Below are 70,056 nucleotides of genomic sequence, written 5' to 3' on the forward strand. Positions count from 1 at the left end.
TCTATCTCCATCAGAGATAGTGAAGACAAAGGCAGAACTTTGCTTTCTGAATCCTCTCACAGCCTAGTTATTGATATTTTTTGAGGCGAGGTTGAGGTCTCACTGGGACTTGAGTGTAGGGTCTTGCTTGAACTTGCTTACTCAGTTGGCCTTCTATCACTTGAGCCCATTCATCACTTCAGGCTGGCTTTTTTGTAGTTATTTTGAGATGAAATATTTTGGACTTTTCTGCCTAGGTTGGTTCTGAACTGTGCTCAGGATTTCAGCCTCTTGAGTAGCGCCAGTATTGCAAGCATGAGCCAGCAATACCTGGCTAATGGCTGATTCTTCTAGTCTCTTATTCTCCTTTTCTAATTGCTCTTTGAAGCTTGACTGTGGTATGGAAACTACTTTGCTTCAAATTGCTTACCAGACTTCATTAATGAGGTTAAGAGACCTCATTAATGAGGTCTGCCTCTTAAGAGACCTGTTATTTATTCTACTCCAAACATTTTAAATCACATGTGAGTGGAATGGTGAAGAGATGTGATCATTATTTTGCTTATGTATACCTGCCACTGGAAAACATATTCTCAAGGTAAAACATCTTTGTAATATGTGATGTCTCCTGTTCTCAGGTCCCTGCTTGCTCTCCGCTCTTCACATCTGTGTCCATTCAGCAACGACCAAATGACGAGCGACCACTGAACCTAGTCTTGCAATTTATCAATTCAGAAATACTTGTAAATTCTTAACTCTGTGCTTGTACTGTGCTACATGCTCAGCTGAGTCTCTCTAAAATCCACACCCTGAGATCCTAATCCTTGAGGGTATGGTACAGGGGGAGGATTCATGGAAGGACAGACCTTTGTGAGGGCCAAGATAAGAGAGAGAAGATGGCCCTCTGGCAAGCCTTCAACACACAGTAGCTAGAGTTTAGAGAAATACATGTCTGCTCTTTATAAGCCCCTCAGTTTGTGGAATGTCGTTATAGATGCCCATAATAGACTACAGCACTTAGGGGTCGAACCCGGATCCTCATGCATGGAAGGCAAGCACTCTACCTCTACGCCAAACTCCCAGCCCACTTGAAGCCCTTTCTGTACCTCTAACCCCATCCCAGACAGCGCGGCGGGCGGGGCTAACTCCACCAACGCTTTCCAGCCCCACTTCCCAAGTCCAGCGAGAAGCGCTGAGGGCACCACGCATGCTCAAAAGTTCCGAGCCTCTTTTTCCGGAGGGGGCGTGGTCAGTGGTTTGCGCATGTGCAGCAGAGGAAAACCGCGAGTGTTTACGTTTTTGGCCCTCAGGCCCTGCCTTACCATCTGGACGGCAAGTTGCGTTCTGCTTCCGCCGCCTGTCCCGTGTGAAGAGAGCAGCTCAGGTCCTCCCCGCCGGGGACGCCGAGCGCGCCGCGGGCCGTCATGAACCCGGACAGTTTCGCGGTGGGCGAGCGGCTGGTGTCGCCCGCTTACGTGCGGCAGGGCTGTGAGGCCCGCCGCTCGCACGAGCACCTGGTGCGGCTGCTTCTGGAGAAGGTGCGGAGGGGGCGGGGTCGGAGGCGGAGGTCCGCGGGTCGGGCTCCTGGGGTCAGGGGGCGCAGGGCCAGGGGGCATGCGCGGCCCTCACCCCCCAGGTCCGGGGGGGGGGCATTCCCCTGCGCCTTCCTGGCTGGGGCGTTCGGCAGCCCCTGGATCGGACACCCCGGGCCGAGGCCTCGGTGGAGGGGACGGGGCGGGGGGTGTGTGTGTGTGTGCGGGAATCCCAGCCCACCCGGCCCTCTCCACCTGTCAGAGCCGTGCCCTGACGCGTGGAGCGCCTCCCCGAGTGCAGCAGTCAGGTCTGGTTGTAGGAAGCCGCCAGCACGCACGCTGAGAAAAGTCGTAAAGTGACATTCGTGCAACTTGAGGAGTCCTTCCCTCCGGCCCTCCCTCCCCCTCCCCCTCCCCACTCTTCCCGTTTGTTTGTTTGTTTGTTTACAGGGCAAGTGTCCAGAGGATGGTTGGGATGAAAGTACACTTGAACTCTTTTTACATGAACTGGCCATCATGGACAGCAACAATTTCTTGGGCAATTGCGGTGTGGGAGAAAGAGAAGGGAGAGTGGCATCTGGCTTAGTTGCTCGTCGTCATTACAGGTGTGCTATGTTTTTTGTTTTTTTTTTAAGAAGTAGTTGTGAAAGCTTTTTTTTTTTTTTTTTTTGCCAGTCCCGGGGCTTGAACTCAGGGCCTGAGCACTGTCCTTGGGCTTTCTCAAGGCTAGAACTCTACCAAACTTCTCCCAAGCTCTAGGCCAAACTTCTGGCTCCAACCTTTATTTGAGATGCGTGGATACTCAGAAATTCCTGTCTTCCATGTTTTTAAATCCTGGTGAAATTTTCTAAACATAATAGGATTTTGTTTTAATCAAAACTGTTAAACTGAAACCTAAGGGAATAAGGCTGTTTATAACAATGGGCTTTATTGTCATGGGTTTTGGTGGTAATGAAGTACATCAGTAGTCTGTGATAATATACATTTTCTGATCTGTTTGACTAAATTATTTCATATAGCAATGAATTTTTTATGTTAAGTGTTTGAAAATACCTTTTTTCCCCCTCTTGCAGTACTGCAGTTTGAACTCAGGACCTCACACTTGTTTGCTTGCATGGCTGGTACTCTACTACTTGAGACATACCTCCAAGCCGGTTATTTCTTTTTTTTTTTCCAATTTTTTTATTGTAATTAATAAAAGGGTTACATGATATTTTCCAGATAGAAGGTGCATTAATTCACATACATTGATACCCTTTCACATGTCTTGATACCCATTACCCTCCCCCCTAAGCCGGTTATTTCTGATTGCCTTGGAGATGGAGTCTCATGAACTTTTCTGCCTGGTCTGGCCCCTTGAACTGTGATCCTGTAGATCTCATCCTCCTGAGCAGCTAGGATTATAGGTGTGAGCTATTGGTGCCCATGTTTAAAGTATCTTTAGATAGTGTATAATACCACCTAATTTAGAGTGCATGTATTTGGATGGTATTCTTCAAGAAGCATGTATTCTTTAAGATGAGGATAGGTTTGTTTGTTTGTTTTGTCAGTCGTGGGGCTTGAACTCTGGGCCTATGTGTTGTCCCTGAGCTCTTAAGTTCAAGGATACTATCCTACCCCTTGAGCCACAGTGCCACTTCCAGTCTTCTAGTGGTTAATTGGAGATAAGAGTCTCATGAACTTTTTAGTGCCCAGGCTAGCTTTGAATTGTGACCCTCAGATCTCAGCCTCCTGAGTAGCTAAGATTATAGTCATGAGCCACCTAGAACAGGTTTTGAAACATCGGTTTATATCATTGAAGCTGAATCTACTAATATGGTTAGGGGCAAAGGAAAGAAAGAGAATCTAATGTTGCCTATATTCTAGTTTTCTCCTCTTGCATAACAGACTATTCTATTATTATTTTTATTTTATTTTTTTTTGCCAGTCCTGTGCTTGGGCTCAGGGTCTGAGCACTGGCCCTTGGACTTTCTCAAGGCTAGAGCTCTACCACTTGAGCCTCAGCACCACTTCCAGCTTTTTTCTATGTATGTGGTACCGAGGATTTGAACCCGGGTATTCGTGCATGCTAGGCAAGCACTCTAACACTAGGCCAAACTCCCGGCCCACTATTCTAAAATTCAGTGGCTTAAAAGTTTAGTATTTCTGGGGCCAGGAGTTTGACATAGTGGTACATTGCTTGCCTGGCATGCACAAAGACCCAGATTTGATTCCTCGGTACCACATACACAGGAAAAGCTGGAAGTGGTGCTGTGGCTCAAGTGATAGATGGCTAGCCTTGGGTGGGGGGGTGGGTGGGGGAAAGCCCAAGGACAGTTCTTAGGCCCCGAGTTCATGCCCCAGGACTGGCCAACAAAAAAAAAAAAAGTTTAGTATTTCTTACTTTTCTCTGCGCTAACTGGGCTTATAGGAGTGAGTGCTGTTTTGGGTCTCTGTTGCAAGTTGTCAGCTGTTGGCTGAGAGTTTAGTTGTGTTAAGGTTCAAGGTAATCCCTTCATATGGCTAGGTGCTTAGGTGCCTTTTTTGTGAGTTAGGCTTCTTCTGACATGGCATATAGTGAAACAGTTCCCAAGAACAAATGCATGAAGCCTGAAGCTCTAGGGGCTTCCTACTTAGTCTAGTAGTTCCAGATTCACTCCTGCGAGTTCTTCCCAGTCGCAGGGATAAATAACTAAGGCCATCCCAGACTAGGTGTACAGGATTTAGACCATATCTTTTGGTGTGGGTCCAGGGAGAAAAGGAATTAATGTTGGCCACCTTTAGAGACTAGGTCCTGTAACACATTTGATAAAGTTGTTTTAATTTAAATAAATTTTTCTACATCTTAGTTTATGAAATACAACCAAATATTGGCTCTGGTGTTTGCTTTGGCAGTAGTGAGTTTTTGAACTCAGGGCCTTGTGAGTTGGGTAATTAGCATTCTTCCACTCAGGTCATGCATCCAGCCCTTTTCTGTTTCAAGTTCTTTTTCAGATAGGGTCTCACACTTTTTGCTTGGTCTGATCTTGGTCCATGGTCTCCTGAATTACTGGCATGAACCACCTTGCCTGGCTAATTTGTTGAGATAGGGTTTTGTAAACTTTCTTACCCAAATTTGCCCCAAACTGTGATCCTTATCACTCTGCATCTTAGGTAACTGGGATTTCAGGCATGAGTCACCATGCCTGCCTTATTTTATTGCTTATTGTGCTTATATATTTATATATTGGATTACTTAGAACGCTGAATGTATTTGCCCAATGTTTGGCCCATGTTTTGTTTAGGTTCATTCATGGAATTGGACGATCCGGTGATATTTCTGCTGTGCAACCAAAAGCTGCAGGTTCTAGTCTTTTGAACAAAATTACTAATTCTTTGGTCTTGGACATCATAAAGTTGGCTGGTATGTTCCATCTTAATCATATTACATTGGTAGCCAGATTTACCTAATTTTCTTAATGTCTTTCTCAAGAAGAATGTGATCTTTGAAAGGACACACATATAGAAATTATTTGAGAGTAAGAAATTGTTGAGAGTCAGAGCCATAATCCCAAAGGATGAATTTAGCAGTAGACTTTCAGAGAGTAAATACAAAATAAAACACCAGAGGCTGGGAATTTGGCCTAGTAGTTGAGTGCTTGCCTAGCATGCATGAAGACCCAGGTACCACATACATAGAAAAGCTGGAAGTGATGCTGTGGTAGAGTGCTAGTCTTGAGAAAGCCCAAGGACAGTGCTCAAGCCCTGAGTTCAAATCCCAGGACTGGAAAAACAAAAACAAAAAAACAGCAGAGGTACAACTGTTTCTATTTGACAAAAAAGATCTATCATTTCTTCAAAAAGTTAGTCTAAAGCCTGTGGCAGGGGCTCATACCTGTAATCCTAGCTACTCAGAAGGCTGAGGGATCTGAGGATTAGTTTTTAAGCCAACCTGGACAGGAAAGTCTGTGAGACTTCTTTATTTTCATTTAACCACCAGAAAAGCTGGAATTGGTAGTTTGGCTCAAGTGGTAGGTAGAGAATCATTCTTGAACAATAAAAAATCAGGGAAAGCACCCAGGTACTAGGTTCAAACCTAAGGACCAGCACAAAAAACCGGGGCTGGGCATTTGGCCTAGTGGTAGAATGCTTGCCTAGAATACACGGAGACCTGGGTTTGATTCCTTGGTACCACATACATAGACTGGCAAACAAAACCAAAATAAAACAAAACACAAAACTGATATATACTGTATTTTTTGGTGGGATACCTAATTCTGTTCTATTTCTTCTATTTATAGGTGTTCATACAGTGGCCAATTGCTTTGTAGTTCCTATGGCAACTGGTATGAGTCTAACACTGTGCTTCTTAACATTGCGACACAAAAGACCAAAGGCAAAGTACATCATATGGCCACGGATAGACCAGAAATCTTGTTTTAAATCCATGATCACTGCAGGTAAAAGAAAAGAACTGGCACACGCAATATTTGAAATGCCTCTGTGAAAAAGTTCACATTCTTTATGGAGAGATGAGTGAATAAGGAAGCAAGTACAAGAGTGAGTGAATAGACAAACTAGATCTCTTCCATATGCCTTTTCATAAAAGTCATGCTAAAATATACATGACAAAACTTAGTGTATGTTTTGCCTTCTATAACTTTTAAATATATGGATATCTGGACAATTTGCCATTAAAAGTTTACATAATTACTATTTACGGGGGACTTATGTGGTAGTTAAAGTGCTACTGCAACTGATAGTTGAAGAAACTTTATATGTATTTAAACTATAGAAGGCTTTTGCGAGCCTCCTCCTCTGGCAACTGAAATTACAGTTTTTATTAGAGATAAAATATTTGTACTTGAATTATATTATTTTTATGTTCACCTTTGAAATAAAGTGAGCTCTAAAGTAAAGGTGAAATATTGCCAGAGAATGAACAGATTTATTTTTCTGTGGACTGAAAATGAACTGAACTACTAATCTATTTTACTGATATTGATGTCTATGCTATTATGTCTGTAGACATCCATTTAACATTTATTTTTCTTACTCTTTAGAACTTTTGTTTTTTGTCATGTAGTGTTAGAAAAGATTTATGGTCTTAATTATCTAGTGGTCTTTCACGTATTTTGACTGGCCATTGACTAATGTTGATATGAAGCCAGGTCTTTATTATTATGAGGTCAGAATAAATAGGTAGAGTTCTGTGTGGCCTGATACTGTTGGCCAGAGCTCTAGGAACTCTACTTTCCATACTAATGTGTAGATTTCTGGTTGGCTTGCTTAGGTTTTGAGCCTGTGGTGATCGAAAATCTTTTGGAAGGTGATGAACTACGCACAGACCTGAAAGCAGTGGAGGCTAAAGTCCAGGAACTGGGGCCTGATTACATTTTGTGTATTCATTCTACTACATCCTGTTTTGCTCCTAGGGTGCCTGATAGGTAAATGATTTGTGAATATTGACCTTTAGATCTTCTTTAGTTTTTTAAATAAAATGCTGCATGGTGATTTTCAAATTTGCTTAACTAGCCTCAATGGTAAATAGTGAACTAACTCTCCCTAAGAGAATATGTTAGCCTTGGCAAGAAATCTCCAATATAGAAGAAGGAAAAACTAGTATGCGAGATGGAGAACCTTCTCCAGTAGATGCAGACTGTTTGCTTAGTCTCTTAGCAGCTCTTGTTGTTTAATAGAAATTTCTTTTCAAGGATATCCTGAATTTTGTGGGGTTTTTTAATTGCTATTTTTCTTTGACCTTACAATCTTCATATTTAGAAATTATCAGAACTAAGAAATTCTAAATGTAAAACTTAAGGATGGCATATTTTCCTTTGACTTTTTTTTTTAACTTGGAGGATTAACTCATGTGTAGTATGTATATACAGTGGTTTGTCTGCATTTTGTGAATCACATAAATATTTAAGAAAATAAAAGCAGGGAAAAAAGGAAACATTTACTTTTTTAAAGTGTAGCCACATATTTTTCTTCCTAAAAGACAATAGGTTTGTGCGTGTGTGTGTGTGTGATGGAGCTTGAACTTGGTCTGAGTGCTATCCCTGAGTCAGCTTAAGGACTACTGCCCTACCCTTGAGCCAAGCCCCGCTTCCCATTTTCTAGAGGTTAATTGGAGATAAGAGTCTCAGGTTCTTTTATGCCCAGGCTAGCTTTGAACCTTGATCTTCAGATCTCAGCCTACTGAGTAGGTAGGATGACAGGCGTGAGCCACAGTGCCCAGTGACATTATCATCTTGAGCAAAAGTGTAAGTAATTGCAAGACATTGATTTTGGGGCTTTTCTCTTTTTTTTTAACTTTTATTAAAGAATTTATTAACATTGATTTTTACATCATATTTCAAATGACATGTTTAACAAACGAGTGTTCAAGGAGGGAATCTCTATATACAATTGCTGGGGCTTTTCTTATTTCATCAAAGTGTGCTTTGGTTCTCATAGGATTATATATTTGGTAGAAATTAATGCATGTTAGCTTTTATTATCTGAAAAGCAGATTTTAAGAGAGAAATTAAAAACCATGCTCTTAAAAAGTAACCTTCCTATATTCATGAACCTGTGAACTCTGTTTTAAAACGATGTTGCATATGCCTAAGTGATTTATTCATTACTTACCAGTCTTTTTAAAATCCCATTGAAATATTAAATAAACATCTTTTGTCTTTGGAGATTTAATGTGATAGAAATAAGTCACATTGCCAAAAATGTTAATGCACAGTTAGTAGAATGTTCTGATTTTATTAAATTTTAAAACTATGATTTTATTTCTTTTTAAAATTTTATTTCTTTACATTAAGTGAAACTCCTTTGTTGTCTTAATTTTAATGGGTATAGCATATATTTTGTCTTATTTATTATTTGAACAGGGAGTAAGGGAAATCTACTTGAATGAAATGCTCAATGTAGGGTAGCATTTCTTCTCAGTGATAAATATCTAAAATTAGCTTCTAATGAGGTGTGTGATTTTCTTGAAATCCCTTCCATTTAATGCCTTTTACACCTTCTAACAATTAGCACTTCAGATCATTATAGATGATTTTAATAAATGATTTTTTTTAAAAAACAGAAGCTTCATATTATGATGGTGCCTTATTTCAAGGAAGTTCTTTACTAAGGAATGCTTTTACTAGATTATACATATGGAAGAAGTCTTTTATCCTATGGCAAAAGTATATGTATATACTTTTTCCAGGTCTCTTGTTAAAAGCATTATTCGATTAAATAGCAAAAGGAATTCTGTATTGATTTGTAAGGTTTGCGAAAATAAAATGAGTTTTTTTTTTTTTCCCCCCCCTGTCCTGGGGCTTGAACTCAGGGTTTGGGTACTGTCCTTCGACACTTTTTACTCAAGGCTAACACCCTGCCACTTGAGCCATACCACCACTTCTGGCTTTTTCTGGGTACCCAAGGCTTCGTGCATGCTAGGCCAGCATTCTTCCACTAGGCTATGTTCCTGGCCCTCCTTTTTTTTTTTTTTTTTTTTTTTAATGGTAAAAAGTCTGAAGTTTATTGCACTGACTGGCCAGGGCTAACTCAGCTCGGGAGTCAGCAGTGAAAAATGAGTTTTTAATTCATACGCTTTCATCAGAAGCAAATTGAAAACTTACAGATGAATACAATAATCCTTTTTATAGTTTGAAAACATTAATTTATGTTTGCTAAGTAATGTATCATGACTTGGTAATAAGGCCATCACGTATGTATAACATAAAAAGAAATTACATTAAAATTCTGTACTTTCAATTTCATTTTGTGAAAGAAAACATTTTTTGGTACTGTGGTGAGGTGTGAACTCAGGACCTTGCACTTGCTTAGTTGATGTCTTATCACTTGAGCCACTCCTCTAGCCCTGACTTTTACTAGTTAATTTGAGATCAGGGTTTTTTTGTTGTTGTTAGTTACGGGGCTTGAACTCTGGACCTGGCCATTGTCCCTGAGCTCTTCAGCACAAGGTTAGCACTCTACCACTTGAGCCACAGTGCCACCACTTCCAGTTTTCTGGTGGTTAACTGGAGATTAAGAGTCTGAAGGACTTTTTGTGCAGGGCCTGGCTTTGCACCAAGATCCTCAGATCTCAGCCTCCTGAGTAGCTAGGACGATAGGCATGAGTTACCACGCCCAGCTTTGTAGCCTTTTTTGTGAAGGATGGCCCTGAATTGACATCCTCCAGATCTCTGCTTCCTGAGTAACTAGGATTATAGGCAAGAGCCCTCTGCACCTATCTTAATGTGAGGTTACTTAAGATTTCTATATGTTTTTAGTTATTTTGCAGCTACCAAACTACCATTGGTAAATAGCCAAAAGCATTAAAGAGCAGTCTACTTTGTGAAAGGTCCTTAGAAATCATCTTCTTGGGCTGGAGCTGTGGCTCAAATGGTAGAGTAGTGGTCCAGCAAGGGCAAAGCACTGAGTTCAAACTCCCCTCCCACCAAGTCTTCTTGCTTTGTGTGTAAGGTACAGTTTTATAAATAGACTTTTCCCTCACTTATTGGTACTATTAATGTAAACAATGTTTTTGGTTGTTTTAAAGTAATTGTTGCATCCATCCAAGCTGCTGAAGTATGCTCAGCTACTACAGAAAAAATGCAGTTCATTATTTTCTTTGACTATTAAATTAAAAAAAGTCTACACAATATAATTTATAAAGCACAGTATATGTCTTTCTATTGAATATTTATGTTTATAGATTGGAAGAACTGGCTGTGATTTGTGCTGATTATGGCATTCCACACATAGTCAACAATGCTTATGGCGTGCAGTCTTCCAAGTGCATGCATCTCATTCAGCAGGTAAGGGCGTGTCAGAAAGTGGAGAGTTTACCATTGTTCAGGACTGTTATTCTCTCATGAACTAGTCTAGTTGAGGCAGTTTACTTAGTGTTGTCTTTAAGGGAGCATTAAGAACGTGCATCTAGTATTTTCTAAGTAAAAGTCATTGTTCCTTGGTAGTTTGGTGGTAACTGGACAATGAGTTTGGTAGCTCAGATTCAGATTCAACATAGAAACATCATAGTTATGTTTTTAACTTTGTAATATGTTGAATGATAGAATCATTATATTCTGTATTTAAGCAATTATTTTACCATTTTATCCTAGATTGAAAATTCCTTCATTTGTCAACATTCTAGCCTAAGCAATGCAGTTGGTGGTTCTTTTTATTTTTAATATTATCAGCAGCTAGATGTAGTTATCTGTTTGTTTTAACTTTGAAAATACGTCTGCATTTCCAGTGTAATCTGAATGATAGAGCAGTGGCAGCCTCTTTGGCTTGCCTGCTTGCTCAGCTGCCCTGCTTCAGCTGTTTCCTGTCGTGCTTCTTGTGCATATTTTCTCAGCCTGTCCATCCCTACCTGGATTGCTCTTGTAGAGTTACATAGATTCTTCTCTTGCTTGCTCAGGTCACTTAGACTCTCTTAAACACCTTGTCTAAAAATCACAATCCTCTTTTTTAATGGTACTGTATGTAGTTTGAACTCAGGGCCTTAGACTTGCTATATCAGTTGCTCTACCATTTGAGCCACACACCCCTATACTGTCCTCTTGCTTGCTTGCATTTTCTTTCCTCTGTTCCTGTTTTACCATATTCAGTTAGTTTTAAGATAGAGTTTTACATTATGATGTCTTAAATTGAAATGTTTATGATCAGTGATGTTTTATTAATTGGCAACAGTTATTATTCTCTTTTAACCTAGTAACATGTTAAATGATGATGCCACCATTTTTTCTCTTTTTAGCAGTACTGACTTTTGAACTCAGGGCCTTACACTCATTAGGGAAGTGCTATCTCTACTCCTTATTTTTCAGAGGGTCTCTCTCCAGTGTAGTTTTGGGGGCAGGAAGCCAAAATTGCCCAACTTTTACCTCCTGTGAAGTTGGTGTTATAAGTATAAACACTACGTGAAGCTTGTTTTTTGAGATAGTCTTGCTAACTTATTTTAAATCCAGACTGGCCTCAAGCAGTCATCTTCCATCTTTACCTCCTGCTTACCTGGGATTACAGGTTTGCATCACCACACTTAGGACATAATAATGTCCTGAAAGTTGTTGGTTCCTCAGAATTTTTCTTCATTTAGCATTTAATATATTTGTATGACCTATTTTTCATTAAAAAGAAGACTTTATTTTGTCTTGTTCACTCTTATGCCATTAGTACCTAGGACACTATTTAATATATAATTGAAGAGTAATAATAATACACATATTCAGTTTGGACATACACGATTTATGTTAAGTAGATATAAAGTATTTGCAGATTGTCTGTGATCTTTTCCAGTATAGCACATCTATTGAAGCCTAGTAAATCTTATCCAGTAAATGGTGTTTCTCGTAATTTTGTATTTAGTAATTTATATCGATGATATGAATGTGATTATATTTGGGTAATAGTCACAGCTGATTTGCTTAATTTCTTTACTCAGGATTTGTATCAATTAGGATGTCATTGGCTTCAAGTAACAGACACTTACCCAGTAAAGGAATTAGTTTATATAATTTATGCTCAGAGAGGAATGCGTTGTAGTCTTGATATGTCAGGATTTCTTAAAACCTCTAGGTAAGGATTTCTTTGGAATTCTTTGTATTATTCCTTTGCTTTTAAAGGTTCCTTCATAATTCTAGATAAAGACTATTTTATATAAATCGCTTGTTATTGCCTCTCGTCTCATTCTTCGTATCTATAATTTTTAATAGTTTTAATTCTATTTGGGGGATTTAGATATATTACCTAAGTTTAAAAAGAAGTTTAGAAAGTAGAAAACCATTGGTTATCATTTTCCTCCAACAAATACCTGTAAGAATTTATATATTGAAATTTTCTATTTTCATATATATTACTATTTCTCTAGTCACAATCTGTTAAATATCTTTAAGGTTTTATTTCTATACTTTCCACATGTCTATGTAGTCTTCCTAATAATCATTTTAATGTTAGTTAAAAATTAGATGTTAGTATCTAAGCTAGAAGTGCCCAGTGTTTGGTCACATGTATTTTTGCAAAGCATGGTGGCAGATGGAAAAAGATTTAGACTCACAGAAACTGACCTGTGCATTGTCAGTTTCTTCCTTTTTGTTCACCTCTGCATAATCATAAAACTTTTAGGATGACTGGTTGAAACTTTAAAGTATAGAGATTGTTTTGTTGCAGATATTACACTGCTTCTTAAAGTTGACTTACCTTTTTTTTGGTTAGAAAAGCACATCAACATTTACTTTTCCCTTAAATTGAACTTTATAGAAAACAGTTGTAACTCTTGCTTTGAAGCAAATAAATATACATTGTCCTTAGTGAGTGCTGGTTTTACATTAGCTTTATTTCACCCACTCATTCTGCTTGGTAATGTATACCATTTAGCAAGATCCCATCATGTGGGTTAGGCACCCTGCCAGGCTGAATCGTGTCCTAACTCTCCTAACAGTAACTTCACTGTGTTCCCATTTCTATATTCTAATTTATCTATTTGTCTGTTTATTTTTTATTTATTTTTGTTGGATTTTTTTAATTAAAGAATGTATTAACATTGATTTTTTACATCATATTTCAAATGACATGTTTAACAAACAGGTGTTCAAGAAGGGAATCTCTATATACAATCACTTGCACTTAGTTTTTAGAACCTAATCAAAATTAGGCTAAGGGTTTATATATCATATGAATTTATGTCTATTTATTTTTATGCCAGTCCTGGGCATGAACTCAGGCCCTGTGTGCTGTCCCTGAGCTGCTTTTTGCTCAAGGCTAGAGCTCTACCACTTGACTGACAGCTCCACTTTCTGTTCCCATCTACGTATGAAGAAACAAACTGAGTGGGCTCAAATCACTTGCCTGGGTACCGTAACTGCACAAGAGCCCATCCAGCATATGTATATGCAATGTGGAAAAGTTCACTTCTGCTTGTGTTTACAAAAAGACTAATTTGGGAGATTCAAAGAATGTTGAGACAGAGTAATGGGAAGAGATGTAGTAATATTATAAAAAAATACATATGTAGGACTAATTATTTTAGACAGAATAAGCTGTCAAACTCCAAAAAGACTTTGAGCAAGATAGGCATTACTGTTTACAGAGCTGGCTGTAAATAGTCACTGGATTCTCACTGTGTGCAGGCACTCGGGCATGGGCTGTAGTGGTGAAGCCATGCACAGCTTGGTCCCCAGGAACACTCTGGTTTTGGAAGCACATGCCAGATACTAAGTATGGCAGGTCTCATCAGTATTTGGGTATTTGGGGGAGAGGGAAAGAGATTAGATTACACGGAGTGATCGATCTAAAGGCTTCCTCCGAAAGTAACCTTCCACCAGAGTTCTGGATGATCTGAAGGAGCGAGCCTGGCAGGTTGATAGAGAGAAATCAACTCCAGGGTAACACACTTGTCTGGCCACCAGGATAAGACTGTGTGTGGGTAGGCTATGAGAAATGAGAAAAGTGTGGTGATGGAAATTTGAGGTGTGATAGGATTTGGAATGTTATTTGAGTAACTTGCTCTGTGGAATAGGATGCTGCTGCAGTGGCTGTTATAGGGGCCCATCTGAGGCACATTGGCTCTGAGGCCAGAACAGCAGCCGCACAGGTTGTAAGAAATGATGAGTTCAGATAAGTTCTGAGAGTGGAGTTTTGTTTTGTTTTTTTAATTTTTTATTGTAATGTTTAGAGGAGTTATAGTTATATTTGCCAAATAGTAGGTGCATTATTTCTCACATATTGATATCCCTTCTCATGTTTTTGTCCCCATTTCCTTCCCCTCACCCCTCCCAATCATCTTGTTTTCCCCCTTCGCTTTCCTATTTCAAATAAATAAACGTATATACAATGTACTTTTTGAGAGTATGCTATGCATTATATGTAGGGTACGATAAGACTTTTGGCCTGAATATTTGGAAAGAGATAAAGTGCCAGAAGGGTAATATTTTTATCTTTTAAGCATGGCTTCTTCATCTAAATTGTGGTCCCTGCTGTGTCAATGGATTGCTTGGGTAACTAAGCAAACTGAAGTAAGGTACCTGGATTTTAATCTCAGCTGATCTTGGGCATGCCACTTTAATTTCATTGTGCCTGATTTGTCATCTGTAAAAAAGGTGTTATAGCAGCATCTATCTCATGTAGTTACTGTGACTGATAAATGTAAAATACTTAGAACAGTGCCTGACACACAGCAATTAGTGTGTGTGTGTGTGTGTGTGTGTGTGTGTATGTGTTTTGTGTGTGTTTCTAGGGAGCAAACCCAGGACCTCTTGCATGTTAGGCAAATGTTCTATCACTGAGCAACATCACTGGCCCTTTTTAATTTTTATTTTGATACGAAGTCTTACTAGTTTTCCAGGCTGGCTTCAATTTTATTATCTTCCTGCCTCAGCCTCCCAGGTTGCTAGGATTATAGGCATGTACCACTGAGGCACAGGTTCCTGAAACTAATAATTAGATAAATACTTAGGTGTTTTATTCACTGTTGCAATCTCCAGAACCTAGGACATACTCTGGTGTGGGATTTGTGCTCACACATGTTGTCTGAGAGTAAGATGGCAACTCTACCTCATATGTAGACCGTGGCCTCTGTTTCCTATTCCATTTCAGCTCCCCTTTTACTCTTTCTCCCTCATTAGGGGTAGCCTTTGTTAATGTACACAAGAGAATGGGTCTGGCCAGCTTGTTCCTTTCCAGAGTTTGCTGCCTTTTGAGTCTGGTTTTAGTTATAAACACAGTCTAGTATACTTAAGGTTCATGTTCTTAGTTTATTTTTCTCTCAGGAAACTTCCATAGTAAACAGGCCGCCCCAGCTGCTGCTTTATTTTCAAATGCTTCTACTTGGCACCTTTAAAAAATTACTTATCTAGTTGATTAGTCATCTATGCTTTTTATCTGTTTTCCTGAGATACAGTAGAGTTTTCTGATTATAGTTTATTAGGAAGAGCAGCAAAGGAAGGTCAACTTTAAATAGCCACGTGATAGCCTCTGAGTAGTGTTACTCCCTTCCCTGCTTTTGCTGCTTTTACTTGTTTCCTGGATCTGGTCTTTCAGATTAGGCCAGCTCTCTGCACCTTCCATTTCCCCTGAGGTAGAGAAAGAATGTGAAAATGAAGGTCACATGTGGTTATAATATTAATAGGAATGTAGATTGTGACTACAGATTGAAAATCTGTGGCTATAGATAAGGCAAAAACCTATCTTAGTTGAAATTTAGATAGTATCTCTTTTTAAGAGGAGAAAATTGAAGCACATTAGATAGAAGGTCATACACTACATTGGCTGGGGACCAGAATTTAGTTTTACATTTCCAGTAGATAAGTATTCAGGTTTTTTTGCCAGAATATTAGATCTTCATTTGAAGTTCATTTTCTATGGAATGAGATCATCGAAGATTGTAGCATTAAGGAATATGAGTTATATAGAAACATTGCTTTGGAATTGCCAAGAGTACACAAATAAAATTTCCATTAGTTGATGTTAAAAATAAGATTTTGCTTTTGTTATCTGAATAGCGGTAGGAGAGTGTCATAAACGTTACTAGACTGAAGGTCTGGTACTTACTCACCGTAAATTGTTTGCCTAACATGTAGGAGACCTTAAGATCTGTCACCAGCCCTGCAAAAATGAAACAAAACTGGAAGAAAGACAGTAGACTGTCCAGGCATCAAATGAAGGCACTTAAATATCTATTTGGTGGGGCTGGGAGTTTGGCCTAGTGGTAAAATGCTTGTCTTAGCATGAATGAAGACACAGGTTCGATTCCTTGGCACCACATACATAGAAAAAGCTGGAAGAGGCCCTGTGGCTCAAGTGGTAGAGCGCTAGCCTTGAGGAAAACCCAAGGATAATGTTCAGACCCTGAGTTCAAGCCCCATGACTGGCTGGCAAAAATAACCATAGATAGATAGATAGATAGATAGATAGATAGATAGATAGATAGATTGATTGATTTGGTAACTTGGTTGGCTATGCCCTGTAGTAGCCATTCTTAAACTCACTGCTTAATAGTTGCAGGAGTCACTGAGTCACTGTGGACATTTATTGTCGAATAAAAAATCACAGAAGAGAGGCATGGGGAATCCATTCTCTCTCAGTTCAGGTATAAAGTAGAAAGCTCTGTTTCAGTAAAATTCCCACTTGAACTGATAATGAAAACTTGCCTTCTTCACAGGGATTGTGAGGATTGATGGTTAAAGCGTGAAAGCATTGTATGCTAAACAGTTCTGCTTATAAGGAACACTATTTCAAAGCATGGTTTAAAAACAAAAAAACAATGACACATACAAAGAAAATAATCTTATTTTATTGCTGTGCATTTTTTTTTTTAGTTTTTGCTGATCCTGGGCTGATGATACTTAAGAATGTGAGCTTCACTCAGCTTTGTTGCTTGTTGCTGGTGTTTTGCCATTTGAGCCATACCTCCAGTTAAGCTTTTTGATGGCTAGTTACACATGGAGTCTGGCCTACTTTTCTTCACAGACTTAATGTGGAACCTCCATCTTCTAGATCTCAGCCTCTTGAGAAGCTAGAATTCTAGTCATGCACCACCAGTGCTCAGTTTCTATGCATTGTTTTACTGGTTAATTTAAATTATAGATATAACGCATGATAGGATGTTTTGAAAAATATGTGTTGTGAAACATCCAGTTAACGTAGCCTTTACTAAAATATGTACATTTTTGTTGTGTTGTTTATTTGTGAATAGCAATTGTTTTCTGTCCTGGCAACTAATATGAAATATTACATGTCATTTGATTCTAGGGTGCTCGGGTTGGTAGAATTGATGCTTTCGTTCAGAGTTTGGACAAAAATTTTATGGTTCCAGTAGGTGGCGCTATAATTGCTGGCTTTAATGATTCCTTCATTCAGGAAATCAGCAAGATGTATCCAGGTAAATAAATAAGGTGTTCCTCAGAAAAAGTAGCTAACAACAACAACAAAAAATTAATTTATAAATAGGCTTCTTTAAAAAAACAACAATAACAGAAAAGCAACTTAATGTTGCCAGGCCCTGGTGGCTCATGCCTTATAATCCTAGCTACTTGGGAAGCTGAGATCTTAGGATTGTGGTTTGAAGCCAGCCTGGACAGGAAAGTCCTGAGATCATTATCTCCAATTAACCATGAAAAAGAAATAGCTGGAAGTGGATCTGTGGGTTAAATGTCTACCACTGAAGGACAGCATCTAGTTTTTTGAGTTCAAGCCCTAGGATCGGCATGTGTGCACGTGCACATGGTGTGCGCGCACGTGCACACACACATACACAAATACACACAAATAATATCTAAAAAGTCTCCCCCACCCATCCTCTCAATGTAACATATCCATCTTTATTTCAGGAAGAGCTTCAGCTTCTCCTTCTTTAGATGTCCTTATTACTTTGTTATCACTTGGATCAAATGGCTATAAGAAGCTGTTAAAGGAAAGAAAGGTAAGTTCCCCTTTAGATGTAGAATAATGCTCTCAACTAGAACAGTGCTCCAAATGTCCCTGCTTATGTGATCCGAGGGGATTTACTCAAATCTGGTTTTCAATTAGTCATCTTGTCTCTTCAGATATTCTGAGAAATGCTGATTGATTGGTTGATAGACTGATTTCTTTGAAAAACTCTTGTATCAGATATTGTTCTTTTCTTCCTTCTCCTTTTTATTTTCGTCAGTCTTGGGTCTTGAACTCAGTGTCTAAGAGCTAGCTGTCCTTGGACTTTCTCAAGCGTAGAGCTCTACTACTTAAACCACAGCACCATTTCCAGCTTTTCCATGTGTGTGGTACTGAAAAATAGAACCCTGGTCTTCCTACATGCTAGGCAAGCACTCTACCAGTAGGCCAAACTCCTGGCCAGCTAAAGATTTTTTTAGGGCCAGGTGTGGTATTTTATGCTTGTGATCCTATCATTTTAAGAGGAATAGATCAGAAGGGTTGTGGTTTTAGGTCAACCCTAGAAAAAAAATAAGATCCCCATCTAACAAAGTAGAATCCTAGATGTATGGGAGGGGTAAGTAGGAGGATTGAGGTCCAAAGCTGGCCCCAGGCACAAATGCCAGATCTCATCTGAAAAATAATTGAATCAGGAAAAGACTGTTTATTTGAAATAGGGAAGGAAAGGAGAAAAACAAGATGATTGGGAGGGAGTGAGGGAGGGAAAGTGGGAGAAAAACATGGGACAGGGTATCAGTGTTCAAGAAGTAATGTACCCACTACCTGACAAGTATAACTGTAACCCCTATACATTACCCTGATAATAAAATACAGTAAAAAAAGAGAAAGGGCTGTTGCTGTGGTCGAAGTGGTAAAGCACCTGTGTAGCCAAAACAAAACAATAACAGTAAAAATTTATTTGTGAGATATCCATCACAGGAAGAACATTAGGCAGAAGTGATTAGGTGATCCTACTAAAATAATTTTTCTTCTTTGTTATTGTTTTCTTCTTTGTTTCTGGGGCCCCGAAACACTTTTTTATATGTATATAATGTTATAATATTAGCAGTCCCTAAAATCTACTTTATATATTTTAAAATATATTATTATACATATCCTTTAACAACTTTATGATGAATACATAATAGAAGTTTAATTTTTTTTTTGCCAGTCCTGGTCTTGAGCTTGGGGGCCTGAACGCTGTCCTTGGACTTTCTCGAGGCTTGAGCCTGAGCACTTGAGCCTCAGCACCACTTCTGGCTTTGTGTGTGTGTGTGTGTGTGTGTGTGTGTGTGTGTGTGTGTGTGTGTGTGTGTGTGTGTGTGTGTGTGTGTGTGTGTGTGTGTGTGTATGTGTGTGTACGTGGTACTGAAGAATCGAACCTGGGTCTTCGTGCATGCTAGGCAAGCACTCTACCACTAGGCCAAACTCCTGGCCCTGAAGTTTAAAATTTTTTTGTCATTTTATCCCAGTCTTTTTCCCCCTAGTAAATTCATGCTATGGGTAAGCAGTTTGCTTTTTTTTTTTTTTTTTCTCTCCAGTCCTGGGCTTGAGCTCAGCGCCTGAGCACTGTCCTTGGACTTTCTCAAGGCCAGAGCTCTACCACTTGAGCCTCAGCAACACTTCTGGCTTTTTTTTTCCTGTGTATGTGGTACCAAGGAATTGAACCTGGGTCTTTGTGTATGCTAGGCAAGCACTCTACCACTAGGCCAAACTCCCTGGCCCAGCAATTTACTTTTTATTGGGAGGATATTTCTTAAGGTTTGTATGGTAGAAGAAACTATAGTGATGTGCAAATTAAAACAATAAGATACCACTACATACTTATTGGAAGTGCCAATGTTTTTTTGTTGTTGTTTTTTTTTTTTTGCCAGTCCTGGGCCATGAACTCAGGGCCTGAGCACTGTCCTTGGACTTTCTCAAGGCTAGAGCTCTACCACTTGAACCTCAACACCACTTCTGGCTTTTTTTCTATGTATGTGGTACCAAGGAATTGAACCCAGGTCCTCGTGCATGCTAGGCAAGCACTCTACCACTAGGCTAAACTCCAAGCCCGCCAATGTTTTTTTTTTAAAAAAAAAACATTTAAAAAAACAAAAACAAAAATACCCTGACAGTGCTAAATGCTAACAAGATCTTTCTCTCCTGCCTGCCTGCCTGCCTTCCTGCCTGCCTTCTCTTCCTTCCTTCCTTCCTTCCTTCCTGCCTTCCTTCCTTCCTTATCTCTTTCAAGTTGAACTCATATATACTGCTGCTAGGAATCTAAAGTTGTACAGCCATTCTGGAATACTCTGGCAGTTTCTTGCAAAGTTAAACATATACTTACTATATAATATAGCCATCCTACTTCTAGCTGTTTTGCTCAAGAGAACAAAAGCTTAAGCCTATAAAAATTCTCTATATATGAATGTTTATAGTGATTCTCCTCATAATTGCCTAAACCTGGAAACAACCCAAAAATCCATCATCTGATGAGTAGATAAACAAACTGGTACATCCATACTCAGCAATAAAAGGAACAAACCACTGACATATGCAACAAAATAATGACTCTCACATGCATTGTGATAAATGAAATCAGCCCATCTGAAAGACTCCATATTGCATGGTTTTACTTACATGCTGTAGTCTTTGAAAAGACAAAAGTATAGGAAAAAGACTAGTGGTTACTATCTGTGAATTATACCCCAGAGGTTTACACAATTTATTTTTATAAATTTCTAAAAGTAATCATCATAGTCATAGATTTTGTAGCCAAGAAAAGATAGATCATTGCAGAAACTGTATATGATCAGAGGCATAAGATGCTGATTTCTCTACACAGAAAACCTGTCCTGTGTTTACTTGAAATTCTGGTTATTTTAGGTGCCAGTGGGTCTTAGTTCTCCTGTAGCTAGTTGTCTCACTTCAACCTGTAGGTTTTATTTCCTTATTTCCCTATGTAAGACAATAAAATATTTATTAAAATAGAAGTTGCTTTCTGGGCTTTTGTAAAGCATGTTGGCAGTTTAGGAATCAGTTATTTTGCTGAGTACTGGTAGGTAGCTCACTCCTATAGTAATGTAGCTTCTTAGACTGACATCTTATGATCTTGATTTGAGGACAGTCCTGCAGGAAAGTTTATGAAAGTCTTTTTTTAAAAAAATTTTCCCTACTGGTCTCTTGAGTCTCTTTGTGCTCATCTAGTACTCTACCCAAGACTAGCACTCTACCACATGAACCACAGCATCACTTCTGTCCTTTTCTGAGTAGTTTATTAGAGATAGGAATCTTATGGACTTTTCTGCTCCAGCTGGCTTTGAACTGTGATCCTCAGATCTCAGCCTCTTTTTTTTTTTTGCCAGTCCTGGGCTTGAGCTCAGAGCATGAACCCTGTCCTTGGACTTTCTCAAGGCTAGAGCTCTACCATTTGAGCCTCAGCACCACTTCCGGCTTTTTTCTATGTATGTGGTACCAAGGAATTGAACCCGGGTCTTTGTGCATGCTAGGCAAGCACTCTACCACTAGGCCAAACTCCCGGCCCAGATCTCAGCCTCTTAAGTAGCTAGGATTACAGACATGAGCCAACAGTGCCAGCTATGAAAGTCTTATCTCCAATAAACTACCAAAAAGCCAGAAATAGAGCTGTAACTCAAGTGGTAGAGTGCTAGCCTTGAGCAAAAAGAAGCTCAGGGACAACACCCATGCCCTGAGTTCAAGCCCCTTGACTAGCACACACACACACACACACAATCAGATATTTTCTAAGATGGAAATTTTTCTTTCAAGTTGGTGGTCTCTTCATTTTCATCAATCCTCATATCCCTGTCATTCTGTCTAGACTTTGAAGAATGACAAGCCCACTTAACATAGTATGATCTAAAGTAAGGAACAGTTTGTTTTTCTTTAAACTGAAAGTAGGTGAAGTTGAGTGTAGGAGAAGTTGAGTTTAGTGAAATGCATATTTAATTTACTAGGTATTTATTGATCATGTATCACGTGTGTGTGTGTGTGTGTGTGTGTGTGTTTGTACAAGTATGTGATATGCTTGCATTGGGTATGCCAGCAGTAAAGAAAAACATAATCCATAAATTGTAACATTTCCACAAAGGTAAAAAAGTCTATGGGAATGAGAAAGAATAGTACTGGAGCTTGAACTCAGGCCCTTGTTCTGTGGCTTGGCTTTCTTGGTCATGGCAAACACATTTGTGTACTGTCTCTAGTTTGGCATTTTGCTGGGTAATTGGAGATGTAAGTATGTAGAATTTGCTGCTTGGACTGGCTTCTCATCAGTATGTTCAAGTCTCAGCCTACTGAGTAGGTGGAATTATAGGTGTGAGCCACTGGCACCCAGCTTTTGTTATGAATTTAATATTCTTTTGGAGACATAAGATACATGCATACATATACTGAAGATTTATGAATGCAAATGAGTTAAAATGATATAAAGAACAGTTATTGTGCCTTTGAGAATACTTCCTGCCTACTTTACTTGCCTCAAGATTTTGGAATTTTTGATACTAGTGCTACCTTTGTGGGGGGGTGTTGGAGTTTGAACTTGTGGAATTGAATCAAGTGCTCCTCTACCAGTGAGCTATGCCTTCAGTGCTTTTTTGTGAGTGTGTGTGCTAGTTATTTTTCAGATAAGTTCTTGCTTGCATCCAGACATGCACCTAGACCTCCGTTTGCCTGTTTCATGTCATAGCTAGGATAAAAGACTTATAATATGACCCCCAGCTCCACTGAGGTAGAATCTCTCAGACCTTTCTGCCCCTACTAGAACTACTATCTTAGAACTATAGGCCTAGAACTATAGTCTTCCCAGTCTCAGCTCCTCACAAAGTTGAGATAATAGGCATGCTCCACCGTGCCCATCTATGGGTTGAGAAGGAGTTGCAAACTTTTCTGCCTAAGCTAGCCTTGAACTGTAGTCCTTACCCTCCCACATAGCTATGATTCAAAGCATGAGGAGGTATGCTTAGTATCTGTCATCTTTTACAATCTTAAAGAGTACTTCTGTGTCTTCATTATTATTATTATTTTGTTTTTTTTGTCAGTCTTGGGGCCTGAACTCTGGGCCTGGGTGCCGTCCCTGAGCTCTTCAGCTCAAGGCTACCGCCCTACCCCTTGAGCCACTGCACCACTTCTGGTTTTCTAGTGGTTAATTGAATATTAACTCACTGTTATTTAGGTTAGTTAGTACCCAGGCTGGCTCAGTTCTCAGATCTCAGCCTCATGAGTAGTTAGGATTATAGGTATGAATCACTGTTCCAGGTTATTTTGTCTTTTGGAATTCAGTGTTTGACTTTAAAATTTTCAGTTGCTTATAGGTGATTCTAATTGTCCATAAATGTATATATTTCCTTTACGTGAATGAAAATCCACTTTCTTTGAGAGTGTACTACAGGCATGTGTAGCTTAGCCAGTGAATGGATCAGCAGGCAGCACAACTCTGCTTTTATTATCATTGAGGAAGCACTATAGAAGAGACTTTATGTTCACTGGTATTCATGAATTAGATGGCTCCATCACCATGTGAAAAGGTACTTCTGTTTGTAACATCTAGAACTCTGTTCTTTTCCTTTTATTTGGGTATATATAGAAGGGAGGGGTAAATAGGAGCAGGATAAGAATTGCGCCATGACTGCAATGAATTAGTACATGTCTATAGATGTCCTGCGTGTGTCTACATGTATGTTTGGGATTGAACCCAAGTTCCTGTGCATGCTAATAAGCAGGTGTTTTACCACTGAGCTACAGCCCCAGCCCTTGGTGTTTTGTTTATTTTTACCCTGAAAGCTCTTTGAGGCTAACATCAAAGTCAGTGGATGGGGAACTGACATTTTTCTGAATGTTTGCTATATGGCAAGAGCAAGATCATTTTGTATCTGGTGCCAGAACTGCTTTAACCTCCCGTATGTGAGGCTGAAGCCTGTGCTCTTGGGTCTTACTGCCATCTTCTCACTGCTCGCAGTTACTCAGAGAGCAGAAGGGTGATCAAGGAGCCATAGGAAATGATTGATCTTGTGACCCTCCCAAGTAGAGAGGTATTTAAAGCCCCGGAGGCTCTCTAGTGTGCTAATTGGTTTTACTTAAAATTGTAGAGAGGTTACTTAGAACTAAGACCATCTATCAGAATAAATCTCAAAAATATTGAGATGATACTTTGAAAATTCTGTCATTGTAAGTAAATTCATCTTTGCTCTCTAACAACTTCATTCAATAGCTTTTCTGTTGACAAATGTGGATGTCCTCTATAAACCATAATTGCACATCTGTAGCATAAATATTGCTTTTTTATTGGATTTGTTGCAGAAGCCTTTTTTTTAGATGGACTTGCTTTTGAACTGTGAAAATTTAATCGTGATAGTTTATTGGTTCAGCTCTGGAGAAGCTGAGGCAAAGCTATTTTGCTCCAGCCAGAACTATTTATATACCATCACTGAGAGCTGCTTTTTATATTTGGTGCTATGTGTACTAAAAAAAGAGTGTTAAAGGCAAACTTCAGATTTCTTTTGATTCTGTGCCCTTATTCACCACAATGATATTTTTAGAGGCTATTTCATCTAGCTCTATCTTTTCAGAAAAGGCTTTATCTTTTTCTCAGTAATGGCAGACAAGAACTCAGCTTGAAGCCATCCCTTCTGAAGACTTCCTTTTGGAAGGGTGAAAGGATCAGAGAGAGTAGAACTTTGTGTATGAATTGAGCCTCTTTGCCCTTAGCCCCTTTCTGATCAGCACATTTGCTTCATAAGGAGAAGAAATGACCAAGAGTTTCACAGAAGAGTTCTTTAAGAAAAGAGGTTAAAATACAAGAGGTGTGGTTCCTTTGCATTTTCTCTATGCAAAAAGAAAGACCAGTCTTAGATGTTGAGCCTTACTTCTGTTTTGTACCTAGAGAAAACCATTATTCTGCTCAGCTTTCATTTTAGAAGAATGCTTTCCTGAACAGGGCGGCAGGTAATCATTTATTGTTGCAAATATCTGCTGAATTGGACAAGTGCAGAAGAGGAATGACAGCTCACTGACTGCTCCAGCAGCTAGAATTTGTGAACCAAAGCTTAGAGGACAAAGAGGAAGTTTTTAAAGTACACCAGACTTGGAACTTGCAGCTTCTGTTCTATAACAGAGCTAAGTTTGGAGACATTAGGAGATCTATAGCTTTAGAACTGGAGTCATTGAATCCCCTGAAAACGTTGGATATCAGGCTGGGAGATGGGGCCTAAGCAGCTTGAGCGTAGTACTTTTACCACTAGCCAAGGCCTGCTGAGTGTACATGGATCCCTGGCACTGGCCATAGTCAAGGACATTTAGTTCTGTTTTCCTCAAATGTGGGCTTGTGTGTGTATGAGCATGTACCTTCATTGTCGTCTGTCCATCCATTCAGGCTATCACTGAAAAAGCTTGCTTGTCATGGTTGCCTTTGCTTTATTATCCACCTCACAGAACATATTATAATAATATATGGAGTACCATTTTCATCTTAACCTGTAGTAGGAAGCTGGTTACATAAGACTTTTTTTCTTTTAAAATTTACTAAATTATGTATATTTGCAGATTCTGGGGAGAGATGGTCTAGATGTTGGGTTTCCTGACTGCAAATAGCTTGCAAAAGGCCATTTGAAAGACAATGCTTAATATAATTCAACTTCTTTTCCATTAACACCTTGAACTATGGTGTAAAGTTTTGTATTATTATTCTAAAAAATATAGCTGACATTGGCATTCAGGTATATAGTTCAGTTTATCTTTAATGAAAGTTTTAAAATCAAGTTAAATACTGCACAAAGGACATAGAAAATCAATAATATTTCATTTCTTTTAAGTAAGATCTTTCTATATACATTTGCTTGGGTTGCTTATAAATTTCTTCCATCTCAGAAGTATTTTAGAATAAATGTCAGTTATAGATTTAACAGTAGCAAAAAACAGTGCAAGTTCTATAGTACCATTAATATATCAGGTAAAAAATTGCTTAGCTAAGTATTAGTGTGTGATGCAGTACAATCTCCTAAAAGATATTTTTTAAATGTAGTGATATTAAAAGGAGGACATCAGTTCATAGAATTTTGTAGAATTTAGTGTATTGCACGTTGAGATACTTAAAGTTTCGCTGCTTGTTGGCTTACCTAACAGAACCCTTTACACAAAGTAAGAGATACTATACATATTTGATATTAAATGTGAACAGGACTCAAAAACATTTTTTCTTTTACCTAATTCCTCCCAACTAATGGTATGTGAGATTTAGTTATCTTACTATTATCTTAATAATGATATCTGTCCTAATAATGAGCTACAGTTAAATTCAGTTACTGAATTCTAGTTGGTTGTGGTATCTTGTAATTCTAGTGCTCAAAACGCTTAGGCAGGAGAATCTGTAGTTCAAGGGTAGTCTGGGCTATGTAGAGACTCTATATCAAAAAACAAGCAAAACAAAACAGTACCCTGAATTCTGGTGGCATTAGCAAGAGACTAACAGCTAGTTTAAAACTAGTTTATTAAAGTATTAGAAACTGAACATTGAACAAATTCAGTTTTCTTATGGTTATGTGTGCATCGCTAAGCTTTAAAAGCACCCTCTAGGGGTATTACTAAGGAAACATTTTCTCATTTGTTTTTTTCTTCAGAATAGCTCACTCAAGCACAAATTAAGTACTCACAGGTTCTTGACCACATTTCTGTTTAGTGTGTCAGCTAAACTAGAGAGAAAATTATTTTATATTGGTTTTCACCACTGAAATAACATAAAACTTTGCTTTAATAATATATGCTTAAGATATGCTTAAGGGTAAATTAAAGATGGGGATGCCAGTGGCTTACTCCTGTAATCCTAGCTACTCAGGAGGCTGAGATCTAAGGATCGTGGTTCAAAACAGGCTCAGGCGTGAAAGTCTGTGAGACTCTTAATCCCAGAAAACTGGTGTGGCACTGTGACTCAATTGGAAGAGCACTAGCCTTAAGCTGAAGAGCTCAAGGACAGCTCCCACGCCCAGAGTTCAAGCTTCGTGACTGATAAAAAAAAAATTGCCGGGCCAGGAGTTTGGCCTAGTGGTTAACGTGCTTGCCTAGCATGCATGAAGACCCGGGTTCGATTCCTCGGTACCACATACATAGAAAAAAGCCAGAAGTGGTGCTGAGGCTCAAGTGGTAGAGCTCTAGCCTTGAGAAAGTCCAAGGACAGTGCTCAGGCCCTGAGCTCAAGCCCAGGACTGGCAAAAAAAAAAAAAAAAATTACCTGGCTCTTAGATTATCAGATTTATTTCTGCTAATAAGAGCTTGATAAATTTGAATATAAGGGAGAATTAGACAGATGCCTCTTAGGACATTAAGGAATAGTATAGATGAAGAAAATTAACTAAATGAGATATATGGCTATTTTTTAAGAAAGTAATAAGAATTTAAGATTGTAAGCTAGATATTGTATTATAATAATTAAGAATTTATCATGAAACCTGTGAGCTCTGTCCTTTATTAACTCGGATAGAGAACTAAAAAATTTTTTCTCTAATTACTATGAGAAATTGTTGCTTTAAAAAATTCCATTTGTGCTGGACATGGTGGCTCATGCTTGTAATCCTAGCTACTCAGGAGGCTGAGATCTGAGGATCACAGTTCAAAGCCAGCCCAGGCACTAAAGTCCTTGAGACTCTTATCTCTAATTAACCACTGAAAAACCAGAAGTGGTGCTGTAGCTCAAGGAGTGGGGCAGTAGCCTTGAGCTGAAGAGCTCAGAGACAGCGCCAAGGCCCAGACAGAGTTCAAGCCCCACAACTGACCAAAAAAAAAAATCCATTTGTTTATTTAATGTTCTGTTTTCTGAAGGAATATTGCTCTAAGCCACTAAATCTTTTGTATTAAGAAATGATGCTTCTAACAACTTTTTTTTCCATTTCTGAAAATGATGACAGTTGTCTTCTTAAATATTTCTCTATTCTTATTTATGTTTTAGAATTTTTGTAGAATTGATCATTGGAATGTCAAAATTATGCAGTGTCATTGATAAATTATTAAATAAATTGGATCTAAAGTAGCACTGTGGCTCAAAGTGGTAGAGCACTAGCCTTGAGCTGAAGAGGTTAGGGATAGCGCTGAGGCCCAAAGTTTAAGCCCTACAACAGAGAGGGGTGGGGGGGAAGGAAGGGAAGAAGGAAGCAAGGGAAAGAGAATATATTCGTGCACTACTTCTGTAATGAAAATTTATTTTTTCTTAAAGCAGACCTGCCAGCACGGTGGCTCACACCTGTAATACTGGCTATTCAAGAGGCTGAGATCTGAGGACCCCAACTCATAGTCAGCCCAGGCATGAAAGTCTATGAGACTCTCAGCTTCAATTAATCACCAGAAAACCAAAAGTGGTGCTGTTGGCTCAAGTGGTAGAACGATAGCCTTGAGCCGAAGAGCTCATGAACAGTGCCCATGCCAGGTTCAAGCTCCATGACCCACAGAAGGAAAGGAAGGAAGGAAGGAAGGAAGGTCGGTCCACAGCTGTCAGACTTACTGAAGCTGCCAGTAACTATGACTGACAGGGGATAAGATCTCTTCTTGTCACTGGAAGAAGTGTAGGGAAAATGGCTGGAAGTGTGGTAGGCAGATGGGGGAATGAGAGTCATAGAGCAGGGTTTGTTGGTTGAGTCATATATTTGGCCTTAAAAACTAAAGAGTGTTTTTTGTAGTTACAAGAGAAAGACTTGACAGAATGGGCAAGATCTAGCTCTTGCTTTTGAAAAAATATACTGGCATCTATATAGTGTATTCTGTATAGGGATGGAGGTATAGTCAGAGAAATCATTTGTTATGCCATTACTGTGTCCACAGGTGAGATGGATGGCTGCTTGGATTAGAGTGGTAGCTCTTGGCTGGTATGTGGTACATACTTCTAATCCCAGCTACTGGGAATGGAGACTAGAGGATCAGAAATCCTCAGCTTGCACAATAAAAAAACCAACAAACAAATAAAATAAAAATACCAAGGGTTTACTGTGTTTATTTGGTTGTTTTAAGTTATAACATTTCCTTCTTGCAGGAAATGTTTTCCTATTTGTCTAACCAGCTGAAGAAGTTGTCAGAAGCCCACAATGAAAGACTGCTGCAGACGCCTCATAACCCCATATCATTAGGTAACATCTTTCCTTAACAAAAGAAAAACAATGCTTCTCATCCTGCTCTAGGAGAAAATTAGTATTTATAGAAAATACATAATACATTTTTTTTATTAGTCTTGGGACTTGAACTCTGGGGCCTGGATGTTGTCCCTGAGCTCTTCAGCTCAAGGCTGCTGCCTTACCCCTTGAGCTACAGCATCACTTCCGGTTTTCTGGTGGTTAATTGGAGATTAGAGCCTCTCAGACTTTCTCATCCTGGCCTTGAACTGTGATCCTCAGATCTCAGCCTCCTGCATAGCTAGGATTATAGCGATGAGCCACCGGCACCCAGCTTTGTAATACATTTGTGTGTGTGTGTGTGTGTGTGTGTGTGTGTGTGTGTGTGTCCGTCCGTCCATCGTGGGGCTTGAACTCAGGGCCTAGACACTGTCCCTGAGCCTTTTTGCTCAAGGCTAGGGCTCTACCACTTCAACCCCAGCTCCACTTCTGGCTTGTTTTTACTGGTTAATTGCAGATAAGAGATTCACAGACTTCTCACCCCCCACCCAAGGTAGCTTTGAACCATGTCCTCAGATCAGTCTCCTGAGTAGCTGTCACCTCGCTGTAATGATATTTATAAATTCATCCCAGTGTTGACTTGAAAATTGAAAAAGTTAACCTTTAGAAATGTTTTTTTTCCTAAGAGAAAAACCTATCCACTGGAAGACTCAGAATCAATATTAAATAGAATGAATATGCAAAAGGTAGCTTATGTTATATTTCTAGCTCAGATGCCTACATCTCCAGGAAGACCTCTATAAATAATTATTGAGGGGCTAAGGGTAGTATCACAGCTAATTTTCTTTAGCTGTCACATGTTAGAGAACTCTGTTTATTATAATTTGACTTTTTTGAATAAGGACTATATAGCATAATTCAAAAGCTATTGAAATGATAATGTGAACATTTTATACTTTTTCCCATATATTTTTATTGTAATTAATAGAAGGGTTACATTATATTCACCAGATAGAAGGTGCATTACTTCACAAACATTGATACCCTTTCTCATGTCTTGGTCCCAATTTCCCTCCCCCTACCCATGACTTTTATAGTCTTTAACTAGCTTAAAAATCAACATCATTTGAATAGATACAGAAAATGTGGTATATATATATACAATGGAATTCTACATAGCCAACAGACAAGATAAAATAATGACATTTGCAGGGAAGTGGATGAATCTAGAGCGAATCATGTTGAGTGAGACAAGTCAAGACCAAAGGAACAAAAGGCGTATGGTATCCTTAATATGTGGTTATTAGATCCAAACAGTACAAGAGCGAGGACTCAATATTTGCATAACCAATGCTATGGACGTGGTACTGGAAATATAAACACAACTACATAGACATAAAAACTTAAGACTTTATAGGCACAATGTTTTATTACATAGATTATTATGTATCTATGACATACAAACCCTCAGCCTAATTTTGATTGTGTTCTAAAATCTAAGTGCCAGTGATTGTATATAGAGATTCCCTTCTTGAATACTTGTTTGTTAAACATATCATTTGAAATATGATGTAAAAGTCAATGTTAATAAATTCTTTAATAAAAAAAATCAACATTATCTTTTAATTTAGATATAGGAAGTGCATATTTTATATTTGCCATATATCTGAGAAAAGTGAATCACTGAAGTTGAAATGGAGGCTTATTTATATAATGAAAGCCATCTAATTAGCAGTGACTCACAACTGAAATTCTTAGCTACTCAAAAGGCAGAGATCTGAGGATCACAGTTCAAAGCCAGCTTGAGTCCATGAGACTCTTATCTCTACTTAACCACCAGAAAACCAGAAGTAGTGCTATGTATGGCTCAAGGGGTAGGGTGGCAGCCTTGAGCCAAAGAGTTAAGGGACAATACCCAGGCCCAGAGTTCAAGTCCCATGACCAACAACAACAACAAAAAAAACCCATCTAGTCCTTGCTAGCGAACAGATATGATGCTGGGTAGTAGGAATATGAATTCTTCCATGTCCTAGCCTCTAACCTTCTTTTTGCGATCTCTAAACTAGCCATAATGATTCATCATATACAGAATTATTAGAAGCTAGGTGGAGATTATGTTTGTAAAATGAAAGGTCAGTAGCATAGGAAATCAGTCTTCAGTTAAGGATAGCTATAATATTGATAATTTGTACAGACTGCAGTGTACCACTTAGTCTCCCAATGGTAATTTCCATTTCCATATGTAGGTGTTGCTCTGAATCATATATGCATACCTATATACACATACATACATACATACATACATTCTGTGTATATAAACCTTGATTTGATTGAATTTGAATAAATAGCCATACTAGTTATGTCATTGCTCAATTTAACTGGATAGATTGCATTTCTAGGTGATATGAAAATTCTGTTTCTAATTCTGAACATATTAACGTACATCACTGTATGTTCGTCTGATGTGCAAACAGATCACTGCTATAATTATTACATTAATCTGATATTGGGCTCATTGATAGTGAATAAAGAGTAATCTCTCTGTCTTTTAGTGATGTTTGTGTTGGTGAACCAAAGCTTATTGTGGCACTTTTTTTCCTTTCTAGCTGTGACACTTAAGACACTAGCTGAGCACCATGACAAGGCTGTCACTCAGCTTGGGTCGATGCTTTTTACCAGACAGGTTTCTGGAGCCAGGTAAGAATGTTCAAAAGTATGTTTGCCTTTCAGAGTTAACTCTAATAAGGTACCTCTCTTCAACAAGGGTCCCCAAAAATTCATTGTATACTAAAAGGAAGTCAAGATAGAGGACCTATAATACTATTATCCACCCACTTATGATGTTTTATGACTGACACTCACAGAAAGATATGTGTTGTAGTAGGCAAACAGATTCATTGTCTCTTTTTTTATTGCATTTTATTGTCAGGGTGATTATAGAGGGGTTACAGTTACAGTCATCAGGTAGTGGGTACATTACTTCTTGAACATTGATACCCCTTCCCATGTTTTTTCCCACTTCCCCTCCCCCCTCATTGTCTCTTGATACAGATTTTCATCTCATTTCATTTCCTTTATTAAATGATCTTCAGTGATGTCTCACTATGATATCAGAAACAAATGTTCTTCATTCTGAATTTAACTAAAAAGTTAGAGATTCTGCTTTCCAAACTAAAAGGGTTATGACCAAGTACTGCCTTAGAAGTACCTACTGATTTCTTTTTATAAATGCATGGCATACAATGAATCTTTGCTGTTGATGGTAATGGTGGTTGTGGGATTTGAACATTGTCCCAAGGGTCTTCAGCTCAAGGCTACTGTTCTACCCCTTGAGCCACAATGCCACTTCCGGTTTTCTGGTGGTTAATTGGAGATCAGAGTCTCACGGACTTTCTTTCATGCTCGGGCTGGCTTTGAACTGCAATCCTCAGATCTCAGCCTCCTGTAGCTAGGGTTACAGGCGTGAGCCACCATGCCCTGCTATTTTTTTTTTTTTTTTGGTCAGTCTGTGGGGCTTGAACTCCAGGCCTGGGCACTGTCCCTGATCTCTTCAGCTCAATGCTAGTGCTCTACCGCTTGATCCATGGTACCACCTCCAGGCTTTTTGGTGGTTAATTGGAGATAAGAATCTCACAGGTGGACGTGACATGCCTCAGCTGGTTTTGAGCCACATCCTCAGATTTCAGCCTCCTGAGAAGCTAGGATTAAAGGTGGGCCACCGGTTCAGTGCCAGCTGGAGTCTCATACTTTTTGCCCAGGGCCAATTGTGGACTGTGATCATCCTATTGCCTCCTATAGCTGGGATTACAGGCACATACTATTATACCGAGTACTCTCCTATGCTCCCTTTTTAAACATTTCAAACTTCTGACCTGACTTATATATGTGACATCAGATTCTGGACTTAGCAGAACCTGTAAAGCTTCTTGCTCTTTGATAGAAGATAATATGTAAATAGTTGTCATTGTACAAGACTTTAATGTAAAATAACAGTGTACTGTATAATTTCATCTTAAGGATGACATGGTTTGTTTGCATAAGCCATGATTTATGCCTGTTTTTCAGCCTCTTTTATTTTGGGGGTGTTTGGTACTAGGGTTTGAACTCGGGGCCTTTTACTTACTAGGTACCACTTGAGTCATGCTCCATGTTTTTTTTTCACTCCCACCCTCCCTTCCTTCTTCCTTTGCTTCTTTCCTTTCTTCCTTCCTTTTTTCCTTCCCTCTCTTCATGTTGTTGCTGTTGTTTTCTATTCTCTCTCTCTCTCTTTCTTTCATTTAGTTATTTTTGCTATAGGTATTTTTCAGATAGGATTGCCTATTTTTGCTCAGGGATGACTTCAGACTAAGATCCTCCAACCTATGCCTCTGTATAGCTGGGATTATAATGTGAACCACCATAAGAGGCTTTTTTCTTTCTTTCTTTCTTTCTTTCTTTCTTCCTTTTTTTTTTTTTGATATTTGGTCTCACCAGCTTTTTATCTGGATTGCCTCCTATTTCAAACTTCCTATCCCTGTCTCTTTAAGTAGATTGGATTCTAAGCTTACGCCGCTGCTCTGACTCAACTTCAGCAGATGTGTGACTTAGGAACACAGATAGCTTTTGTTTGTGGGTAGCATTCTGTTCACAGCAGCAGACACATTGAATTGACCCATCTTTTCCCTTTCAGGGCTGTGCCTCTCGGGTCTGTGCAAACTGTGAGTGGCTACACTTTCCGAGGCTTTATGTCCCACACAGATAGCTACCCCTGTCCTTACCTCAATGCTGCAGCAGCCATCGGGATGAAGACACAGGATGTGGACCTGTTCATAAAGAGACTTGACAAGTGTTTAAAGACAGTAAAGAAAGAACAACTTCAGGAGAACAATGCATCTGGAATTGACAGCTGTGACAAAACAGAAGATGTGGAGACTGCAGAGGTGGCTTTCAAGCTAGATAATATACTTCTTGACACGTGCCACGGTACTTCTTTGTGACTGTGATGAATCTGGTTTTCTTTTTTCTTTGCTAATTTCCAAGCAATGATGAGGCTACAGAACAGACAGGCCATCCATAGAGCAGACTAAAGATGTTTGAGTTGAGTTTATAATATAAAGAATATCCAGCCAATGAATAGACCATTGATAATTGCTCTGGATTTTATTCTTAGATTACCTCAATTCTTATAACCCTTAAAAGGTTGTAATATACAACAAGCATTTTTTACAATTGTTAAGATATTTGCCAATTAGACATCTTATGGTAGGTCATTCTGACTAAGAATGACGATAAAGTTCCCTCTCATTCTCTCTAAAATGTTGAGGGCTTCTTCTTACAGTCATTAACCTGCCCAAGGCACTCATGTTTCTCATCTCACAGACTTCAGAGATGTCTCTCTAGCGCTGCTTATTACTGGATCTTTGGTCTGATATTTGTGTGCCTAAAGAAGCAGAGACATGGTATGAACTTCACTTGAGACTGAAAAGCAACAGCTATCTACAGAGGAAGAAGGGATGTATATTGGTTTATTTCAGGCAACATCTAAGGCTGTGTTTGGTTGTCATAATGGTGGAATGTCCTTGATAGTGGGTAAGTGGAGGCCAGTGGCACTGCCCAGCATCCTCCGCTGGGCAAGGCAAGCATCCATAATAGAGTCCCACAGCACTAATGCTGAGGTGAAAATGGCTGTGAAGTAAACTGAAGTAGTTGCTGCTGAGTAACTGTATGACTGTAGTTACTCGGCATCAGAGTTGTGTGTTTCGTGTCGAGGTTCAGCCAGTAGTGGACTCACTTCACCTAGGGAGATGTTGGCCATCTTGCTGTGTAAGCACATGACATAGTGTTCTCATAACCTCAAGATGAGCTAATTATGAATCTTAGAACAATAGACATCATTAAACAACTGCGACTGTTCTCCAAAGGTGATAATTACATTAAATGTGATGAATTGTACTGCCTGGAGAAGCTTCAGTGATAACCAGGGTCACCATTCTAAATCTGTCATTGTAACTTGTTCTCTATGGCACTTGTATGTTCTCCCATTTAGGCAAGTGAAAGTTTATGATGGGACTGATTTTGTTTTAAGCAACCTTTTTTTACTGACTCTTCTGCTCAGGATTGGTTCACTGGGTATATCGGTGTTTGGGGACCTATTTTTGCTAAGAAAGTAAATGTGGTGTAGAATGATAAGCAAGTGTATTCTTCACTCTGCCTGAATGCTCATTTTTGAGTCTGAAATTTAGATTTACTGGCTTTAGAGATAATTTTTAAAAATTTTTGTTGTTGTTTTTATGCCAGTCCAGCGGTTTAAACTCAGGGCTTGGGTGCTCTCTTTGAGTTTTTGTACTCAAGGCTCATACTTTACCACTTGAGCCACAACATCACTTTTGGCTTTTTGGTAGTTAATTGGAGATAAGAGTATCATGGACTTTTCTGCCTGAGCTGACTTCAAACTGCAATCCTTAGATCTCAACCTGTAGAGTAGTGAGGATAGTAGGCATAAGCTACCAGTGTCTGGCAACTTATGTTAATTTTAAGAAATTGAGATGGAGTTAATGAAGCGTCTCCTGCCAAACCTGATGTCAAACCTGCTCTCTGAGCGGGGCATTGCTTAGCCTAAGGGATCATTAAGGGTGAACATTGTATAAACGTATGATTTTGAGAAGCATCTTGAACTGGCTTATGTGCATCAAATATTGTTCACAAACTCCTTCAGTAAAGACTAACCTACACTGAAAATACCCAAAGAAGAGACCTTACTTTGGTGGTATTTGGATTTGAACCGCAGGCCATTGCATTTGTAAGGCAGGCACCATCACTGAGAGATACTTCTTGCCCAGCTGAGCCCAATCTGCCTATTTTATACATCTCATCGATGACATCCCAGATGTGTACCACCACACTTAGCTTCTTCCATTAAGATCTCAGCCTCGGGGCCCAGAGTTGGGCCTAGTGGTAGAGTGCTTGCCTACCATGCACAAAGACCTGGGTTCGATTCCTTGGTACTACATACATAGGAAAAGTCGGAAGTGATGCTGTGGCTCAAGTGGTAGAGCACTAGCCTTGTGAAAACCCAAGGACAGTGTTCAGGCGCTGAGTTCAAGCCCTGGGACTGGTTAAAAAAAAAAAATCTCAGGGCCGGGAGTTTGGCCTAGTGGTTAAAAGTGCTTGCCTAGCATGCATGAAGACCCGGGTTCGATTCCTCGGTACCACATATAGAAAAAAAAGCTGGAAGTGGTGCTGAGGCTCAAGTGGTAGAGCTCTAGCCTTGAGAAAAGTCCAAGGACAGTGCTCAGGCCCTGAGCTCAAGCCCAGGACTGGCAAAAAAAAAAAAAAAAAAAAAATCTCAGCCTCTTCTGTGTTTGGGATGACAGGGATAAGCCACTGGTAATCTGGCTCGAGGAAGCACTTGCTAACATTCCCTTGAACACATTTTTAAAAATATTGCAGTAGCAAATGCTGTGTTGACTTGTTGATTGCATTTTCCTTATTGACTTAGCAGTGTTAACTATGTATGGGAAAGGGTTTTCTGGTATGTTGATGGCATTGTGTATTACCGCAGACTGTTTGTAAACCTGAGTTCAGATAGGCTCTACTCACTTCAATGAATAAGTTAAAATGCCTCAGACACTGGCTTGATGATGATTTAAATCGAGACTCGACTGACATAAGGCATTTACAGACATGAAAAGGTGATTTTTTTTTTTTTTTTTTTTTTTGCCAGTCCTGGGGCTTGTACTCAGGGCCTGAGCACTGTCCTTAGGCTTTCCCAAGGCTGGAGAACTCAGAGCCTGGGCACTGTACCTTAGCTTTTCCACTCAAGGCTGGTGCTCTGCCATTTGCACCACAACTTTGCAGCTGCTGCTGCTTCTCCTTTTTTTTTTTTCCTGGCTATTTGGAGATGAGTCTCTTGTTCATTTCTACCCAGGCTGGTGTCAAAGCTTAATCTTCATACAATTGTCACTACTCCTTAAAAAAAAAAAAAATATATATATATATATATATATATTCCTGATAGAGCAGTAAATCTCCAATGCATTTGTAACTTATGAATCAGAACTGGCTCTTTCATGCAAAAAAGTGTCAGAAAAAAGATAAATATACTCATTACAGGTGTCACAGTGAAATAAAAATATATGCTCTGGTTTAAAAAAAAGCTTAATCTTCGGACCTCAGCCTCCTGGTAGCTAGGATTATGGGCATGAGCATGAGCCACCAGTGCCTGGCTAAACATTTCTTAGGTAGCTTTAGCAACTTGTTTTAGAGATCTAAATTTTATATTGTATTTCAAATATGTCTGCTATTTTCTGTGAATGTAGAACTGAAGTATAGACTCAGGAAAGCTGAAGGGTGCATGGACCCCTGAAGTCCAATAAAGGAGGGTAAAGGCGTGGATGTCAGTGCTGGCAGTGCAGCTCAGTTCACGTCAAGCTGAAGCGTTGTACAGGACGAGCGATCAATACCGTGTGATCATTGCTCCACTTCAGAAGGGCCAGAGTCGAGAGACTAGCAAATGTTTCCTCATCTGCAGCGTATCAGCAGTTCTTAGGCTTCATTTGCTGAATAGATAATAATTCTAATTGAAGATAAATTACATGAACCCACATGTGAATGATAGATATGTTCCAACATCTTGTTTCTGATGCATAAAATCAGCTGCACTTTTTATGATTAACTCTTTCTCTCTCTAGCAGTCTTGAAATTCCTGCTCTCTTTCTGCTGCTTCCATGTGACCTCAAGGTCACAGAATTCAGATTTTGAAGGGACATTGTAGTTCTGTACAGTCAGCCTTTCTATGCTTCCCATACACATCATTTCCATACAAGAATACTTAAAGCTGGGCATGGTGGCTCACGCCTGTAATCCTAGCTACTCAGGAGTCTGAGATCTGAGGATCATGGTTTGAAGCTGGCCCAGGCACAAAAGGACCTGAGACTCTTATCTCCAATTAACCTCTAGAAAACAGGAAGCCGGGCTTGCCTCAAAGGTAGGGCAGTAGCCTTGAGCTGAAAACTCACTGACAACGCCCAGGCCCAGGGATAGGGTAGCCTTGAGCTGAAGAGCTCAGGGACAGTGCCTAAGCCTAGTTCAAGCCCCATGACCCACCAAAAACAAACAAACAAACACACATAAAATTCCTTGCTAGGACTTGCTAAGGCTGATTGGTTAGCCTCAATGAGGCTGTAACATAGAATTTTGTAGTTTGATTTTTGGAGTTAACTGGGCCAAAGTAGTCTGCCTAGAACAGAAAAATGAATAATACAAATATTCTTTTGATCACTATGTAATGTGTTACTACTATTCATATGGCAGAGTGAAGTATTTTAAATCAAACTCCCAATTTGGTTCTTAAGTCCTCTGCTGATGAATTCTCACTGTATCATGGAATGATAGGTGATAGCAGCCTTTGAAACCCAGTGTTAAACTTATAAATCTGTCCACTTAGCTTTTTGTATTAGTTGAATTAAGTTGTAGAATATGAATTATTGAATACAATTCAGTTCAGCCAATAGCACTTGATGTACAGAATGGTAAGTTAAAATATAACTTAATTTTTTTCCTACTAGTTTGACCCAGCACATAATTCTGTTGGCGTTCTGGTTCTTTAACCACACCATAATAAGACCTGTCACTAAGGCCCAAGCTACAGACTGGGCTTTTAATCTTATACTCTGCTTAAAGCTTCCATAGGTTTTAGAGAAATTTACACATTCATAAAAACACAATTTTTCTTACTGGTCATTATTTCAATGTTGAATTAGTGCCTCATCTTGAGAGTTAATTTTTTTCCCCTTAACACTGGCATTTGAACTTGGCCTTTAGCTGAGAGTTAATTTCTATATCCTTTCATAGAGACACATAACCAATGATTGAAAACAACAGAAACAAGAAGTGGATGAGTCTCATTCATATTCTACAAAGAGAAAAATTTGAAATACACACACTTGGTTCATGTAAACGTTGTGTGTCCAAAGCTTAGTGGTAGACTACTTGCCTAGCAAGTGTGAGGCTGAGTTTACTTTTCTGATGATCTAAGATGTACTGATTTATAGAATTTGCTATGCGTGAAGTTGGGTCATTTCAGAAGTTTCATAATCTGTATAATTGAGTTAGAACCAGTTGAATATGCTGTTAAAAGTAGAAAAGTGCATGCATTGTCTGTCATACTGTGTTGGTTCTTAATCTACATCATCTACATCCTACGTGCCTTACTCTTTACTTTCATTTGGTCCGTCAGGTGTGTACAACAGAAGATGATGGGTTTAAGGCTACTGCGGATGTGTCTGTAATTTTCCACTTTCTGGGAAAGGCCCTGGGAAAACTCGGCAAGCGTTTATGCGGTTGTGCTGGGTTTCACTATGGCAGGGGATTTTCATCATGGGAATTTGATGTAATGTCAGCCTGGTCACCTGTAACTTACCAAATGAGGGGAAAAAATGTTTGCAGAAATATTTTTGGTATGGTTGTTAAAATGGATTTATAATTTATTATAGGAAATAAATTTTTAATAAATCACTGGCAGTACATTATCTTATTGTACTTAATCATTACCACAGACAAAGTCAAAATACAAATAACAGACACTAAATTACTTGCCCATTTTTCTGGTTCAGTCATCAGTATATTTGCCTAGAAGCCAGCAAGCAAAGTCAGATCTAAAATGAGAACCATGAGTCATGGTTTGGACTAAATTATTACAAAAAAAGGGAAAGTGATAACATTTCAAGAGCCATTGCTGGACACTCAATAGTATTAAATCTTCTCTAAAATAGTCTGCCTTTGTTTGAGAATAAAATAGTATCACTTCTTCAGATTTCATTTTTAACTTGTGCTGCTTGAATAGTTCAGCAGTTGTCTGTTGTGTTTGATTTGGAGGTAGAGTACTGCCCTGGTCCCGCTTCTCCATGTTAGCTTACACATTCGCACTCTGTGCACCTCATTCCATTCAAGTTGTGGAACTGGTACAGCCTTCTAGAATTGGGGATTAAATGAGGTAAGACAGGCGTGTTTAACTCAGCCTGAATAAAACACCATTAACTGGGGCCGGGAGTTTGGCCTAGTGGTTAAAGTGCTTGCCTAGCATGCAGGAAGACCCGGGCTCGATTCCTCGGTACCACATACATAGAAAAAAGCCGGAAGTGGTGCTGAGGCTCAAGTGGTAGAGCTCTAGCCTTGAGAAAGTCCAAGGACGGTGCTCAGGCCCTGAGCTCAAGCCAAGGACTGGCAAAAAAAAAAAAAAAAAAAAAAAACACCATTAACTATGTATGACTAGCTTCTACGATGCTCTCTCTACTAAACTTAAGTTGTGCTAGGCTGAAATTGAAATCCAGGAGAGTCATTAATGTATTTTTTTTCTGTTCTCTGGTGGAAATTTATATAGTTGATTTTATATCCCCCCCATGGTCTTCTTATTTGGCTCTTTATTCATTCCCCTGGGTTTGCATGACATGTGAGAATTGCAGAAATATTCAAAGTGCATTAACTATTTTATGCACCTGAAAGTGCAGATCATAAGCCAAGAGAGATACAGAGATTAAAAGTTCATGTCACAGTGACCTCCTCATGGATTCTCCTGTCTGACCAGAGAGTTTGGTACAATCAGCAGACGTCAAGCACAGCAGTTCACCATATTTATCCTTGTTCTCACAATGGTTCATTGACTCTGGCTCATTAATTTTTATCTTTAGCTGATGTTTTTCCTGAATTGTTATCTATACTCATACTCAACTCACTATCTAATCATCCCTTAGATGTCCAGTAACCCTGCCAAAACAATTCCTTGATCTTCGCCCCAAGATTCTGCTCACCCCCAACCTTCCTATCCCAGTATTCCTATTCTTCACCATTTCTACAAGTCTGGAAATTCTTCTCAATTCCTCCACATCCTATATCATAAAGAAGTCATGTTGCATCTACCCTGGACTGTCACTCAGAATCAAGCCACTGCCTCTACCTTCCCTGTGACTCACCACATCTGAACTGCCTGTGTTTCTTACATTACTACTGTTTTGTGGGGGTGGGGAGGGTCATGAAGCTTGAACTGTGGGCCTCGGGGTTGCCCCTGATCTCAAGGCTAGCCCCTACTGCTTGAGCCACAGCACCACTTTCGGCTTTTTCTGTGTATGAGATACCAAGGAATTGAACTCAGGGCCTCATGCATGCTAGGTGAGCACTCTACCATTAGGCCACGCTCCTGGCCCTTGTATTATTATTCCTTCCCAATCCCCATAAAGGGTCCCCTGCTTCTACCCAGGCCTTAAATATATATATATATATAATATTTTTTAACAATTTCTCCTCAGTGCAATAACCAAAATAAACATTCTGAAACACTACTTATCAACCCAAGCAATTGCATTGTTCTACATGCTTCTCAGAATGTAAGCCAGTGTCCTTGTGTAGGCCTCAGAGGCATCTAGTATTGAGGGTGAAAAAAATGGTCACTAACAGTGAGTGTTCAGATCACCTGGGATCCTTGTTTAGATGTAGATTGGATTCCAGTAGGTCTGGAGCAGGTGTTTCTAGAAAGTTATGTGTCTAGGTGATACCTCTACTACTGGCCTGTGGCCCAGTGTTCTGTGGAACCCGGGTATTTATTGTGTCATTTTGCTTACCATAAGTATCATCAAAACTGTTACGTTCACTCAGATCCTGGTCACCTACATGGCACCTGCCACATAGCATATACTCAGCCATTCATTGTATGAGTGGTTCAGTGGGTATTAGTAAATATTTATGAAATTGTGTGTGGAATCCCATTGTGTTGCATTAAAGGTGTTCAGTAGTTTTTGTCTTACTACAGAGTCCCGAACTTTGCTTTAAATGGCAGACACAAAGGAGTTGTGCAGATCTTCTGTAGGAAGAGGTTTGCTCCCTGGCTGTTAGCGGCACCCACAGCCTCCCATTCCTTGTTTCCTTTCAGGTTCACTCAAGCCCAGCTGAGCCAGCCAGTGTCCTGACAGATGGTCATGAGTGAGCTCCATCAGGCTGGCAGAGAATGTCTACATCACCTGTGTATGATGGCTCTTCATCCTTACTATGTTCTTGGACAAGTGTTTCCAAGAAACCTGTTGGAAGTGAAGACAGGTCGAAAGTGGTAGAGCTTTAGCTTTGAGCAAAAAATGGTTAAATACATGAAAATCTGAGACCCTGAGTTCAAGTTCTGCCAGCATAAAGAAATCAATCCATAAGTAATAAACTGGAAATTGGGATATGAAAGAAGTGCAGCTCAAATTTAGAGCTCCAGCTTTGAGTAAAAAAGCCAAGCAAGAACACAAGGCTCAAGTGCAGTACCAGTACAAGAAAGGCAAACCCTGGTGGCTCATAACTATAATCCTAGCTGTTCAGGAGGCTGAGATCTGAAGATCATGGTTTGAAACCAGTCCAGACGGGTAAATTCATGAGACTTATCTCCAATTTACCACCAGAAAGCTGAAAGTTGAGCTATGGCTTAAATGATATGGAGCCTTAAGTGGAAAAAGCCAAATAAAACACAGGTTCTGAATTCAAGCTCTAGTAACAGCACAAAAGAAGAAATAGTATGTTCTCTTAAGTTTGCCCCAGCCATAGGTTCCCAAAGGGTCCAGTCCGAGTCTGTGGCCTACACACCCCTGCCTACCTTTTTTCTCACCTCCCCCTTGTTCTAAACCAACTTGCCAAACTCCACTCCATCCCCACTAAGTACTGTCTGTCCTTATAATGCAAATCTCAAATATAGTTCGCAAGCCCGATGAATCTGTCATTGACAGTCATCAACAGATTACGGCACTGTGTTAGTCTGACATTCCTTTAATTATCTTGTAACTAAAAATACTAATTGCTGTTTTTAGATATGAGTAAGATATCATGACGTAGTGCACTATTGATAGGTGATGCAGACGATAATGAACGGAGCTTGTCATCCAGTGACCAGTCTTCAGGAAATTTCCTCCAAGACCCAAAAGTGACTGCAAAGTAAGCAGACATCAGGCCTGGCTCTGTCCCTGATTGGCTGAGTGACCTGTACGCTTTACCTTTGACTCACCTGTAAAGACTCACTGGATTGAGGTAAACACTAAATGAAGTAATTACATATTTAATATAGGGAACCTGATACATAGTGGATTAATACTGGCTATTATTATTATTTTGCTAGTCATGGAGCTTGAACTCAGGGCCTGAGCACTGTCTTTGGGCTTTCCTCAAGGCTAGCACTCTACCACTTGAGCCACAGGACCACTTCCTGCTTTTTCTATGTATGTGGTACTGACAAATGAAACCCAGGGCTTCATGCATGCCAGGGATGCACTCTACCACTAAGCCATGCTCCTGGCCCTGATAGTGGCTATTTAATGGTGGGGTAACAACAATATAACAAGGAAGGAAATATCTTTAATAGAATAGTATTGGAAATAGACCTTATAACACATAGCAGTGTTGACCTGACATTTATTACATTCTCTTTGTCTCGGTAAAGAACTCAAGGCGTAGTAGCCTTGTGGAGGCCAGCCTCCCTCTCCCTGATCAGACTCCTGCCTGACCTGCCTCTGTTGTATTTAGTTCTTTGTCCTAAGGCTTTTTTAAATTCTGTTCAAATGAAAATGCCTTTGGAGATAGTTGACTTTAATTTATCCTTATCTAACAATGACTTCTTGGTTGGGATAAATGTAGCAAATATTTCTTTAAGAATGGGCTTTAAAGCTGGTTGCCAGTGGCTTGTGCCTATAATCCTAGCTATTCAGGAAGCTAAGATCTGAGGGTCGTGGTTTGAAGCCAACTTGGGTTCATAAGTCTCTACTCAAATGACACCAAGTATCCACCACTCCCGATTGTGCTTACCAAGCCCCATTTTGTCTCACCTGTCTCATGGCCAGTCTTTCCCATAGTACATTGCCTCCATCCTACCTGACAGGCCTACCTTAACCTGGGATTCTAACTCGAAGCCTGGTGTTAGGAGAGCTTAGGTGCAAACTGAGTTTGGTAGCTAGAGGTAATTATTCCCAAACAGATGGAACTGTGATTGTCTCCAGCCAGCCAGGCTTACAGGCTTACTTTCTTCCCAATGCTGGGAGGAAAAGGGAGGCAGGAAGGCAGCCCAGGGGAGATCAGAGGATACCTTGGGGGAATGTTCTGCCTGGTGGGGCTTTGGAGGTAAGTTCAGAAGGAGCTTCATAACAGGCGCCATCCTGAGACAGACCTCTTCTGCACCACTCCCTCTGTAAAACTTGACAATATGGGGGAGGGAAATGGGGACAAAAACATGAGAAGGGGTATCAATGTTTGTGAAGAAATGCACCTTCTATCTGGTGAATGTAATGTGACCCTTCTATCAATTACAATAAAAATTTAAAAAACTTGACAATGGGGTTCTTTATGCCCCAGTGGCAGTAATTCACTTATAAATGAGAGATGGTGGGTTCTTGGAAGCCTGAGTTGGCTGGGAACCTCCGTTAAAAGCTTTTTTTAGTAAGAAAACTGTTTTTGAGAGTGACTGGGAAGAAGATAGGTCCTGGGGACAGAACCACCCATGCGCAGAGGACACAACTGTGTGAAACCCCTCACAAGACACAAAGTTGGTCCAGGACACAGCTTTAGCATGCAGATGGACTGGCTTTGGTTTCCATTTCTTCCCATTCCTTCCATTTCCTGCGTCCATTCCTACCACACTCAGCTCACAGACAGGGTCCCTGCCTTGGTCTATGGCCTACTGTCCTGGGAGTGGGAACTGGGAAGGGGGAGGTGGCAGAAGCCTTTGAACAGTGCTAACTTTAAAGGCCAGTTTAAAAAAAAAAACAAAACCCTGTCCGTTTTTATCCAGTAACTAAGAGCAAATGAACCTTTAACAATGGGAAATTCAACATTTGGCGGCAGGGGCAGGGAAATTTACATTCATGATCATTGTCTATTTCCTGTCTAATTTGCATTTGTGTATTTTGGGGCCAACATGGTTTATGCTATTCTCCAGGAAAAGAAAAACAAGTCCAACCTATCACCACCAAACTGCTTATGGAGAGATCACCATCCCTACTGAGCCCACTGCTTCCTGGGGCATGAAATAGGTTGACAGGAAGCAGCAGGTGTGGGGCCACGTGCCATGTGCTGCCTTTTTTTTTTTCCCCTGTGTGTTTATAATCAGTAAATGGCTGTGGATGTTTAAATGGCTCCCTAATACTGATGGAGAGCGGATGCCATTCTAACTTGAACTTGTATTGCTCCACAGATGGTGGAAGTAAACATCCAGTTCTACACAGTTTTGTTTGCCTCACTTTTAAAGGATCAGCTGAATATCAGGCATGCGTGCTGCCAGCAGGGCAGAGGAAGGGGTAGGGGAGCGAGCTGTCCTTGGCACTTCTAGATTGGCTTCTGTGCTGAAAGCTGAGTACTGCAGGTTTCCCCTGTAAGTAGGAAGGAGGTTGTGTTAGAGGTGGGACTGTGCCCTGCCATTACAGGTGACAACAGCTTGAACAGCCCTCCATACAATCACATACCTCTCCATGACACTTGGCATGTAGACCTTGCTGCTCCTACCCTTATCCACCATGAAACTATCCTCTGTCTCTTCCTACAAAACCATTTCTACTACATCCTCTCCAGGAAAACCGCCCCAGATCTAAACATCCCCTGGAACTTTGACTCTACTTTGGCCTTTTCTACTTTTGAGACAGAGTCTTGCTGTCAGGCTGGCCTAGAACTCATGCCCTTACTGCCTCATTCTCCCAAGTTCTGGGCTTACAGGTGTGCACTGCCCTCTTTCATGTTCATGGACTCCGTGAAATATGGTGTTGGTTTGGTATGGTGCTGACCACACCAGATTAGAGTTTGCTCTTCTATCCTCTTCTGTCCGCTCCTTCAGTCACCATGTATCTACCTAGGGCCCATCACTCTACTATTTTGTGAGGCCTTAGCAAATATTTGTTAAACAAATGAGCAACTAATTGGTTCATGCTGTTGAAATAACCAGTAGGGTTAATGTCAGCCTAGGTTCAGAAATACTTGTTTTGCTAGGACAGAAGTAATAGAAATGAATCTTGGTGAGATTTTGCACATCAGTAAAAGGGATGAGCAGAGTAAATTTGTGGACAAGGATGTCTTTGTGGAGTTCCAAGAGTGCTACAGGTAGGAAGCCTTACATCGTAGAAGGCCAAAGCTTTAAGGAAAGCCAAGTCTAACAGCATTGGCATGTTTTACTAATGAATCACTGTGAAAGTGAGGCAAGCTCCTACTTCATCTCTTCCAACCAGTTTATCTCCGTCTGACCAACCTCCTTCCTCTGGATCAAATAATACGTTTATCTCTACAGAGCATTTCCCAGGTTAGAACATGCTTTCATAGTATCTTGTTTTTATTTTTTGACATTCTTGGGAGCCAGGCAGGGTGTGTTGGTAATTTGTGTTAGGAGCTAAGCCTTGGGACGGGGCGGGGGGGGGGGGGTAGAGAATGGCTGCCTGGCAGCCTTCCCGGAGTACATTTTATATCTTGCTCCTTTTTCGATGGCTGTAACAGAATACCCGAGACGGGGTAATTTATAAAGAAAACTTGGCTCACAGCTCTGGAGTGGGATTAGGAGGGGCTGGTATCTGGCCTCTGGTGAGGGTTTTGTGCTGTTTTGTCTCTTGGTGGGAAAGTGGAAGTGAATGTTTGCCAAAGAGACCAAACCCAGGGGTCTGAGCTTTATAACTGGCTCTTGCAGTAACTAATCCCACAAGAGCAAGAACCCAGTTAGGAGACAGATGCTGGCACCATGGTTGTGGAATTTCAGCACGCATTTTAAAGGGGACAAACCCATAGTGACATACTTGTCAGAAACCCTGGGCTTTGGGTTACAAGTCTGCTGCATCTTTGGAGCAGGGTTGTGGGCAAACACTATTTTGTGAAGGACCAGGCTGTAGATGTGAGGCTTGCTGGCTTGACTTTGTCCCAATTCTTCAAAAGGTTTACAGCTACAGTGTGTTCCAATAAAACTTATTTGTCAAATAATTCTTAACTCATATAGGCCATTCAAAACCAGGCAGCTGGTTGGATCTTACTGGTGGGCTGTCCACCTCCTATCAAACTAGTTCTGTGTGTCCAGTGGGTTACTACCTTGGGTTGTCTGGAAAAGCCTCTGTCCCCAGTGATGGGATGAGAGCAGTGGGGATGTTGGGAAGCAGTCTCCAGAGACAGAATGGGTTGTGATTAGATGATACCACATCCTAGAACTTATTTATCTTCCATATCACATGGATAAGGGATTCTAGCTGCTTCCAGCCACCCCTGCCTCTCTGGCCTCCATGGTGCTAATAAAAAATGGGAGAAATGCAAACATATCCATAACACAGAAATACTATTTATTTAACTCGGGACCTATATGTTTTCCCTTAGATTTTTGTTTGTTTTTGCCAGTTCTGGGACTTGAACTCAGGGTATGACTACTGTCCTTGAGAATTTTCGCTCAGGCTTAGTGCTCTATCACTTGAGCCACAGCTCCACTTCCAGCTTGTAAAAGTCTCACAGATTTTCCTACCTGATTGACTTCAAATTGTGATCCTCAGCGCTCAGGATCTCAGCTAGGATGAGCCACTGGCACCTGGTAGCTTTTTTTTTTTTTTTTTTTTTGCCAAAACTAGTACTTTGCCACTTGAGCCACAGTTGCATTTTGGCTTTTGGGTAGTTAATTTCAGATAAAAATCTCAAGGACTTGGTTTTGAACTTGATTATTAGATCTCTACCTCCAGAGTTAGGATTATAGGCACTAATGTCTGGAAAATATTTTATTTTTATGGCAGAAATAAGCCTTCAGTGGGATCAGAGAGGCCATAGTAAATGAGCACAGCCTGCATGTTGGACCTGCCTTGCTGATGTGATGCCATTAGGGTGCTTTTCTGTTTTCACCTCAGTTTGCCCATCTGTGAGAGGAGGATTTGAGGCACAATCTTTTTTTTTTTAATTTTATTGTCAGGTAATGTCTGGAGGGGTTACAGTTAACAATCGTCAGGTATAGGTGCATTACTTCTTGCACATTAACACCCCTTCTCCTGTTGTTGTCCCCATTTCCCTCTCCCCACCCCTTCCCAATTATCTTGTTCCCTCCCTCCATTCCCTTCCCTATTTCAAATAAATAAATGTATATAAAATACACCAGTTGGGGACAGGAGTTTGGCCTAGTGGTAGAGTGCTTGCCTAGCATGCACGAAGACCAGGGTTCAATTCCTCAGTACCACATACACAGAAAAAGCCAGAAATGGTGCTGTGGCTCAAGTGGTAGAGCTCCAGCCTTGAGAAAGTCCAAGGCCAACACTCAGGCCCTGAGTTCTAGCCAGGACTGACCAAAAAAAAAAAAAAACCAAAACCCCAAACAAAACAAAATACACCAGTTAACAAATTCAGATACAGTAACCACATGAGATTAACCATAAGGGGGAAAAAAAGAGAAGACAAATAACATAGTACATTAAGAAAAAAAATCAGAAAGATAAAGCTCTTGTTTCCATATCCTAGAGTTCATTTCATTGAGTCTCATCCTATATGACCTTACGCGCATAGCTTTTGAGCTATTGTGATCTTGAGGCACAATCTTGCCCTTGGGTGAAATAGCTCTCATCCTGTGTGTCAGCAAGGTTACATCCAGTGCCATCCTAGGTCAGCAGGGCCACCAACACAGCCAGGTCACAGACACAGGGAGGCCACACCCTCTCCCCATGGTGTCTTGAGTAGGGGATAGTCACATGGCCTCTACAGTGTGGGGAGGGGGGCATGAGACAGGACACTGGGTATGACAAGCAAGATTCTATAGCAGAAGAGATGCTCAGAGCCACTGGCCCTGTGCTCTAGGGAGAAGGCTGGTGGGTTGGCAATCATATGGGTCATCTGTTAAGCATAGCCCTGCCCTTCATTCCTGAGGTCTAAAGACACCGACTAGTGAAACCTCCACTATCAACACCCAGATACTGAGACCCCCGGTCATAGTCATTTTGGGGTCCAGGACACAGGCAAAAGAGGAGGAGAATGGGAGGTGGGGCACAAAAGTATGCCAGGAAGCTGAGAGCAGCCCAATGGGGTGGGAGCCCCATTCTGTCCACTCAGCATGTGGGAACTGACCTGTCCTGACCCATCCCTGGCTCCCAACTCGTGCTCCCACTTCAAAGGCAGAAGCTTGTGATTCTGGTGCTCATGAGAGCCCAGCCCTCGTAGGAGAGTTTTCACCTCGGAGCCTGGAGGATACAGTTCCCAGGGGAGGACAGAGCTCGTGACACCCAAAGGCAGTATGGGCATCTTCTCCCCTCACTTCTGCCTTGAAGTCAGCTAGAATCCATGCACCTGCCCAGAGGGCTGTGATGTTCCTGCTCGATGTGGCTATAGGGTGACAGTCAGCCTCCACGGAGGTGGGCTGTGACAAGCAGTTTAAGTCCTGGACTTATCCTCTAGCCACCCCCATCCCCCTCTGTCAGCTCCCTGGCCTGGGGTCATCCCTTCCCACAGTGGCTTTGGGGGATGCCAAGCTTAGAGGGGTGGCTGTTCCTGTATTGTCCCACCAGCCTTTGAACCCCCACTCACTCAAGTAGTGGTCACACCTGCAGAAGCATAGTTGTCACAACCTTCAGGGAAGCTGGGATTTGCCTGTAGAGCTGTGATAATCCAGGCACGATCTGGCAAGGGCTGAGGCTGCAATGCCATTAAAAATTTATCTTAGGGCTGGGAGTTTGGCCTAGTGGTAGAATGCTTGCCTAGCATGCACAAAGACCCGGGTTTGATTCTTACGTACCACATGCATAGAAAAAAGCCAGAAATGGTGCTGTGGCTCAAGTGGTAGAGCTCTAGCCTTGAGAAAGCCCCAGGACAGTGCCGAGGCCCTGAGCTCAAGGCCCAGGGATGGCAAAATAAATAAATAAATTTATCTTAATGAGATCTACTGTGATGCTGGATTCCTTAGTACCCTCTCTTTCCCTTCATATGCCAACTTTATCTGGAAATAATACTACTAGTTTTCCAGTGGATTAAATTTCCTAGTTATTGGATTCAATTTTCTAGTTAGATATAAGCTGAATCATTATTATTATTATTATTATTATTATTATTATTATTATTATTATTATTGGTGCGGGTCCTGGGGCCTAAACTCAGGGCCTAGGCACTATCCCTGAACTTTTGTGCTCAAGGTTAGCAGTCTATCACTTGACCCACAGCTCCTGGCTTCTTCCATAGTTAATTGGAGAGTCTCACGGGCTTTCCTGCCCAGGCTGACTTCAAACCATGATGTTTAAATCGCAGTCTCCTAAGTAATGAGGATTATAGGTGTTGGCTATTGATGCCTGGCTTTGGGAAGTGTTTGTTTGTTTATTTGTTTTTTCAAGTCCTAGAGCTTGAACTCAGGGCCTGGGCACTGTCCTTAGGCTTTTGCAAGGCTAGTGTTCCACCACTTGAGCCACAGCACCACTGCCTGCTTTTCTATGTATGTGGTTCTGAGGAATTGAACCCAGGGCTTTGTGCATGGTAGGCAAGCACTCCACCTCTAGCCCACATTTCTAGTTCCAGGAAGTTTTCTTAATGAAAAGAGTACACCTTTTGATATTTCCTTGTTCCTAACAAAGATATCATGTGTGATGTCCTGTTTTCTCTCCTAGCCGTCCTTTCCCTTTTTGTGGCAGTATAGGAGCTTGAAAATAGAGCCTTGCACTCTCACTCAGCTGTTTTCATTGTGTGAAAACCACAGTTCTACTTCCAGCTTCTTGTTGGTTAATTGGAGATGAGTCTCTCTTGATTTATGTGGAGGCTGGCTTTGAATATCTATGCTCAGATCTCAGCCTCCTGGATAACTAGGATTTTAGGTGTGACCCACCTTGGTGCTTGATTCCCACACCTCTTTGTTGAGGAACCCCAAGTGGTCATGGTTGTCCCTGTATTCCCCTCAGTCATTGAAGAAGGGCTCCAGCACACATCCTGGAGGGAGGGAGCATCTCAATGTTTCTAAAGCCCCTGGGTGTCTGCCAGATCTTGTGGGGGCCATCTGCAGCTGGGAACAGCTGGGCCCTGGGTAGCTGGGAAGGTGACAATGGGAGAATTCCCACAAAATAGAGAAGGATGGGAAAAGAGGCTGCTGGGGGAGATGAGTGTGGAACTAAAAGATTTTGGTTCGCTTGCTGTGATGGGGAACACAGCGTTTTCTTTATCCTTACTGGTTTCTTGGTAGCTCTGGGCCCTGATCACCCCATGAAGTCCTCTGAGTCCCAAACCTCTACCTATCTCCCCTCTGAGGAGCTCTGGCCTGACTGGGAAGACATTGGCTTTTTGGCCCTCATGTGTCCCACAGCTTTTCTGAGAGACAAGGGGAGAGAGCAAGCATTTCTACCCACAGCTTACTTCTTTGCTTCTTACTATTTGATGAACATTGTTTTTTGGTCACAGGGCTGTGCAATAAAAGCACTGCAAAGTGGCCTAAAAGATTAGAAGGTGACATAAGTCTGGAGGTTGGAGTGCAAGCTCTTGAATTCTGCTCTTTGGAGCAGAATTTCTCAAGTTCCTTAAGAAATTGCGAGAGGAGGGAGTGTGGGAGAGACACAGGGATAGAAAATCTTTCCTAGTTCCTCTGTAAGGAAGAAGGAATGCATCCTGGGAACTCTGAACTCGCATGATAATAATCTTTTATCGGGTGATTAGACTTATAGAAGGAAGTCAAATCAATCACGGATACTCTCACAGGCTCACCAGGAACAAGTCAGGCCAAGCCCAGGTCATTTCATTTGAGACTATGGTTCATTTTGAAAGTAAGGGTTCTAGAAGCATCCTCACACCAGGTCTATTATTCTCCTTTTAAAAATGTAGTATTGAAGTTTTTCTGGATGTCGAATGAAATTGAAATACTAGGGACAAGTTTCAGATAGTTTTGTATTTGTGCTTTAAAAAAAATATTTTCCTTCAACGGTTCATCAAAATTCACAATTTGAAAATCATTTCATGCTTTGTATAATACGAAGGAAGCTCCATGAAGAAGGTAACTGAGTGGTAAAGAGGCGTTTTTGTTTTTTTTTTCTGCTCTTGCTATTACTGTAATATATTTTCCTAATAACCTCTGTGGCAGGCCCTGCTAGACACAAGAAACTCATCATTACAAAACTGGAAGGAGCCTGAACAAACGTGTGTGTGTGTGTGTGTGTGTGTGTGTGTGTGTGTGTGTGTCTACTGGTACTGGGGATTGTACTCATGGTCTCACATTCTTGCTTGACTTTTTCACACAAGGCTGGTAGTCAACTATTTGCATGGCAGCTCTATTTCTTCCTTTGGAGGTAAGAGTCTCACAGACTCTGCTCTCTGGTCTGGCTTCAAATCTTGATTCTCGAATCTCAGACTCCTGAGTAGCTAGGATTACAGGCTTGAGCCACCAATGCTTAGTCTAGCTAGGAATTTAGATCTGTGTGAAGAAAGGTGCATGCATTTACCAGGTAATATTAACATAAGAGTTGCCAAGGGCATTTTAATGCAAACTTTTGCCACTTGGCCATCCTCAAAAGAATTTCAAGTTTTATCTCTATACCCGTTGTCTTGTATATAAGTTCATTCCATCAGTGGAAGAGAAAGGAACTCACAGACACAGCAGGACAAAAGATGAACTAGTGCAAAATGATACTCACTTGATACGGTTAGAAATGAACTATACACCTTCGAGGGAGGGGAGTGAGAAGGGGTAATCGGGAGAAAATAAGGGAAAGGGTAACTGTTTAAAAAAGAACTGTACTCATTACCTTACTTACATAACTGGACCCCCCCCCATTCATCACCTTTACAATAAAGTTTTTTTTAATGTGATAAGACAGGCCAAAAGGGGGGAAAAAAGGCAAGTTTTCTTACCCTTTCTGCTGGAGTTTTACATTGAAATAAAAGCTGATCTCCTGGGAGCAGCTGTAGAAGCAAAATTGCAGTATAGGCTTCTTTTTTTTAAAACAAAGAAGAATGTTTCCGCATGGAACTCTCCTGCAAGAGTATATTTGGCCAACCGCTGGGGAAAACAAAACAAACAAAAAAATTAAAAACAAAAAAACCCCAACCTAAAACCTTTTCTTCTCCGCTCCCCCAATAAACCACAACCAGCTCTGGCCCCTGGCTTACCCTGGCTCATGCTACTCTAGGCCATAGCCAGCCAGAGTGCATGGTTGGTGCAATATCATGGGACAGCTCATTCTTGTGAATGGAGTGGGACAGCCAGTGTGACGAGGCAGGAGCCCATGCTTCAGGAGGAGAGGGTGAAGTAATTGGCAGTGTGAGTAGACAAAGAAAGGAAGCACAGCAAGAGTGCAATGCAGGCTTGCTGGTACCAAGATTGGGGTTTTTGGAACTGCATCAGATGCTTGTGGGTGTGGGGCTCACAACACATCACAGCCTCCTTTGTGTGTCAGGGACTGAGAGTTTGATCACCGGGCCTCATCTTCTCTTTCCTGCTCTGCTCGGTCCACGAATGTGCTGACTCTACTCTTGGACTCTGCCCCTGTCACCTCTCATATTCAGGGTAATAGGTGGGTATATGGCTAATGGGGACAGTTGGCCCCAGAGTTGTCAGAGTGGTGAGAGGGAGAGGCTATGATTGGTCTAGGGCTGGTCACGTGGTCCATACAGAGGCAGAGATGAAGTCCAAGCAAGGACAGTGGGCTGGAGACCGGGGTAGAAGTGGGGTTTGGTGGGTACTGAGCAAACACAATGAATACCATCACCTGTAACTGTGTGAAGAAATGACAGGCTGGGGAAACAAGTTCTGGACTTCAGAACCAAGACCAATTTTCCCAAGCCATGTGGCTGCTAGGCAATAATAGAGTGCTTGGATCTCTTCCCGATGCCACCATATTGCTTGTGATTTTTTTTTTCCTTTACTACTTCCCTTGTCCACAATTAATGTCCTCCATGCTCTCTTTGGGCAAATCAGAATCTCTCTTTCCTCATGCTTTCCCGTCTACCTAGCGTCATGGTCCTCTTGTACAACCACTCAAGTACTACCCACCCTCCAAGATCCTGCCTCAACTCTTCCTCAATCCCTGCCCTCTCATGGCTGAAGGAAACACCTACAGGTCACTTACATGGCTAGTATGTCTCCTTTATAGTCTGCCACCTTTCCTACCAGCTAGAATTATCTAACATGCATTATTGCTTCTGATTTTCTCAAGGGCTGCCCTTATTTAACTCCAACTCTTCATTAGAATAAATCAGTGATGATTTATTCTGTGTGTCAACTTGGCTTGGCTATTCTGCCCAGTTATTTGGTCAAACAAGATTTGAGTGTTTCTGTGATGGCATTCTGACGATGATATTAGCATTTAAATAAATTGACTTTGAGTCCTGCAATTTGCCCTCCATAATGTGGGTGGGTCTCATCCAAGCGGTTGACGGTCTGAATAAAACAAGGACAACAATAACAGTCACGACCAATTTTCCCAAGCAAGAATTGTGCCAGCAGCTGGCCTTTGGATTCTTGCCAGGAATCCAGCTTACTTGTATAGATTTGAGACTTGCTGACCTACATAGGTAAGTAAATTCTTTAAGTTACATTTCTCCCCTTACATACATGTAACCCATTGGTTCCATTTTCCCGGAGAACCTGGGCTCATACAAAGAATCGCAAAGAACTGAAGTTCTTTGTGAATGAGTGGATGAATGAATTCAGCCATTGGGTGCTGTGCTTGATGGACAACCAGTCCTGCCAGGGTTCATGGAAACCTGCTTTATAGAGCAGAATGCTCTGCATATGTTTCCTGCTACAACCACTGACTTCATGTGTTAGAACTGTTTCTGCCACCACCACCACCATGGCTGCTGCTTCAAGGGCTTGTAGCACTGCTGGATTTCTGGTGGCCATCAGCAATTGCCCTCGTGGGCCATAGATACTGGTCCCTTCTCCCCTTCCCACCCCCACCTCCACCGACCCACCCCCACCCTGGCCCTTCAACTTTCCCTTGTTCCTTCCAGAATTGATTTCCTGGTGTTTATTTCCCAGCCTCTGTTTGACCTCTGAGCCATATGATTGCAAGTTGAGCCTCACTTGATGGAAGGAAGCACAAGGCGGGCATAGGAGGGTGGAGGGGAAGGTGTTCACTGAGTGACTGGGCAGCCATTACAGACTGGAATGCCAGTAGAGCAGCGAAGTCCTGATGTAGGAAAAGAAAGCCAGTCCTGCCAGCCCACGACTTTGCCAGCACATGTTAGTGTCTGTACTGAGAGGCTTTGCTGGGTGAGAACAGTTTCCCAGCCAGGGCTTAGCCCCAGAGGAGAAATTGCCCCAATTTATTGCAAGCCCAAACAGCTTGGCTCCGATTGGACGCCTGGCACCACATTTGAGGAACAGCTGTAGGATGAGTTTGGGTTTGGGTTTATTAGTCAGGAGTCAGGCTTGGAAAGGTACCTTTGGGGGAAAAGGTCTTGGGCAGAGAATGTGAACTACAGCGAATAATTCTGACAGTCACATGCATTGCGCAGAAACCATCTAATGGCTTCAGCTGTGCCTTGCCTGTCAGCCAGATCAGCAGAGTCACCGGAGGAAGCAACAGCCCAGAACAGCCCAGGCTCGCCTGATATCGAGACTGGGTTCTTTATACTTGTTGCTGGTACAGATCCAGAGGCAGCATCTCAGAACAGAAGGAGGCTGGGGAAGTCATGAAGCCCCGCAGAAAGAAGCAGAACCCAAAAGGCTTTCGAGGGCATTCAAGACTCAGGTCACAGCAGCCCTAAAATGGCTGTGTATAGCCCCAGGCCCCCTTCCCTGTGAGCTTGCGTCCTCCTAGTCCCACAAGCAGCCAGCATGGCCAAGGCCCTTGTGCCTTACCATGAAATTAGTGGCGGACTGGGGTTTGCTACCCTCCTGTTTACCCTCTATGCCTACATTCATTCTCTCATTCTGCACGCAAAGATGCTCGTACTCTGAGTATCCTCTCATAGAAAAGTCACGATCTAGAAAGGTTGGGAGAAGTAAAATCCTCCATGGTGAAACCATCCTGACAGGTGGTAGTCACATCTGGAATGCCCTTTTCCATATAGATCTTCAGGTAGACATTTATGTGCAGTTCTTCATAATCAAGATTTTTCAGTTTCCTAAGGTGCCCTGAGTTACTCGGCAATGTCATAGAGAGCTTCCCTCACCCCCGTGACTGGACACGTGGCTTCCAAATATTCTGCTATCTTGCTCTGTAAGAATGAGTTGAGTTAGTTTTCTGTGGCTGATGTCTAGGGGAGTCAAGGCATTCTTCTTCAGGCCCAACCAGGTTCTGGAATCTTCCTTCCCATCTGATGTCCTCTCAGTGTGGTCCCCAGCACCATACCCTGGGGGTGTAATGAATGACTGTGTATCTCTTAGGAAAAGTCCCAGGAACTAGAATTTGAAATTCCAGGGAACAAAGTGTCGTGATATTGGTCACATGTTGCCAGCTTGCCTTCTAGAATGGTCTTACCAATTTACGGTCCTCTACACACTCATCTTCTTCCCCTTTGCCAAAGCCAGCCATTTTCTTTTGTTAATCTTTGTCAGTCTAATAGGTCTGTTGATTGACACTTCAAGCTCCATTGATCCATCGGGGTTCCTATTATTCATCTACCTTCTTTCTTCTCTTCAGCTGCCATTAGCCCAGGGGGTCTGAAGCAAAGGAAATACTGAGTATGAAATGCAGTCCTACCATCACACTTACAAAGCCTGTCCCCATGCCAGGCCCTCTAGGGCACACACAGGAGCATGCCACTTCCCGCCTGGGGCTATGGGTGAATCAATTCATGTGGCACTCGCCCCTGGAGGGAGAAATGCAAGTGATGTAGTGGGAAGGAGGAGATGGGAGCCTGAGGGTCTTACCAAGTTGTTACAGAAGATGTATCATGGGAGCTGCCATGATGTCTCTAGGGCCGAAAGCAGAAGTCCTCACCTAATGAAGGGACAGTCATCACTACATCTTGCTGTTGGCATCTAGCCATAGCCCTCAGGGAGAGATTCAAGGAAGAAGGAAGGGAATTCATGGCCACATTGCTAAAGATTCGGCTGTGAATCACAAGAGAGCCTTGCATAGACAGGCTTCCTGGCAGTCTGGTGCCAGTGGGAAGGGGAGAGGAAATGGGGAGGGGGATGAGGTGAGTATGGTTAGCATTCTTTAAATGGAATGTATGAAGAAGAATCATGAAATGTGTGGAAGCTGTTTTAAGAAGGGGGAGGGAGGATGAGAGAGATGGAGCGCTTGAGTCTGATGGTGAACGCTGTATGGATGGAAATGTGATGAAGCACCCTCCCCCCCCCCGTACAGCGAATTCATACTAATAATCCTTTTAAAAATGCACAGTCTTGGCTTCATCTCAAAGCAACCAAGTGAGAGTCTCCAAGATTGGTCTTGACAGCATCAGCAGAATTTCCTTTCCCTCACTCAGGCACCTGGCTCTGAAGTGGAGGATGAGGATTAAGGGTTTACAACAGAACAAATAACCAGCTTCAAATAACTCCTCCTTCACGTCCACTCCAGACCATCGCCCATTGTTCTGGTGACGAGCTGCCCGCCAGGGCCGGGCTCCTCCCTTCACTCCTGTTGGCAGCCTCTCCCCTGAGTCTGAGGAAGCTGGAGAGCTGGCTCAGCTTGCTGTGTTCTTAGCATAACCCCACTCACCAGGACATGGTGGGAAACATCTCTGTGGCTAAGATGGCCATTGTGATTCAGGAGATTTATTTGGCCACTCAGAGGAGTCCCCACAGCCCATCCAGGAGCCCTGGGGGTAAGGACATGCTTCCTCTCCTAATTATCAGCCTGCCCTTGTTTAGGAGAGGGCCAGTAGAAACTGCTGGAGCCTTTCCAGCCCAGTGGCCTGCAGCCCTAGAGAGGGAGGCACCCACCAGCATGCAAGTACATTGCACAAATGACCATGGACAGGCAGCAAGGGAGACAGATCAGCCTGAGATGATCATTTTCTAGGTTCCTAGGTTGGCTACTCTGGTCTCCTCAGGAAGAGATCAGGCCAGAAAAACTAGGCTAGAAAACGGAGAAACAGGAGGTGGGGGAGGCAGGCCCCTGGTTAGACTGCATCTTCTAAAGGTTCAAGACTTCCTCTTCTCCAAAACTCAGGGAAGCTTGGGAAGATGTGCGCCCTCCGTTTTGTTGAGGAGAGCCCTCAGCTAGGAGTGTGGGGTTAAAGGATGGCTTGAGAGGCAGATGGTCAAGGCCAGGATCCGAGGCAGTCTTCCGGCAGATGGATAGCTAGACGGATAGCTAGACAGAGAGAGAGACAGAGACACAGACACAGAGAGAGACAGAGACAGCCAGCCATGAGGTTGGAGCTGCTGGAGCCTGGGAATGATCTCTACCTGCCCTGGAATCCTATTTTCCTCAGTTGTATAGGAAATCTACCAGACTCCCTTGCAGCTAGGGGTGGCTCAATTTAGGACACTGAGCTCAACAGAAAAGTCTGTTGGGGGAAATTCTCAGAGAAGGCTGTGGTCAGGGGCTGGTAGCGCATGACGTCGAATGGTAGCAGAGTACAACTGCTCACCTAAGGGCCGGGAAGCAAGAGAGAAGAAGGAGAAAGGGCGCTGCAATTTCCTTCAAGAGCATATTTCCCATGACTGAGGACTTCCCACAGGACCATCTCTGGAGAGTTTCACCGTCTCCTAATAGCATTCCAGCTTTTAACACCCATGCCTTTGCAGGGCTTGGAGGTGTCATTCAGGATCTAAACTGTGGCACCCTTACAACCCTTACAGGGTGTGGGGGGGGTAGCAGGTCCATGGTAGAGCATCTTCTTTTTTTTTTTTCTTTTCTTTTCTTTCTTTTCTTCCTTTCTTTCTTTTCTTTTCTCTTTTCTCTTTCCTTCCTTTCTCTCTTTCTTTCTTTCTTTCTTGCTTGCTTGCTTGCTTGCTTGCTTGCTTGCTTTCTTGTGGGCCATGGGACTTGAACTCTGGCCCTGGTGCTGTCCCTGAGCTCTTCAGCTCAAGACTACCATCCTACGCCTTGAGCCACAGTGCCACTTCTGGTTTTCTAGTGATTTAATTGGAGATAAGAGTCTCACATTCTTTAGTGCCCAGGCTGGTTTGCGCTGGCTTGGTCCTTCAATCCTCAGATCTCAGCCTCCTGAGTAGCTAGGATTTCTTAAGAAGCATAGAGGTAGCCCTGTTTGATCTTTAGCACCACATGCAAAAGCTATGTAAGAATTATGTCTACTTTCTGCCTTTAAGTGAAGCCATGATGTCTGGAGCTGCAGCAGCCATCTTGCTACCATGAAGTGACAAGCATGAGGACTGATGATAATCCCCACAGATGATGACCAAGTAGGAAGACAGAACCGAACCAAAGTCTCTGTCTGTCTGTCTGTCTGTCTGTCTGTCTCTCTCTCTCTCTCTCTGCATTATGGAGAAAGTAAGCAATCTTCAGGCCTTTTCTTGGGTACACCCTTTAGCATCCCATGTTCTAACCTACAACAATTGGGATATAATACTTGTATCAGGGCATCGTTGATCAGGTAGAATAAAGTCACAGCCACTTTACCCATTAACCTGACAGGGATTTTTCCCCCCCAGTCCTGGACTATGAGCTCAGGGCCTGAGCACTGTCCTTGGGATTTCTCAAGGCTAGAGCTCTACTACTTGAGCCACAGCACCACTTCTGGCTATTTTCTATGTATGTGGTACTGAGGAATTGGACTCGGGTCTTCATGTATGCTAGGCAAGCACTCTACCACTAGGCCAAACTGCCCAACAGAGATTATTTTTAATGCATGGGACTGAAAGGCAAAAGAGAACCTTGGAGGTCTGAAGAAGGTAGTAACTGAATACAGGCCCCTCCCTAGGGATCAAGGAGCTGCTGAGGCTGGCCTGAAGCTGGAAGGGTGGGGAGTCCTGGCATCAGTGCCTGCCACAGGCTGCAGGAGAGGGGGGAAGGACAGGGCAGAAAGGGAAGGAGAAGCAGTCCTCTCCTCTCCTGCCTTGCAGAAGGAGGATCACAGCAGCAGTGACCCATGTAGAGGCAGCACTTGGGTGGAAGACCACGTGAGGGCAGACACTGGCCTGAAGAGCCCAGCACCCCAGTGACCCCCAGCAGAGCTACCAGCACCCACGGGTGTGGACTGCATCCTGGATCTGGGGTCGGATCCAGGTGTACAGTGGCCGGTAGCAGAAGTAAGCACGGCACATTGAAGAAAAGCAGGCTGGGCCACAGGACACAGGTGAAGGAGTGCACTGTGCTTCCAACTTGTGGCACATCCATCAGGAGAGCGCCGGCCATTGGTCTGCCCAGGTCCTCTGTGCTCTGCCTCCTGGCCCCTTTGCTGGCTCTGCCCTCCAGTGAGGCCGGGGCCTCATCCCCCACCCAAGGCTGAGCTTCCGCCGGGCAGGTCCACAGGTACCAGAACTTAACCCCCAGAGTCTGCCACGGTCAGCCTTCTGTCCAATTGCCAGCCTGACTCATCATTCTTTAGGAACAACATTTTTACACGTAAGCAGCAAAGGGAGCACTTCAGCTCAGATGCACAGGGGCGCGCGTGTGTGTGTGTGTGTGTGCGTGTGCGTGTGTGTGTGTGCGTGTGTGTGTGTGCGCGTGTGTGTGTGCGCGTGTGTGTGCGCGTGTGTGTGGCGGGCTAAGGGGCAGCGGTGGCTCAGCTGTAGGCCTCTCTCTGCCTCCCCCCACCCCCGCCCCCCTGGGGGTCTTCAGCACCTGGAAAAGTGCATCATCCCGAGTTTATTTACTAAAACATCGTTTTTTCATCATCACCAGGATGTGTTACGCTCCACATTTTTACAGCGCCACTGGTCTTTCATCCAAGCCTGCCTGGTGGGAGCCCGTAGAACCGGGGCTTCTGGGGCGCGGGTGTGCCCGCCCCCCGCGTCCCCTGCTGCCCCTCCACCCGGGGGGGGGGAGGCTGCGGCTGGAGGGGGCTCTATAAATAGCCGTCCCCCCGCGCGCGCCCTCCCCCGCGCCCTCCCCCCCTTCACCCCCCCCCCCCCCCGCGCGCCCTGCTGAAGGACGTGCGCTCTGGGGTGCCGCGGGCCCGGCCCTCCCCCGGCGGGGCGCACGGCGCCGCTATTCTTAGCCCGTCACGGCGGGAACCTGACAGCCGGCTAACGCGGCCCGGCTGGCGGCTGCGTGCCCAGCCCCGCTCCGAGCAGCTGCGCCCGCCCAAGGGTGGCGGTGAGGACGCCCTTGGCTCCACCACGACGGGGCCTTCGGGGACAGCCACCCCACCCACCTCCACTGTCTAAGACCCCAGGCCCCGGAGGGTCCTCCCGGGCGGAGGGGCCGGAGCTGGGACCTCCCGAGACTGTCGCCTGCACTCCTGGCGTTCCACGGAGAGGCGCGGCGACCTTCGATGGCAGGCCACAGGGTGGACGGCCGGGAGGGAAGCGGGGGGGGGGGGGGGGGGGGGGTAAGAAGTGGACGGGGGGGGAAGTGGACGCGAAGGAAGTGGAAACTTCCTCCCCCGTCCACTTCCCCCCCCTGTCCACTTCCCCTGTCCACTTCCCCCCCTGTCCACTTCCTCCCCTGTCCACTTCCTCCCCCGTCCACTTCCCCCCCGTCCACTTCCCCCCCGTCCACTTCCCCCATCCACTTCCTCCCTCCACTTCCTCCCCCGTCCACTTCCCCCATCCACTTCCTCCCTCCACTTCCTCCCCCGTCCACTTCCCCCTGTCCACTTCCCCCATCCACTTCCCCCCTCCACTTCCCCCCTCCACTTCCCCCCTCCACTTCCTCCCCCGTCCACTTCCCCCTGTCCACTTCCCCCATCCACTTCCCCCCTCCACTTCCTCCCTCCACTTCCTCCCCCGTCCACTTCCCCCCCCCCCCCCCCCCCCCCGTCCACTTCCCCCTGTCCACTTCCCCCCATCCACTTCCCCCCTCCACTTCCTCCCTCCACTTCCTCCCCCGTCCACTTCCTCCTGTCCACTTCCCCCATCCACTTCCCCCATCCACTTCCTCCCTCCACTTCCTCCCCCGTCCACTTCCCCCTGTCCACTTCCCCCTGTCCACTTCCCCCTGTCCACTTCCCCCTGTCCACTTCCCCCATCCACTTCCCCCCTCCACTTCCTCCCTCCACTTCCTCCCCCGTCCACTTCCTCCTGTCCACTTCCCCCATCCACTTCCCCCATCCACTTCCTCCCTCCACTTCCTCCCCCGTCCACTTCCCCCTGTCCACTTCCCCCCGTCCACTTCCCCCCATCCACTTCCCCCCATCCACTTCCCCCCATCCACTTCCCCCATCCACTTCCCCCGTCCACTTCCCTCCCGTCCACTTCCTCCCCCGTCCACTTCCCCCTGTCCATTTCCCCCCATCCACTTCCCCCCTCCACTTCCTCCCTCCACTTCCTCCCCCGTCCACTTCCTCCCCCGTCCACTTCCTCCCCTGTCCACTTCCTCCCCTGTCCACTTCCCCCATCCACTTCCCCCCATCCACTTCCCCCCTCCACTTCCCTCTCGTCCACTTCCCCCTGTCCACTTCCCCCCATCCACTTCCCCCTTCCACTTCCCTCCCGTCCACTTCCTCCCCCGTCCACTTCCCCCTGTCCATTTCCCCCCATCCACTTCCCCCCTCCACTTCCCCCCTCCACTTCCTCCCCCGTCCACTTCCCCCTGTCCACTTCCCCCCTCCACTTCCCCCCTCCACTTCCTCCCCCGTCCACTTCCCCCTGTCCACTTCCCCCATCCACTTCCCCCCATCCACTTCCCCCCTCCACTTCCTCCCTCCACTTCCTCCCCCGTCCACTTCCTCCTGTCCACTTCCCCCATCCACTTCCCCCATCCACTTCCTCCCTCCACTTCCTCCCCCGTCCACTTCCCCCTGTCCACTTCCCCCTGTCCACTTCCCCCATCCACTTCCCCCCTCCACTTCCTCCCTCCACTTCCTCCCCCGTCCACTTCCTCCTGTCCACTTCCCCCATCCACTTCCCCCATCCACTTCCTCCCTCCACTTCCTCCCCCGTCCACTTCCCCCTGTCCACTTCCCCCCATCCACTTCCCCCCATCCACTTCCCCCATCCACTTCCCCCTTCCACTTCCCTCCCGTCCACTTCCTCCCCCGTCCACTTCCCCCTGTCCACTTCCCCCCATCCACTTCCCCCCATCCACTTCCCCCTTCCACTTCCCCCTTCCACTTCCCTCCCGTCCACTTCCTCCCCCGTCCACTTCCCCCCGTCCATTTCCCCCCATCCACTTCCCCCCTCCACTTCCTCCCTCCACTTCCTCCCCCGTCCACTTCCTCCCCTGTCCACTTCCCCCATCCACTTCCCCCCATCCACTTCCCCCCTCCACTTCCCTCCCGTCCACTTCCCCCTGTCCACTTCCCCCCATCCACTTCCCCCTTCCACTTCCCTCCCGTCCACTTCCTCCCCCGTCCACTTCCCCCTGTCCATTTCCCCCCATCCACTTCCCCCCTCCACTTCCTCCCTCCACTTCCTCCCCCGTCCACTTCCCCCTGTCCACTTCCCCCCATCCACTTCCCCCATCCACTTCCCCCCTCCACTTCCCCCCATCCACTTCCTCCGCTGTCCACTTCCCCCTGTCCACTTCCCCCCATCCACTTCCTCCCCCGTCCACTTCCCCCCTTCCACTTCCTCCCCGTCCACTTCCCCCTGTCCACTTCCCCCATCCACCTCCCCCTTCCACTTCCCTCCCGTCCACTTCCTCCGCTGTCCACTTCCCCCTGTCCACTTCCCCCCATCCACTTCCCCCCTCCACTTCCCTCCCGTCCACTTCCTCCCCTGTCCACTTCCCCCTGTCCACTTCCCCCCATCCACTTCCCCCCTCCACTTCCCTCCCGTCCACTTCCTCCCCTGTCCACTTCCCCCTGTCCACTTCCCCCCATCCACTTCCCCCCTCCACTTCCCTCCCGTCCACTTCCTCCCCTGTCCACTTCCCCCGTCCACTTCCCCCTCCACTTCCCTCCCGTCCACTTCCTCCGCTGTCCACTTCCCCCCCATCTCGGTAGCCACATTTGGCCAGTACTGCTTCCTTGGGCAGAGCACACTAGAAAAGAGGATGCATGACACGTTTAAATGCAACCACACTGGAGCCTGTGCCCAGGGACCCTGAAGCAGGCGGCCATTAGTTTGAAAGGTCACCAGGTGATTCCAATGCTGGGCCCTAGGCTACTCTAAGTCATCCTAGACCCTGGGAAGTGGTCATGTGTTCACACCGTGGCAGACTCTTCAGAGAACATCTCCCATAACATGCCATTCAACTTAGCTTTTACCCCCTCCATGAAAGACACGGGAGAGCTAAGTCCTTGGTTTCTCTAATAGTCACACTGCGGTGTTGGACTGCAGAATCATAATCCAGATTCTACTGGTTTCAGCATTCTTCTTCCCGCCTGGAATGAAACTAGATGCCCGGAGCTGTGGCAACCATCTTCCACCACCAGGGAGGACCGTGAGATCTGCTGAAAACCATCTTGCTGGTATGGGGTGGGAGCCAAACCTGGGAGGTTTGAATTACTTTGCTTAAGTCATTCTGGTTCTGTCTCCAATCTCCTATATGCTAACAGATTTCTTTTTATTTATTTATTTTTGTCAGTCATGGGACTTGAACTCTGGGCCTGGGTGGTTATCCCTGTGTTCTTCAGCTCAAGGCTACTAACCCTACCCCTTGTCCTGGGCATTGTCCTAGAGCCACAGCTCCACTTCCGGTTTTCTGGTAATTTATTGGAGATAAGAGTCTCACTGGACTTTTTAGTGCCCAGGCTGGCTTTGAACCTCGATCCTCAGATCTCAGATTATAGGTGTGAGCTACCGTGCCTGGCTATGCTAAAGTATTTCTAAGACAGCTGTCTTTTGTTTTCCTTGGCCTTAAATTCATTTAAAGATTGGAGATGTTAATGTACATAAGTCTGCTTTGCAAAGTAACATGCTCAGCAAATGGACTGTGATTGGATTGGGTTTGGAAATTGCCCATCTCCACTTTAGGCAAGGAACATACTATTCTAGGTCAAGGTGGGAGAGAGAGTTCCCCTGAGGGAAGAGGAAGAAGACAACACCTGGAAAGGGTGACCAGCTTGCTCTGGCTTGCCCAGGGCAAGTCTTGGGGCCGAGAGTTTGGCCTAGTAGTAGAGTCCTTGTGTAGCGTGCACAAAGACCCAGGTTCAATTCCTCGGTACCACATACATAGAAAAGCCACAAGTGGTGCTGGGCTCAAGTGGTAGAGCTCTAGTCTTGAGAAAGCCCAAGGATAGTGCTCAGGTCCTGAGTTCAAGCCCCAGGACTAGCGAAAAGAAAAGTACAAGTCTTGTGTCCCAGGAGAGCCTCTCAGTTCTGACCACACCTTAATACTGGATCCCTTGGCCTGAAGACATGGAGCAGAGACCCCTGCTCTCTACCTACAGTACCTGACATTGGAGCAAGTTGCTAGCTGGCCTCCGAAGGTCTGGCTACTTCTTGCTGGAAATTCCATCAGCGGATACATGGTAGGCCAGAACATTCTGCACTCAGCATTTCAGCTAAGCTTCTGGAATGAATTAGTGCCCCTGAGAAATGCTCACACACTTTCCTCAGAGCCTCGCTCTTCTTCTTCCTCTAGGAAGGAGGGAGCGTGGGTGTCCCCCACTCCTGAGCAGGCAGGGCTGGCTCACCGAGGAGGTGCCCAGCACTCAAATAATGCTCTGTCCACACCCACTCCCAGCTGGTCTTGGTTCTGGTCCTTGCTCCCCATCTCTATTTACCTTTTAGTGACCCCTCTTTTCTACGCCCCCCATTTCTCCTGCCAGCTATTTTGGTGATCTCAGGTTTCCATTATCTGTGATCAGCTCAAGTCAGCAAATATTTTTTTTTTTTAAAAAGGAAAGATCTGGAAACATACAGTTTGAGAGTTTCACATCTCATGCCATTCTGAGTAGCAGGCTGAAACCTTGCAGTGCTCTCGTCTGTCTTGATAAGACAGCGTGTCCACACTGTATACCTACCCTCGCATTCATCCTTCGCAGCCATCTTGGTGAGCAGCTCAACTGTCTTGCCATGTGGCTGGTAATCAGCTCAGCTTATTTACTTTGGAATGATTTGAGCGTAGAAGAGTTAGTAATGCTGGCAATTCACATATGCCAAAGAGAAGCAAAACACAAAAATGCTTCTTTTAGGGGAAAAGATGGAAGTTCTTTACTTACTAAGGAAAGAAGCACTGCATTTGGGGCTGCTGAGGTCTGTGACCTTGAGGCAGTCTCCCCATGAAATAGTGGAGGAGAAAGAAGAGATTTGCACTTGTATTGCCATCACACCTCAGACTGCAAAGGCTGGCAGGACAGTTGCTGGGGAAGGGCTCTGTTGGGATGACAGGATGATACTGAGCATGTGCAGGTGATGTAGACTGGGGCTCTTGTGTGAGTTGAAGGATCCAGGGAGCCAGAAGGCCCACGAGGTCTGGAGTGAGAATGTCTGCTGTTAGCATCTGAGAGGAGGCTTTAAACAAGGATCAACAATCCACCTGCCCTTGACATTCTGAGATGAGCATTGGTGTGTGCCAATGTGTTCAGCCAAGGTGTTGGGGTTTTGAAAGCTTCCAGGTGGTTCAGAGGCTGAGAAACATTCAGTAACTCACATTTAGGTCTGCATCTTATGTGCTGTGGGACTTTGAACAAGTTACCTAACCTCTCAGACAGTTTCACCATCTAGAAGAGAGGTATAAATATGCCTCCTTCATCTGGTACTTACAAAGATTTTAGAGTGCCTGGACATAGGGCGTGCTTGGTTAACTGTTAGGCATTCTTATATTTGTATTCGAGTAGTGGTTTAGTTGGAAGGTTGGAGAGATTTCAGTGTCCGGTTGACTGACTGGCTCTGATGCTTTGGGCCTGGCAGTGACAATGCCCATTGCCATGCAAGAGCATGGGGGAGGAACCTGGGTACCTCGTGGTGACCTGCATGCAAAGAGAAATAGGAAGCAGCTGGGGTCCTAATGTCTCCTTCCAATACATGCCATCCCTCTTCTCCCCCTCCCACCCCGCAACAACCTAACTTCCTCTCATGAGGCTTCAGTTCTGAAAAGGTTTCACCACCTTTTAATAGTGCCACAGCTGGCCTTTAACTCTTGGGCCTTATATTTAAGATTCAAACTCTAGCCCAGAATGGAAAACAAACTAAATTTTGGTGTGAGCTATGGCTCAGAAGCACAGGGAGGTGACGGGCAGGAGAGGGTTCTTGGTGCTGGAGGCTTTGCACTGGGTCTTCTCAGGCCCAGAACTTCTTCAACATGGAGTCTCTGAGTTGCTCTCACACATCAGACCTCTCCTGGGTCCTCATAGATAATCCCTGAATCACCAGAACTATTTCCCAGGCTCCTGAGGTGTGGATCTCAATGAAAAAATGTGACAATTTTATTAATACTCATTAACAGACTTAATTATGCAGTGTGTCCTATACTGTCATGCCATAGGTGGCAGCTGCTCAGAGACAGTTAAGCATACGCTGGCTTCTATTCTCATAGCAGACCCATGTGATTGTGGAAGATATCTAAGCAGAAAGCACACATTCCCTTTTGGATTCCTGACTGTAACCCTATCTGAACCTACTACTAAACTGGGAGATCTCTTCTTTATCCTTCCTATAGGCCTCTGCTTCTAGCCCTGGCCACACAGCAGACATCTCTGGAGAATGTGAAAGAAATGGTGTCTCCTGCTGGGACTGATTTCCTGAATATGGTTGTGAGATACTTCTATCAGCTGCTATTACACAGCCAGTTGGAGATCACTGATCTTGGCTGTGTTTTCCTTAGCCATAGGAGCTTGTCTTATTGACACACAGTAGGTGTGCAAACGGTACTGGCTTCCTTCTCCAGGAAGTGGAGCCACTCATGCCAGACTGTAAAAGCTACCAAGACACAAATTTGGTTGGTTCTGGTAACTGTGGGAGAGGGTAAGGATCATGGGTTTGTTTTCTGTCTTTCCCTCCTTCTGGAAGCAAGCTAAGCTGGGAGAGCTAGGCTTTGGAAGTCTTTTGTCACTTGTGGGTGGAGGAAAGAGGCCCCTGCTTTGAGGGGAAGGGAAGAGCTTAGGGGGTGCAGGGCCTAGGACCCTCAGAAGGTTAGCTGTACCCCAAGGCTTGTGTGTCGTGCTGTCTGTTCTGGATACCAAGGCAGGGCCTTCTCCTTACCTGCTGTGACCTGCTCTGAAGAAGACAATTGTTCCATTCACCCCATAGAAGAGGTAACAGGGTCTTCCTGGGTAGAAGATGACCTCAAAGTGGGCAAGACTGGGAGGGAGTCCTTGGCTCTGGAGGTTACAGGACAGGGCAGGCCTGCCACCTGGCTGCTGCTGTCTGAGAGGTCTGAGAAGGCCTAGGTTCCTCCTTGCTGGGGTCCCAGATGGTGAGATCATCTGAACCCCATAATGAGAATGGGGGACTTTTTTGCAGTATATAACACGAAATCTCTGCTGCTTTTGATTCACATTTAGCTTTCCTGTCATAAATAAAACAATAAATTATGCTTGAATAAACCATACCCCTGCTACACTATCTGGACAGACAGAGGGCCACAGGATTTGGGCTGTCTTGCTTCCCATCCTCTCTTCTTACTCTGCCAAGTTCAAGGTTGCTCAATTTGTAGGCAAGCTCCCGGAACTCGCTTTCCTGTCCTCCAGCGTGGTGTCCAGTGACTGTGACGTGCACAGCCTGGTTATGGTGCGGCATCTGACTTGGATTCGTTTGTGGGGACATTGAGAACCACACCTGGCTTAACTCAGACTGACACTGACTCATATTTATCCCCTGCTCTTAGCTTCAAGTAGCCAAAGAATTTTTTTTTCTTTTACACCACCCAGGGAGGAGCCTCCCCCATCTTCTGTTTGAAACCTCCCTGTCAAACTTCCTGGCAGGTGCATGCTAGCAAGAACTCCGTTGTGGCTTCATTGGATTTAGAATGTTCTGAGGAGAAAGTGCTTCACAGAGCCTCGGGTGGGTGACTGGCAGAGACAGAGAGCATTTTGAGGGAAAGAAAAGAGCCCCTTCGTTTAGCTTTGAGAGTCTGAGGATGGTGACAGAGCAAGCTACAGACTACAAATCAAATACTTAGTGTGGGAACATGGCAGTCAACTCCACATCAGGAAGTATAGGGATAGGAAATAATCATCTTAACAATGTGTGCCTGGTACCCAGAACTGCACTGCTTCCCACATATTCTCTATCTCTCTCCCTTTCCCCCCTCTCTCTCCCCTCCTCTCCTCCTTTTCTCCTCCCCGCATTCACTCTCAGTGCCTCCATTGTACACACAGCAAGACTGAGAACCAAAGAGGTGGTAAACTCTGGTAGCTCACACCTACAATCCTAGCTACCCAGAAGGCTGAGATTGCAGTTCAGAGCCAACCCAGACAGGAATGTCCAGGAAACACTTATCTCCAATCACCCAGTAAAAAGCAGGAAGCCAGCCAGATACTGGTGGCTCATGCCTATAATTCTAGCTCCTCAGAAGGCTGAGAGCTGAAGATCATTGTTCAAAGCAAAGAAGTTGGACAGACTTTTATTTCCTATAAATACCACAGAGCTGGAAGTGGAGCTGTGGTTCAAGTAGTAGAGTGCTAGCCCTTAGCAAAAAGAAGTGTAGGTACAGTGCCCAGGCCCAGAGCTCAAAAACCTCAGAACTGGCACTGAAAAAAAGGAAGTGGCAGTGTGGCTCAGGTGGTAGAGCGCCAGCCTTGAGTGAAAACACTAAGGCCCTGAGTTCAAGTCCTAGTACTGGCACATACAAACCCAAACCTAACCAAAATCCAAAAAGGCTGTGTACTGTGCCTTAGATGACACAAGATGGAAGGGCCCACTTGGGCCTTAGGCTTCAGCCTGTCTGAAACACTGGTTCTCTGAAGCGCTGCACAAAGGTAGCAGAAAATAAGTCAGAACAGACTGTTGTCAGCGGTTCTCAGCTCTGGCTGCACGGTACAGTCAGCTGGGAGCTTTCTAGCCAGCCCTGGGGCCCTGAGCCACCCTGAGAGGCAGGCTGGCTTAATTGAATTGGGCTGCAGCCTGGGCAGCAGGGCGTGTCTACAGCTCCCCAGGTGGAGCTTGTGTGCAGCTGGGGACTGGGGATGGTGGGGAGCAGAAAGTCCTAAGGTGACCCCTGCCAACTGAGCAGGAAGAAGTAGCGAGAATGGGAGGAGAAACACGGGGAGCACTCTTTCTCATTAGTGACTGGTAATAGAAGGTAGGGAGACCCTAAGATGCCATGTTTCCCTAGATAAAGCATGGGGGCTGGAGGTTATCCTGCCTCATTTCCTCAGTAGCTCAG

The 70,056-nt window shown here is 43.4% G+C and overlaps 1 protein-coding gene across 1 annotated transcript; it reads left to right on the top strand.

The window, feature by feature from the left end:
• The first annotated feature begins 1,307 nt into the window (after positions 1 to 1,307).
• On the top strand, positions 1,308 to 42,684 carry Sepsecs (Sep (O-phosphoserine) tRNA:Sec (selenocysteine) tRNA synthase). Its single transcript, XM_090343755.1, has 12 exons — positions 1,308 to 1,517; positions 1,962 to 2,116; positions 4,775 to 4,893; positions 5,771 to 5,929; positions 6,763 to 6,916; positions 10,174 to 10,276; positions 17,208 to 17,337; positions 17,786 to 17,877; positions 28,870 to 28,963; positions 31,552 to 31,642; positions 33,615 to 33,907; positions 41,847 to 42,684. Exons 1-12 carry the CDS (start codon positions 1,404 to 1,406, stop codon positions 41,864 to 41,866), a joined length of 1,524 nt encoding a protein of 507 aa, XP_090199881.1. The 5' UTR covers positions 1,308 to 1,403; the 3' UTR covers positions 41,867 to 42,684.
• Positions 42,685 to 70,056: the final 27,372 nt, after the last annotated feature.

The sequence above is a fragment of the Megascapheus bottae genome, chromosome 13 (assembly GCF_031878675.1).
Source record: "Megascapheus bottae isolate mThoBot1 chromosome 13, mThoBot2.hap1, whole genome shotgun sequence".
Taxonomy (NCBI): Eukaryota; Metazoa; Chordata; class Mammalia; order Rodentia; family Geomyidae; genus Megascapheus; species Megascapheus bottae.

What these genes read in the sequence shown, in the direction of transcription:
- Sepsecs (XM_090343755.1), top strand. Translation starts at nt 1,404, where the DNA reads ATGAACCCGGACAGTTTCGCGGTGGGCGAGCGGCTGGTGTCGCCCGCT. An exon ending in GCTCCTAGGGTGCCTGATAG is followed by an intron (nt 6,917 to 10,173) that starts GTAAATGATTTG and finishes TTATGTTTATAG; the next exon opens with ATTGGAAGAACTGGCTGTGA. An exon ending in TCATAACCCCATATCATTAG is followed by an intron (nt 28,964 to 31,551) that starts GTAACATCTTTC and finishes TTTCCTTTCTAG; the next exon opens with CTGTGACACTTAAGACACTA.